The sequence below is a fragment of the Camellia sinensis genome, unplaced genomic scaffold (assembly GCF_055761805.1).
Source record: "Camellia sinensis isolate YWXY unplaced genomic scaffold, ASM5576180v1 Unanchor14, whole genome shotgun sequence".
NCBI lineage: Eukaryota > Viridiplantae > Streptophyta > Magnoliopsida > Ericales > Theaceae > Camellia > Camellia sinensis.
The window spans coordinates 291107-363195 of record NW_028129020.1 but is presented as its reverse complement, the minus strand read 5'-3'; positions in this window follow the sequence as shown (position 1 = coordinate 363195).

Genomic DNA, 72089 nt, shown 5'->3' with positions numbered 1-72089 from the left:
TTCTTGCGCATTACGGTTCGACCACTCGAACTCCTATACGGATTCTCCTGCACAGTGGCAGATATGTAAATACGGGTTTCCATACCATTTCTTGCGCAATACTGTTCGAACACTCGAACACCTATACGGATTCTCCGGCACAGTGGCAGATATGTAAATACGGGGTTTCCGTACCATTTCTTGCGCATTACGGTACGAACATTCGAACACCTATACGGATTCTCCTGCACAGTGGCAGATATGTAAATACGGGGTTGACATACCATTTCTTGCGCATTACGGTTCGAACACTCGAACACCTATACGGATTCTCCTGCACAGTGGCAGATATGTAAATACGGGGTTTCCATACCATTTCTTGCGCATTACGGTTCGAACACTCGAACACCTATACGGATTCTCCTGCACAGTGGCAGATATGTAAATACGGGGTTTCCGTACCATTTCTTGCGCATTACGGTTCGAAGATTCGAACAACTATACGGATTCTCCTGCACAGTGGCAGATATGTAAATACGGGGTTGACATACCATTTCTTGCGCATTACGGTTCGAACACTCGAACTCCTATACGGATTCTCCTGCACAGTGGCAGATATGTAAATACGGGGTTTCCATACCATTTCTTGCGCATTACGGTTCGAACACTCGAACACCTATACGGATTCTCCTGCACAGTGGCAGATATGTAAATACGGGATTTCAGTACCATTTCTTGCGCATTACGGTTCGAACACTCGAACACCTATACGGATTCTATCGCACAGTGGCAGATATGTAAATACGGGGTTTCCATACCATTTCTTGCGCATTACGGTTCGAACACTCGAACACCTATACGGATTCTCCTGCACAGTGGCAGATATGTAAATACGGGGTTTGCATACCATTTCTCACGCATTACGGTTCGAACACTCGAACACCTATACGGATTCTCCTGCACAGTGGCAGATATGTAAATACGAGGTTTGCATACGATTTCTTGCGCATTACGGTTCGAACACTCGAACACCTATACGGATTCTCCTGCACAGTGGCAGATATGTAAATACGGGGTTTCCATACCATTTCTTGCGCAATACTGTTCGAACACTCGAACACCTATACGGATTCTCCGGCACAGTGGCAGATATGTAAATACGGGGTTTCCGTACCATTTCTTGCGCATTACGGTACGAATATTCGAACACCTATACGGATTCTCCTGCACAGTGGCAGATATGTAAATATGGGGTTGACATACCATTTCTTGCGCATTACGGTTCGAACACTCGAACACCTATACGGATTCTCCTGCACAGTGGCAGATATGTAAATACGGGGTTTCCATACCATTTCTTGCGCAATACTGTTCGAACACTCGAACACCTATACGGATTCACCGGCACAGTGGCAGATATGTAAATACGGGGTTTCCGTACCATTTCTTGCGCATTACGGTACGAACATTCGAACACCTATACGGATTCTCCTGCACAGTGGCAGATATGTAAATATGGGGTTGACATACCATTTCTTGCGCATTACGGTTCGAACACTCGAACACCTATACGTATTCTCCTGCACAGTGGCAGATATGTAAATACGGGGTTTCCGTACCATTTCTTGCGCATTACGGTTCGAAGATTCGAACAACTATACGGATTCTCCTACACAGTGGCAGATATGTAAATACGGGGTTGACATACCATTTCTTGCGCATTACGGTTCGACCACTCGAACTCCTATACGGATTCTCCTGCACAGTGGCAGATATGTAAATACGGGTTTCCATACCATTTCTTGCGCAATACTGTTCGAACACTCGAACACCTATACGGATTCTCCGGCACAGTGGCAGATATGTAAATACGGGGTTTCCGTACCATTTCTTGCGCATTACGGTACGAACATTCGAACACCTATACGGATTCTCCTGCACAGTGGCAGATATGTAAATACGGGGTTGACATACCATTTCTTGCGCATTACGGTTCGAACACTCGAACACCTATACGGATTCTCCTGCACAGTGGCAGATATGTAAATACGGGGTTTCCATACCATTTCTTGCGCATTACGGTTCGAACACTCGAACACCTATACGGATTCTCCTGCACAGTGGCAGATATGTAAATACGGGGTTTCCGTACCATTTCTTGCGCATTACGGTTCGAAGATTCGAACAACTATACGGATTCTCCTGCACAGTGGCAGATATGTAAATACGGGGTTGACATACCATTTCTTGCGCATTACGGTTCGAACACTCGAACTCCTATACGGATTCTCCTGCACAGTGGCAGATATGTAAATACGGGGTTTCCATACCATTTCTTGCGCATTACGGTTCGAACACTCGAACACCTATACGGATTCTCCTGCACAGTGGCAGATATGTAAATACGGGATTTCCGTACCATTTCTTGCGCATTACGGTTCGAACACTCGAACACCTATACGGATTCTATCGCACAGTGGCAGATATGTAAATACGGGGTTTCCATACCATTTCTTGCGCATTACGGTTCGAACACTCGAACACCTATACGGATTCTCCTGCACAGTGGCAGATATGTAAATACGGGGTTTGCATACCATTTCTCACGCATTACGGTTCGAACACTCGAACACCTATACGGATTCTCCTGCACAGTGGCAGATATGTAAATACGAGGTTTGCATACGATTTCTTGCGCATTACGGTTCGAACACTCGAACACCTATACGGATTCTCCTGCACAGTGGCAGATATGTAAATACGGGGTTTCCATACCATTTCTTGCGCAATACTGTTCGAACACTCGAACACCTATACGGATTCTCCGGCACAGTGGCAGATATGTAAATACGGGGTTTCCGTACCATTTCTTGCGCATTACGGTACGAATATTCGAACACCTATACGGATTCTCCTGCACAGTGGCAGATATGTAAATATGGGGTTGACATACCATTTCTTGCGCATTACGGTTCGAACACTCGAACACCTATACGGATTCTCCTGCACAGTGGCAGATATGTAAATACGGGGTTTCCATACCATTTCTTGCGCAATACTGTTCGAACACTCGAACACCTATACGGATTCACCGGCACAGTGGCAGATATGTAAATACGGGGTTTCCGTACCATTTCTTGCGCATTACGGTACGAACATTCGAACACCTATACGGATTCTCCTGCACAGTGGCAGATATGTAAATATGGGGTTGACATACCATTTCTTGCGCATTACGGTTCGAACACTCGAACACCTATACGTATTCTCCTGCACAGTGGCAGATATGTAAATACGGGGTTTCCGTACCATTTCTTGCGCATTACGGTTCGAAGATTCGAACAACTATACGGATTCTCCTACACAGTGGCAGATATGTAAATACGGGGTTGACATACCATTTCTTGCGCATTACGGTTCGACCACTCGAACTCCTATACGGATTCTCCTGCACAGTGGCAGATATGTAAATACGGGGTTTCCATACCATTTCTTGCGCATTACGGTTCGAACACTCGAACACCTATACGGATTCTCCTGCACAGTGGCTGATATGTAAATACGGGATTTCCGTACCATTTCTTGCGCATTACGATTCGAACACTCGAACACCTATACGGATTCTATCGCACAGTGGCAGATATGTAAATACGGGGTTTCCATACCATTTCTTGCGCATTACGGTTCGAACACTCGAACACCTATACGGATTCTCCTGCACAGTGGCAGATATGTAAATACGGGGTTTGCATACCATTTCTCACGCATTACGGTTCGAACACTCGAACACCTATACGGATTCTCCTACACAGTGGCAGATATGTAAATACGAGGTTTGCATACGATTTCTTGCGCATTACGGTTCGAACACTCGAACACCTATACGGATTCTCCTGCACAGTGGCAGATATGTAAATACGGGGTTTCCATACCATTTCTTGCGCAATACTGTTCGAACACTCGAACACCTATACGGATTCTCCGGCACAGTGGCAGATATGTAAATACGGGGTTTCCGTACCATTTCTTGCGCATTACGGTACGAATATTCGAACACCTATACGGATTCTCCTGCACAGTGGCAGATATGTAAATATGGGGTTGACATACCATTTCTTGCGCATTACGGTTCGAACACTCGAACACCTATACGGATTCTCCTGCACAGTGGCAGATATGTAAATACGGGGTTTCCATACCATTTCTTGCGCAATACTGTTCGAACACTCGAACACCTATACGGATTCACCGGCACAGTGGCAGATATGTAAATACGGGGTTTCCGTACCATTTCTTGCGCATTACGGTACGAACATTCGAACACCTATACGGATTCTCCTGCACAGTGGCAGATATGTAAATATGGGGTTGACATACCATTTCTTGCGCATTACGGTTCGAACACTCGAACACCTATACGTATTCTCCTGCACAGTGGCAGATATGTAAATACGGGGTTTCCGTACCATTTCTTGCGCATTACGGTTCGAAGATTCGAACAACTATACGGATTCTCCTACACAGTGGCAGATATGTAAATACGGGGTTGACATACCATTTCTTGCGCATTACGGTTCGACCACTCGAACTCCTATACGGATTCTCCTGCACAGTGGCAGATATGTAAATACGGGTTTCCATACCATTTCTTGCGCAATACTGTTCGAACACTCGAACACCTATACGGATTCTCCGGCACAGTGGCAGATATGTAAATACGGGGTTTCCGTACCATTTCTTGCGCATTACGGTACGAACATTCGAACACCTATACGGATTCTCCTGCACAGTGGCAGATATGTAAATACGGGGTTGACATACCATTTCTTGCGCATTACGGTTCGAACACTCGAACACCTATACGGATTCTCCTGCACAGTGGCAGATATGTAAATACGGGGTTTCCATACCATTTCTTGCGCATTACGGTTCGAACACTCGAACACCTATACGGATTCTCCTGCACAGTGGCAGATATGTAAATACGGGGTTTCCGTACCATTTCTTGCGCATTACGGTTCGAAGATTCGAACAACTATACGGATTCTCCTGCACAGTGGCAGATATGTAAATACGGGGTTGACATACCATTTCTTGCGCATTACGGTTCGAACACTCGAACTCCTATACGGATTCTCCTGCACAGTGGCAGATATGTAAATACGGGGTTTCCATACCATTTCTTGCGCATTACGGTTCGAACACTCGAACACCTATACGGATTCTCCTGCACAGTGGCAGATATGTAAATACGGGATTTCCGTACCATTTCTTGCGCATTACGGTTCGAACACTCGAACACCTATACGGATTCTATCGCACAGTGGCAGATATGTAAATACGGGGTTTCCATACCATTTCTTGCGCATTACGGTTCGAACACTCGAACACCTATACGGATTCTCCTGCACAGTGGCAGATATGTAAATACGGGGTTTGCATACCATTTCTCACGCATTACGGTTCGAACACTCGAACACCTATACGGATTCTCCTGCACAGTGGCAGATATGTAAATACGAGGTTTGCATACGATTTCTTGCGCATTACGGTTCGAACACTCGAACACCTATACGGATTCTCCTGCACAGTGGCAGATATGTAAATACGGGGTTTCCATACCATTTCTTGCGCAATACTGTTCGAACACTCGAACACCTATACGGATTCTCCGGCACAGTGGCAGATATGTAAATACGGGGTTTCCGTACCATTTCTTGCGCATTACGGTACGAATATTCGAACACCTATACGGATTCTCCTGCACAGTGGCAGATATGTAAATATGGGGTTGACATACCATTTCTTGCGCATTACGGTTCGAACACTCGAACACCTATACGGATTCTCCTGCACAGTGGCAGATATGTAAATACGGGGTTTCCATACCATTTCTTGCGCAATACTGTTCGAACACTCGAACACCTATACGGATTCACCGGCACAGTGGCAGATATGTAAATACGGGGTTTCCGTACCATTTCTTGCGCATTACGGTACGAACATTCGAACACCTATACGGATTCTCCTGCACAGTGGCAGATATGTAAATATGGGGTTGACATACCATTTCTTGCGCATTACGGTTCGAACACTCGAACACCTATACGTATTCTCCTGCACAGTGGCAGATATGTAAATACGGGGTTTCCGTACCATTTCTTGCGCATTACGGTTCGAAGATTCGAACAACTATACGGATTCTCCTACACAGTGGCAGATATGTAAATACGGGGTTTCCATACCATTTCTTGCGCATTACGGTTCGAACACTCGAACACCTATACGGATTCTCCTGCACAGTGGCAGATATGTAAATACGGGGTTTGCATACCATTTCTCACGCATTACGGTTCGAACACTCGAACACCTATACGGATTCTCCTGCACAGTGGCAGATATGTAAATACGAGGTTTGCATACGATTTCTTGCGCATTACGGTTCGAACACTCGAACACCTATACGGATTCTCCTGCACAGTGGCAGATATGTAAATACGGGGTTTCCATACCATTTCTTGCGCAATACTGTTCGAACACTCGAACACCTATACGGATTCTCCGGCACAGTGGCAGATATGTAAATACGGGGTTTCCGTACCATTTCTTGCGCATTACGGTACGAATATTCGAACACCTATACGGATTCTCCTGCACAGTGGCAGATATGTAAATATGGGGTTGACATACCATTTCTTGCGCATTACGGTTCGAACACTCGAACACCTATACGGATTCTCCTGCACAGTGGCAGATATGTAAATACGGGGTTTCCATACCATTTCTTGCGCAATACTGTTCGAACACTCGAACACCTATACGGATTCACCGGCACAGTGGCAGATATGTAAATACGGGGTTTCCGTACCATTTCTTGCGCATTACGGTACGAACATTCGAACACCTATACGGATTCTCCTGCACAGTGGCAGATATGTAAATATGGGGTTGACATACCATTTCTTGCGCATTACGGTTCGAACACTCGAACACCTATACGTATTCTCCTGCACAGTGGCAGATATGTAAATACGGGGTTTCCGTACCATTTCTTGCGCATTACGGTTCGAAGATTCGAACAACTATACGGATTCTCCTACACAGTGGCAGATATGTAAATACGGGGTTGACATACCATTTCTTGCGCATTACGGTTCGACCACTCGAACTCCTATACGGATTCTCCTGCACAGTGGCAGATATGTAAATACGGGTTTCCATACCATTTCTTGCGCAATACTGTTCGAACACTCGAACACCTATACGGATTCTCCGGCACAGTGGCAGATATGTAAATACGGGGTTTCCGTACCATTTCTTGCGCATTACGGTACGAACATTCGAACACCTATACGGATTCTCCTGCACAGTGGCAGATATGTAAATACGGGGTTGACATACCATTTCTTGCGCATTACGGTTCGAACACTCGAACACCTATACGGATTCTCCTGCACAGTGGCAGATATGTAAATACGGGGTTTCCATACCATTTCTTGCGCATTACGGTTCGAACACTCGAACACCTATACGGATTCTCCTGCACAGTGGCAGATATGTAAATACGGGGTTTCCGTACCATTTCTTGCGCATTACGGTTCGAAGATTCGAACAACTATACGGATTCTCCTGCACAGTGGCAGATATGTAAATACGGGGTTGACATACCATTTCTTGCGCATTACGGTTCGAACACTCGAACTCCTATACGGATTCTCCTGCACAGTGGCAGATATGTAAATACGGGGTTTCCATACCATTTCTTGCGCATTACGGTTCGAACACTCGAACACCTATACGGATTCTCCTGCACAGTGGCAGATATGTAAATACGGGATTTCCGTACCATTTCTTGCGCATTACGGTTCGAACACTCGAACACCTATACGGATTCTATCGCACAGTGGCAGATATGTAAATACGGGGTTTCCATACCATTTCTTGCGCATTACGGTTCGAACACTCGAACACCTATACGGATTCTCCTGCACAGTGGCAGATATGTAAATACGGGGTTTGCATACCATTTCTCACGCATTACGGTTCGAACACTCGAACACCTATACGGATTCTCCTGCACAGTGGCAGATATGTAAATACGAGGTTTGCATACGATTTCTTGCGCATTACGGTTCGAACACTCGAACACCTATACGGATTCTCCTGCACAGTGGCAGATATGTAAATACGGGGTTTCCATACCATTTCTTGCGCAATACTGTTCGAACACTCGAACACCTATACGGATTCTCCGGCACAGTGGCAGATATGTAAATACGGGGTTTCCGTACCATTTCTTGCGCATTACGGTACGAATATTCGAACACCTATACGGATTCTCCTGCACAGTGGCAGATATGTAAATATGGGGTTGACATACCATTTCTTGCGCATTACGGTTCGAACACTCGAACACCTATACGGATTCTCCTGCACAGTGGCAGATATGTAAATACGGGGTTTCCATACCATTTCTTGCGCAATACTGTTCGAACACTCGAACACCTATACGGATTCACCGGCACAGTGGCAGATATGTAAATACGGGGTTTCCGTACCATTTCTTGCGCATTACGGTACGAACATTCGAACACCTATACGGATTCTCCTGCACAGTGGCAGATATGTAAATATGGGGTTGACATACCATTTCTTGCGCATTACGGTTCGAACACTCGAACACCTATACGTATTCTCCTGCACAGTGGCAGATATGTAAATACGGGGTTTCCGTACCATTTCTTGCGCATTACGGTTCGAAGATTCGAACAACTATACGGATTCTCCTACACAGTGGCAGATATGTAAATACGGGGTTGACATACCATTTCTTGCGCATTACGGTTCGACCACTCGAACTCCTATACGGATTCTCCTGCACAGTGGCAGATATGTAAATACGGGGTTTCCATACCATTTCTTGCGCATTACGGTTCGAACACTCGAACACCTATACGGATTCTCCTGCACAGTGGCAGATATGTAAATACGGGATTTCCGTACCATTTCTTGCGCATTACGATTCGAACACTCGAACACCTATACGGATTCTATCGCACAGTGGCAGATATGTAAATACGGGGTTTCCATACCATTTCTTGCGCATTACGGTTCGAACACTCGAACACCTATACGGATTCTCCTGCACAGTGGCAGATATGTAAATACGGGGTTTGCATACCATTTCTCACGCATTACGGTTCGAACACTCGAACACCTATACGGATTCTCCTACACAGTGGCAGATATGTAAATACGAGGTTTGCATACGATTTCTTGCGCATTACGGTTCGAACACTCGAACACCTATACGGATTCTCCTGCACAGTGGCAGATATGTAAATACGGGGTTTCCATACCATTTCTTGCGCAATACTGTTCGAACACTCGAACACCTATACGGATTCTCCGGCACAGTGGCAGATATGTAAATACGGGGTTTCCGTACCATTTCTTGCGCATTACGGTACGAATATTCGAACACCTATACGGATTCTCCTGCACAGTGGCAGATATGTAAATATGGGGTTGACATACCATTTCTTGCGCATTACGGTTCGAACACTCGAACACCTATACGGATTCTCCTGCACAGTGGCAGATATGTAAATACGGGGTTTCCATACCATTTCTTGCGCAATACTGTTCGAACACTCGAACACCTATACGGATTCACCGGCACAGTGGCAGATATGTAAATACGGGGTTTCCGTACCATTTCTTGCGCATTACGGTACGAACATTCGAACACCTATACGGATTCTCCTGCACAGTGGCAGATATGTAAATATGGGGTTGACATACCATTTCTTGCGCATTACGGTTCGAACACTCGAACACCTATACGTATTCTCCTGCACAGTGGCAGATATGTAAATACGGGGTTTCCGTACCATTTCTTGCGCATTACGGTTCGAAGATTCGAACAACTATACGGATTCTCCTACACAGTGGCAGATATGTAAATACGGGGTTGACATACCATTTCTTGCGCATTACGGTTCGACCACTCGAACTCCTATACGGATTCTCCTGCACAGTGGCAGATATGTAAATACGGGTTTCCATACCATTTCTTGCGCAATACTGTTCGAACACTCGAACACCTATACGGATTCTCCGGCACAGTGGCAGATATGTAAATACGGGGTTTCCGTACCATTTCTTGCGCATTACGGTACGAACATTCGAACACCTATACGGATTCTCCTGCACAGTGGCAGATATGTAAATACGGGGTTGACATACCATTTCTTGCGCATTACGGTTCGAACACTCGAACACCTATACGGATTCTCCTGCACAGTGGCAGATATGTAAATACGGGGTTTCCATACCATTTCTTGCGCATTACGGTTCGAACACTCGAACACCTATACGGATTCTCCTGCACAGTGGCAGATATGTAAATACGGGGTTTCCGTACCATTTCTTGCGCATTACGGTTCGAAGATTCGAACAACTATACGGATTCTCCTGCACAGTGGCAGATATGTAAATACGGGGTTGACATACCATTTCTTGCGCATTACGGTTCGAACACTCGAACTCCTATACGGATTCTCCTGCACAGTGGCAGATATGTAAATACGGGGTTTCCATACCATTTCTTGCGCATTACGGTTCGAACACTCGAACACCTATACGGATTCTCCTGCACAGTGGCAGATATGTAAATACGGGATTTCCGTACCATTTCTTGCGCATTACGGTTCGAACACTCGAACACCTATACGGATTCTATCGCACAGTGGCAGATATGTAAATACGGGGTTTCCATACCATTTCTTGCGCATTACGGTTCGAACACTCGAACACCTATACGGATTCTCCTGCACAGTGGCAGATATGTAAATACGGGGTTTGCATACCATTTCTCACGCATTACGGTTCGAACACTCGAACACCTATACGGATTCTCCTGCACAGTGGCAGATATGTAAATACGAGGTTTGCATACGATTTCTTGCGCATTACGGTTCGAACACTCGAACACCTATACGGATTCTCCTGCACAGTGGCAGATATGTAAATACGGGGTTTCCATACCATTTCTTGCGCAATACTGTTCGAACACTCGAACACCTATACGGATTCTCCGGCACAGTGGCAGATATGTAAATACGGGGTTTCCGTACCATTTCTTGCGCATTACGGTACGAATATTCGAACACCTATACGGATTCTCCTGCACAGTGGCAGATATGTAAATATGGGGTTGACATACCATTTCTTGCGCATTACGGTTCGAACACTCGAACACCTATACGGATTCTCCTGCACAGTGGCAGATATGTAAATACGGGGTTTCCATACCATTTCTTGCGCAATACTGTTCGAACACTCGAACACCTATACGGATTCACCGGCACAGTGGCAGATATGTAAATACGGGGTTTCCGTACCATTTCTTGCGCATTACGGTACGAACATTCGAACACCTATACGGATTCTCCTGCACAGTGGCAGATATGTAAATATGGGGTTGACATACCATTTCTTGCGCATTACGGTTCGAACACTCGAACACCTATACGTATTCTCCTGCACAGTGGCAGATATGTAAATACGGGGTTTCCGTACCATTTCTTGCGCATTACGGTTCGAAGATTCGAACAACTATACGGATTCTCCTACACAGTGGCAGATATGTAAATACGGGGTTGACATACCATTTCTTGCGCATTACGGTTCGACCACTCGAACTCCTATACGGATTCTCCTGCACAGTGGCAGATATGTAAATACGGGGTTTCCATACCATTTCTTGCGCATTACGGTTCGAACACTCGAACACCTATACGGATTCTCCTGCACAGTGGCAGATATGTAAATACGGGATTTCCGTACCATTTCTTGCGCATTACGATTCGAACACTCGAACACCTATACGGATTCTATCGCACAGTGGCAGATATGTAAATACGGGGTTTCCATACCATTTCTTGCGCATTACGGTTCGAACACTCGAACACCTATACGGATTCTCCTGCACAGTGGCAGATATGTAAATACGGGGTTTGCATACCATTTCTCACGCATTACGGTTCGAACACTCGAACACCTATACGGATTCTCCTACACAGTGGCAGATATGTAAATACGAGGTTTGCATACGATTTCTTGCGCATTACGGTTCGAACACTCGAACACCTATACGGATTCTCCTGCACAGTGGCAGATATGTAAATACGGGGTTTCCATACCATTTCTTGCGCAATACTGTTCGAACACTCGAACACCTATACGGATTCTCCGGCACAGTGGCAGATATGTAAATACGGGGTTTCCGTACCATTTCTTGCGCATTACGGTACGAACATTCGAACACCTATACGGATTCTCCTGCACAGTGGCAGATATGTAAATATCGGGTTGACATACCATTTCTTGCGCATTACGGTTCGAACACTCGAACACCTATACGGATTCTCCTGCACAGTGGCAGATATGTAAATACGGGGTTTCCATACCATTTCTTGCGCAATACTGTTCGAACACTCGAACACCTATACGGATTCACCGGCACAGTGGCAGATATGTAAATACGGGGTTTCCGTACCATTTCTTGCGCATTACGGTACGAACATTCGAACACCTATACGGATTCTCCTGCACAGTTGCAGATATGTAAATATGGGGTTGAAATACCATTTCTTGCGCATTACGGTTCGAACACCCGAATACCTATACGGATTCTCCTGCACAGTGGCAGATATGTAAATACGGGGTTTCCGTACCATTTCTTGCGCATTACGGTTCGAACACTCGAACACCTATACGGATTCTCCTGCACAGTGGCAGATATGTAAATACGGGGTTTCCGTACCATTTCTTGCGCGTTACGGTTCGAACATTCGAACACCTATACGGATTCTCCTGCACAGTGGCAGATATGTAAATACGGGGTTGACATACCATTTCTTGCGCATTACGGTTCGAACACTCGAACTCCTATACGGATTCTCCTGCACAGTGGCAGATATGTAAATACGGGGTTTCCATACCATTTCTTGCGCATTACGGTTCGAACACTCGAACACCTAAACGGATTCTCCTGCACAGTGGCAGATATGTAAATACGGGATTTCCGTACCATTTCTTGCGCATTACGGTTCGAACACTCGAACACCTATACGGATTCTATTGCACAGTGGCAGATATGTAAATACGGGGTTTCCATACCATTTCTTGCGCATTACGGTTCGAACACTCGAACACCTATACGGATTCTCCTGCACAGTGGCAGATATGTAAATACGGGGTTTGCATACCATTTCTCACGCATTACGGTTCGAACACTCGAACACCTATACGGATTCTCTTGCACAGTGGCAGATATGTAAATACGAGGTTTGCATACGATTTCTTGCGCATTACGGTTCGAACACTCGAACACCTATACGGATTCTCCTGCACAGTGGCAGATATGTAAATACGGGGTTTCCATACCATTTCTTGCGCATTACGGTTCGAACACTCGAACACCTATACGGATTCTCCGGCACAGTGGCAGATATGTAAATACGGGGTTTCCGTACCATTTTTTGTGCATTACGGTTCGAACATTCGAACACCTATACGGATTCTCCTGCAAAGTGGCAGATATGTAAATACGGGTTTCCATACCATTTCTTGCGCAATACTGTTCGAACACTCGAACACCTATACGGATTCTCCGGCACAGTGGCAGATATGTAAATACGGGGTTTCCGTACCATTTCTTGCGCATTACGGTACGAACATTCGAACACCTATACGGATTCTCCTGCACAGTGGCAGATATGTAAATACGGGGTTGACATACCATTTCTTGCGCATTACGGTTCGAACACTCGAACACCTATACGGATTCTCCTGCACAGTGGCAGATATGTAAATACGGGGTTTCCATACCATTTCTTGCGCATTACGGTTCGAACACTCGAACACCTATACGGATTCTCCTGCACAGTGGCAGATATGTAAATACGGGGTTTCCGTACCATTTCTTGCGCATTACGGTTCGAACATTCGAACAACTATACGGATTCTCCTGCACAGTGGCAGATATGTAAATACGGGGTTGACATACCATTTCTTGCGCATTACGGTTCGAACACTCGAACTCCTATACGGATTCTCCTGCACAGTGGCAGATATGTAAATACGGGGTTTCCCTGCCATTTCTTGCGCATTACGGTTCGAACACTCGAAGACCTATACGGATTCTCCTGCACAGTGGCAGATATGTAAATACGGGATTTCCGTACCATTTCTTGCGCATTACGGTTCGAACACTCGAACACCTATACGGATTCTATCGCACAGTGGCAGATATGTAAATACGGGGTTTCCCTACCATTTCTTGCGCATTACGGTTCGAACACTCGAACACCTATACGGATTCTCCTGCACAGTGGCAGATATGTAAATACGGGGTTTGCATACCATTTCTCACGCATTAAGGTTCGAACACTCGAACACCTATACGGATTCTCCTGCACAGTGGCAGATATGTAAATACGAGGTTTGCATACGATTTCTTGCGCATTACGGTTCGAACACTCGAACACCTATACGGATTCTCCTGCACAGTGGCAGATATGTAAATACGGGGTTTCCATACCATTTCTTGCGCAATACTGTTCGAACACTCGAACACCTATACGGATTCTCCGGCACAGTGGCAGATATATAAATACGGGGTTTCCGTACCATTTCTTGCGCATTACGGTACGAACATTCGAACACCTATACGGATTCTCCTGCACAGTGGCAGATATGTAAATACGGGGTTGACATACCATTTCTTGCACATTACGGTTCGAACACTCGAACACCTATACGGATTCTCCTGCACAGTGGCAGATATGTAAATACGGGGTTTCCATACCATTTCTTGCGCATTACGGTTCGAACACTCGAACACCTATACGGATTCTCCTGCACAGTGGCAGATATGTAAATACGGGGTTTGCGTACCATTTCTTGCGCATTACGGTTCGAACATTCGAACACCTATACGGATTCTCCTGCACAGTGGCAGATATGTAAATACGGGGTTGACATACCATTTCTTGCGCATTACGGTTCGAACACTCGAACTCCTATACGGATTCTCCTGCACAGTGGCAGATATGTAAATACGGGGTTTCCATACCATTTCTTGCGCATTACGGTTCGAACACTCGAACACCTATACGGATTCTCCTGCACAGTGGCAGATATGTAAATACGGGATTTCCGTACCATTTCTTGCGCATTACGGTTCGAACACTCGAACACCTATACGGATTCTATTGCACAGTGGCAGATATGTAAATACGGGGTTTCCATACCATTTCTTGCGCATTACGGTTCGAACACTCGAACACCTATACGGATTCTCCTGCACAGTGGCAGATATGTAAATACGGGGTTTCCATACCATTTCTTGCGCAATACTGTTCGAACACTCGAACACCTATACGGATTCACCGGCACAGTGGCAGATATGTAAATACGGGGTTTCCGTACCATTTCTTGCGCATTACGGTACGAACATTCGAACACTTATACGGATTCTCCTGCACAGTGGCAGATATGTAAATACGGGGTTGACATACCATTTCTTGCGCATTACGGTTCGAACACCCGAACACCTATACGGATTCTTCTGCACAGTGGCAGATATGTAAATACGGGGTTTCCGTACCATTTCTTGCGCATTACGGTTCGAACACTCGAACACCTATACGGATTCTCCTGTACAGTGGCAGATACGTAAATACGGGATTTGCATACCATTTCTCACGCATTACGGTTCGAACACTCGAACACCTATACGGATTCTCCTGCACAGTGGCAGATATGTAAATACGAGGTTTGCATACGATTTCTTGCGCATTACGGTTCGAACACTCGAACACCTATACGGATTCTCCTGCACAGTGGCAGATATGTAAATACGGGGTTTCCATACCATTTCTTGCGCAATACTGTTCGAACACTCGAACACCTATACGGATTCTCCGGCACAGTGGCAGATATGTAAATACGGGGTTTCCGTACCATTTCTTGCGCATTACGGTACGAACATTCGAACACCTATACGGATTCTCCTGCACAGTGGCAGATATGTAAATACGGGGTTGACATACCATTTCTTGCGCATTACGGTTCGAACACTCGAACACCTATACGGATTCTCCTGCACAGTGGCAGATATGTAAATACGGGGTTTCCATACCATTTCTTGCGCATTACGGTTCGAACACTCGAACACCTATACGGATTCTCCTACACAGTGGCAGATATGTAAATACGGGGTTTCCATGCCATTTCTTGCGCATTACGGTTCGAACACTCGAACACCTAAACGGATTCTCCAGCACAGTGGCAGATATGTAAATACGGGATTTCCGTACCATTTCTTGCGCATTACGGTTCGAGCACTCGAACACCTATACGGATTCTATCGCACAGTGGCAGATATGTAAATACGGGGTTTCCATACCATTTCTTGCGCATTACGGTTCGAACACTCGAACACCTATACGGATTCTCCTGCACAGTGGCAGATATGTAAATACGGGGTTTGCATACCATTTCTCACGCATTACGGTTCGAACACTCGAACACCTATACGGATTCTCCTGCACAGTGGCAGATATGTAAATACGAGGTTTGCATACGATTTCTTGCGCATTACGGTTCGAACACTCGAACACCTATACGGATTCTCCTGCACAGTGGCAGATATGTAAATACGGGGTTTCCATACCATTTCTTGCGCATTACGGTTCGAACACTCGAACACCTATACGGATTCTCCGGCACAGTGGCAGATATGTAAATACGGGGTTTCCGTACCATTTTTTGCGCATTACGGTTCGAACATTCGAACACCTATACGGATTCTCCTGCAAAGTGGCAGATATGTAAATACGGGTTTCCATACCATTTCTTGCGCAATACTGTTCGAACACTCGAACACCTATACGGATTCTCCGGCACAGTGGCAGATATGTAAATACGGGGTTTCCGTACCATTTCTTGCGCATTACGGTACGAACATTCGAACACCTATACGGATTCTCCTGCACAGTGGCAGATATGTAAATACGGGGTTGACATACCATTTCTTGCGCATTACGGTTCGAACACTCGAACACCTATACGGATTCTCCTGCACAGTGGCAGATATGTAAATACGGGGTTTCCATACCATTTCTTGCGCATTACGGTTCGAACACTCGAACACCTATACGGATTCTCCTGCACAGTGGCAGATATGTAAATACGGGGTTTCCGTACCATTTCTTGCGCATTACGGTTCGAACATTCGAACAACTATACGGATTCTCCTGCACAGTGGCAGATATGTAAATACGGGGTTGACATACCATTTCTTGCGCATTACGGTTCGAACACTCGAACTCCTATACGGATTCTCCTGCACAGTGGCAGATATGTAAATACGGGGTTTCCCTGCCATTTCTTGCGCATTACGGTTCGAACACTCGAACACCTATACGGATTCTCCTGCACAGTGGCAGATATGTAAATACGGGATTTCCGTACCATTTCTTGCGCATTACGGTTCGAACACTCGAACACCTATACGGATTCTATCGCATAGTGGCAGATATGTAAATACGGGGTTTCCCTACCATTTCTTGCGCATTACGGTTCGAACACTCGAACACCTATACGGATTCTCCTGCACAGTGGCAGATATGTAAATACGGGGTTTGCATACCATTTCTCACGCATTAAGGTTCGAACACTCGAACACCTATACGGATTCTCCTGCACAGTGGCAGATATGTAAATACGAGGTTTGCATACGATTTCTTGCGCATTACGGTTCGAACACTCGAACACCTATACGGATTCTCCTGCACAGTGGCAGATATGTAAATACGGGGTTTCCATACCATTTCTTGCGCAATACTGTTCGAACACTCGAACACCTATACGGATTCTCCGGCACAGTGGCAGATATATAAATACGGGGTTTCCGTACCATTTCTTGCGCATTACGGTACGAACATTCGAACACCTATACGGATTCTCCTGCACAGTGGCAGATATGTAAATACGGGGTTGACATACCATTTCTTGCCCATTACGGTTCGAACACTCGAACACCTATACGGATTCTCCTGCACAGTGGCAGATATGTAAATACGGGGTTTCCATACCATTTCTTGCGCATTACGGTTCGAACACTCGAACACCTATACGGATTCTCCTGCACAGTGACAGATATGTAAATACGGGGTTTCCGTACCATTTCTTGCGCATTACGGTTCGAACATTCGAACACCTATACGGATTCTCCTGCACAGTGGCAGATATGTAAATACGGGGTTGACATACCATTTCTTGCGCATTACGGTTCGAACACTCGAACTCCTATACGGATTCTCCTGCACAGTGGCAGATATGTAAATACGGGGTTTCCATACCATTTCTTGCGCATTACGGTTCGAACACTCGAACACCTATACGGATTCTCCTGCACAGTGGCAGATATGTAAATACGGGATTTCCGTACCATTTCTTGCGCATTACGGTTCGAACACTCGAACACCTATACGGATTCTATTGCACAGTGGCAGATATGTAAATACGGGGTTTCCATACCATTTCTTGCGCATTACGGTTCGAACACTCGAACACCTATACGGATTCTCCTGCACAGTGGCAGATATGTAAATACGGGGTTTCCATACCATTTCTTGCGCAATACTGTTCGAACAATCGAACACCTATACGGATTCACCGGCACGGTGGCAGATATGTAAATACGGGGTTTCCGTACCATTTCTTGCGCATTACGGTACGAACATTCGAACACTTATACGGATTCTCCTGCACAGTGGCAGATATGTAAATACGGGGTTGACATACCATTTCTTGCGCATTACGGTTCGAACACCCGAACACCTATACGGATTCTTCTGCACAGTGGCAGATATGTAAATACGGGGTTTCCGTACCATTTCTTGCGCATTACGGTTCGAACACTCGAACACCTATACGGATTCTCCTGTACAGTGGCAGATACGTAAATACGGGGTTTGCATACCATTTCTCACGCATTACGGTTCGAACACTCGAACACCTATACGGATTCTCCTGCACAGTGGCAGATATGTAAATACGAGGTTTGCATACGATTTCTTGCGCATTACGGTTCGAACACTCGAACACCTATACGGATTCTCCTGCACAGTGGCAGATATGTAAATACGGGGTTTCCATACCATTTCTTGCGCAATACTGTTCGAACACTCGAACACCTATACGGATTCTCCGGCACAGTGGCAGATATGTAAATACGGGGTTTCCGTACCATTTCTTGCGCATTACGGTACGAACATTCGAACACCTATACGGATTCTCCTGCACAGTGGCAGATATGTAAATACGGGGTTGACATACCATTTCTTGCGCATTACGGTTCGAACACTCGAACACCTATACGGATTCTCCTGCATAGTGGCAAATATGTAAATACGGGGTTTCCATACCATTTCTTGCGCATTACGGTTCGAACACTCGAACACCTATACGGATTCTCCTGCACAGTGGCAGATATGTAAATACGGGGTTTCCATACCATTTCTTGCGCATTACGGTTCGAACACTCGAACACCTAAACGGATTCTCCAGCACAGTGGCAGATATGTAAATACGGGATTTCCGTACCATTTCTTGCGCATTACGGTTCGAACACTCGAACACCTATACGGATTCTATCGCACAGTGGCAGATATGTAAATACGGGGTTTCCATACCATTTCTTGCGCATTACGGTTCGAACACTCGAACACCTATACGGATTCTCCTGCACAGTGGCAGATATGTAAATACGGGGTTTGCATACCATTTCTCACGCATTACGGTTCGAACACTCGAACACCTATACGGATTCTCCTGCACAGTGGCAGATATGTAAATACGAGGTTTGCATACGATTTCTTGCGCATTACGGTTCGAACACTCGAACACCTATACGGATTCTCCTGCACAGTGGCAGATATGTAAATACGGGGTTTCCATACCATTTCTTGCGCAATACGGTTCGAACACTCGAACACCTATACGGATTCTCCGGCACAGTGGCAGATATGTAAATACGGGGTTTCCGTACCATTTCTTGCGCATTACGGTTCGAACATTCGAACACCTATACGGATTCTCCTGCAAAGTGGCAGATATGTAAATACGGGTTTCCATACCATTTCTTGCGCAATACTGTTCGAACACTCGAACACCTATACGGATTCTCCGGCACAGTGGCAGATATGTAAATACGGGGTTTCCGTACCATTTCTTGCGCATTACGGTACGAACATTCGAACACCTATACGGATTCTCCTGCACAGTGGCAGATATGTAAATACGGGGTTGACATACCATTTCTTGCGCATTACGGTTCGAACACTCGAACACCTATACGAATTCTCCTGCACAGTGGCAGATATGTAAATACGGGGTTTCCATACCATTTCTTGCGCATTACGGTTCGAACACTCGAACACCTATACGGATTCTCCTGCACAGTGGCAGATATGTAAATACGGGGTTTCCGTACCATTTCTTGCGCATTACGGTTCGAACATTCGAGCAACTATACGGATTCTCCTGCACAGTGGCAGATATGTAAATACGGGGTTGACATACCATTTCTTGCGCATTACGGTTCGAACACTCGAACTCCTATACGGATTCTCCTGCACAGTGGCAGATATGTAAATACGGGGTTTCCATACCATTTCTTGCGCATTACGGTTCGAACACTCGAACACCTATACGGATTCTCCTGCACAGTGGCAGATATGTAAATACGGGATTTCCGTACCATTTCTTGCGCATTACGGTTCGAACACTCGAACACCTATACGGATTCTATCGCACAGTGGCAGATATGTAAATACGGGGTTTCCATACCATTTCTTGCGCATTACGGTTCGAACACTCGAACACCTATACGGATTCTCCTGCACAGTGGCAGATATGTAAATACGGGGTTTGCATACCATTTCTCACGCATTACGGTTCGAACACTCGAACACCTATACGGATTCTCCTGCACAGTGGCAGATATGTAAATACGAGGTTTGCATACGATTTCTTGCGCATTACGGTTCGAACACTCGAACACCTATACGGATTCTCCTGCACAGTGGCAGATATGTAAATACGGGGTTTGCATACCATTTCTCACGCATTACGGTTCGAACACTTGAACACCTATACGGATTCTCCTGCACAGTGGCAGATATGTAAATACGAGGTTTGCATACGATTTCTTGCGCATTACGGTTCGAACACTCGAACACCTATACGGATTCTCCTGCACAGTGGCAGATATGTAAATACGGGGTTTCCATACCATTTCTTGCGCAATACGGTTCGAACACTCGAACACCTATACGGATTCTCCGGCACAGTGGCAGATATGTAAATACGGGGTTTCCGTACCATTTTTTGCGCATTACGGTTCGAACATTCGAACACCTATACGGATTCTCCTGCAAAGTGGCAGATATGTAAATACGGGTTTCCATACCATTTCTTGCGCAATACTGTTCGAACACTCGAACACCTATACGGATTCTCCGGCACAGTGGCAGATATGTAAATACGGGGTTTCCGTACCATTTCTTGCGCATTACGGTACGAACATTCGAACACCTATACGGATTCTCCTGCACAGTGGCAGATATGTAAATACGGGGTTGACATACCATTTCTTGCGCATTACGGTTCGAACACCCGAACACCTATACGGATTCTTCTGCACAGTGGCAGATATGTAAATACGGGGTTTCCGTACCATTTCTTGCGCATTACGGTTCGAACACTCGAACACCTATACGGATTCTCCTGTACAGTGGCAGATACGTAAATACGGGGTTTGCATACCATTTCTCACGCATTACGGTTCGAACACTCGAACACCTATACGGATTCTCCTGCACAGTGGCAGATATGTAAATACGAGGTTTGCATACGATTTCTTGCGCATTACGGTTCGAACACTCGAACACCTATACGGATTCTCCTGCACAGTGGCAGATATGTAAATACGGGGTTTCCATACCATTTCTTGCGCAATACTGTTCGAACACTCGAACACCTATACGGATTCTCCGGCACAGTGGCAGATATGTAAATACGGGGTTTCCGTACCATTTCTTGCGCATTACGGTACGAACATTCGAACACCTATACGGATTCTCCTGCACAGTGGCAGATATGTAAATACGGGGTTGACATACCATTTCTTGCGCATTACGGTTCGAACACTCGAACACCTATACGGATTCTCCTGCACAGTGGCAGATATGTAAATACGGGGTTTCCATACCATTTCTTGCGCATTACGGTTCGAACACTCGAACACCTATACGGATTCTCCTGCACAGTGGCAGATATGTAAATACGGGGTTTCCATACCATTTCTTGCGCATTACGGTTCGAACACTCGAACACCTAAACGGATTCTCCAGCACAGTGGCAGATATGTAAATACGGGGTTTCCGTACCATTTCTTGCGCATTACGGTTCGAACACTCGAACACCTATACGGATTCTCCTGCACAGTGGCAGATATGTAAATACGGGGTTTCCGTACCATTTCTTGCGCATTACGGTTCGAACATTCGAACAACTATACGGATTCTCCTGCACAGTGGCAGATATGTAAATACGGGGTTGACATACCATTTCTTGCGCATTACGGTTCGAACACTCGAACTCCTATACGGATTCTCCTGCACAGTGGCAGATATGTAAATACGGGGTTTCCATACCATTTCTTGCGCATTACGGTTCGAACACTCGAACACCTATACGGATTCTCCTGCACAGTGGCAGATATGTAAATACGGGATTTCCGTACCATTTCTTGCGCATTACGGTTCGAACACTCGAACACCTATACGGATTCTCCTGCACAGTGGCAGATATGTAAATACGGGGTTTCCGTACCATTTCTTGCGCATTACGGTACGAACATTCGAACACTTATACGGATTCTCCTGCACAGTGGCAGATATGTAAATACGGGGTTTGCATACCATTTCTTGCGTATTACGGTTCGAACACCCGAACACCTATACGGATTCTTCTGCACAGTGGCAGATATGTAAATACGGGGTTTCCGTACCATTTCTTGCGCATTACGGTTCCAACACTCGAACACCTATACGGATTCTCCTGCACAGTGGCAGATACGTAAATACGGGGTTTGCATACCATTTCTCACGCATTACGGTTCGAACACTCGAACACCTATATGGATTCTCCTGCACAGTGGCAGATATGTAAATACGAGGTTTGCATACGATTTCTTGCGCATTTCGGTTCGAACACTCGAACACCTATACGGATTCTCCTGCACAGTGGCAGATATGTAAATACGGGGTTTCCATACCATTTCTTGCGCAATACTGTTCGAACACTCGAACACCTATACGGATTCTCCGGCACAGTGGCAGATATGTAAATACGGGGTTTCCGTACCATTTCTTGCGCATTACGGTACGAACATTCGAACACCTATACGGATTCTCTTGCACAGTGGCAGATATGTAAATACGGGGTTGACATACCATTTCTAGCGCATTACGGTTCGAACACTCGAACACCTATACGGATTCTCCTGCACAGTGGCAGATATGTAAATACGGGGTTTCCATACCATTTCTTGCGCATTACGGTTCGAACACTCGAACACCTATACGGATTCTCCTGCACAGTGGCAGATATGTAAATACGGGGTTTCCATACCATTTCTTGCGCATTACGGTTCGAACACTCGAACACCTATACGGATTCTCCTGCACAGTGGCAGATATGTAAATACGGGGTTTCCATACCATTTCTTGCGCATTACGGTTCGAACACTCGAACACCTATACGGATTCTCCTGCACAGTGGCAGATATGTAAATACGGGGTTTCCGTACCATTTCTTGCGCATTACGGTTCGAACATTCGAACAACTATACGGATTCTCCTGCACAGTGGCAGATATGTAAATACGGGGTTGACATACCATTTCTTGCGCATTACGGTTCGAACACTCGAACTCCTATACGGATTCTCCTGCACAGTGGCAGATATGTAAATACGGGGTTTCCATACCATTTCTTGCGCATTACGGTTCGAACACTCGAACACCTATACGGATTCTCCTGCACAGTGGCAGATATGTAAATACGGGATTTCCGTACCATTTCTTGCGCATTACGGTTCGAACACTCGAACACCTATACGGATTCTCCTGCACAGTGGCAGATATGTAAATACGGGGTTTCCGTACCATTTCTTGCGCATTACGGTACGAACATTCGAACACTTATACGGATTCTCCTGCACAGTGGCAGATATGTAAATACGGGGTTTGCATACCATTTCTTGCGCATTACGGTTCGAACACCCGAACACCTATACGGATTCTTCTGCACAGTGGCAGATATGTAAATACGGGGTTTCCGTACCATTTCTTGCGCATTACGGTTCCAACACTCGAACACCTATACGGATTCTCCTGCACAGTGGCAGATACGTAAATACGGGGTTTGCATACCATTTCTCACGCATTACGGTTCGAACACTCGAACACCTATACGGATTCTCCTGCACAGTGGCAGATATGTAAATACGAGGTTTGCATACGATTTCTTGCGCATTACGGTTCGAACACTCGAACACCTATACGGATTCTCCTGCACAGTGGCAGATATGTAAATACGGGTTTTCCATACCATTTCTTGCGCAATACTGTTCGAACACTCGAACACCTATACGGATTCTCCGGCACAGTGGCAGATATGTAAATACGGGGTTTCCGTACCATTTCTTGCGCATTACGGTACGAACATTCGAACACCTATACGGATTCTCCTGCACAGTGGCAGATATGTAAATACGGGGTTGACATACCATTTCTAGCGCATTACGGTTCGAACACTCGAACACCTATACGGATTCTCCTGCACAGTGGCAGATATGTAAATACGGGGTTTCCATACCATTTCTTGCGCATTACGGTTTGAACACTCGAACACCTATACGGATTCTCCTGCACAGTGGCAGATATGTAAATACGGGGTTTCCATACCATTTCTTGCGCATTACGGTTCGAACACTCGAACACCTATACGGATTCTCCTGCACAGTGGCAGATATGTAAATACGGGGTTTCCATACCATTTCTTGCGCATTACGGTTCGAACACTCGAACACCTATACGGATTCTCCTGCACAGTGGCAGATATGTAAATACGGGGTTTCCGTACCATTTCTTGCGCATTACGGTTCGAACATTCGAACAACTATACGGATTCTCCTGCACAGTGGCAGATATGTAAATACGGGGTTGACATACCATTTCTTGCGCATTACGGTTCGAACACTCGAACTCCTATACGGATTCTCCTGCACAGTGGCAGATATGTAAATACGGGGTTTCCATACCATTTCTTGCGCATTACGGTTCGAACACTCGAACACCTATACGGATTCTCCTGCACAGTGGCAGATATGTAAATACGGGATTTCCGTACCATTTCTTGCGCATTACGGTTCGAACACTCGAACACCTATACGGATTCTCCTGCACAGTGGCAGATATGTAAATACGGGGTTTCCGTACCATTTCTTGCGCATTACGGTACGAACATTCGAACACTTATACGGATTCTCCTGCACAGTGGCAGATATGTAAATACGGGGTTTGCATACCATTTCTTGCGCATTACGATTCGAACACCCGAACACCTATACGGATTCTTCTGCACAGTGGCAGATATGTAAATACGGGGTTTCCGTACCATTTCTTGCGCATTACGGTTCCAACACTCGAACACCTATACGGATTCTCCTGCACAGTGGCAGATACGTAAATACGGGGTTTGCATACCATTTCTCACGCATTACGGTTCGAACACTCGAACACCTATACGGATTCTCCTGCACAGTGGCAGATATGTAAATACGAGGTTTGCATACCATTTCTTGCGCATTACGGTTCGAACACTCGAACACCTATACGGATTCTCCTGCACAGTGGCAGATATGTAAATACGGGGTTTCCATACCATTTCTTGCGCATTACGGTTCGAACACTCGAACACCTATACGGATTCTCCTGCACAGTGGCAGATATGTAAATACGGGGTTTCCATACCATTTCTTGCGCATTACGGTTCGAACACTCGAACACCTAAACGGATTCTCCTGCACAGTGGCGGATATGTAAATACGGGATTTCCGTACCATTTCTTGCGCATTACGGTTCGAACACTCGAACACCTATACGGATTCTATCGCACAGTGGCAGATATGTAAATACGGGGTTTCCATACCATTTCTTGCGCATTACGGTTCGAACACTCGAACACCTATACGGATTCTCCTGCACAGTGGCAGATATGTAAATACGGGGTTTGCATACCATTTCTCACGCATTACGGTTCGAACACTCGAACACCTATACGGATTCTCCTGCACAGTGGCAGATATGTAAATACGAGGTTTGCATACGATTTCTTGCGCATTACGGTTCGAACACTCGAACACCTATACGGATTCTCCTGCACAGTGGCAGATATGTAAATACGGGGTTTCCATACCATTTCTTGCGCAATACGGTTCGAACACTCGAACACCTATACGGATTCTCCGGCACAGTGGCAGATATGTAAATACGGGGTTTCCGTACCATTTCTTGCGCATTACGGTTCGAACATTCGAACACCTATACGGATTCTCCTACAAAGTGGCAGATATGTAAATACGGGTTTCCATACCATTTCTTGCGCAATACTGTTCGAACACTCGAACACCTATACGGATTCTCTGGCACAGTGGCAGATATGTAAATACGGGGTTTCCGTACCATTTCTTGCGCATTACGGTACGAACATTCGAACACCTATACGGATTCTGCTGCACAGTGGCAGATATGTAAATACGGGGTTGACATACCATTTCTTGCGCATTACGGTTCGAACACTCGAACACCTATACGGATTCTCCTGCACAGTGGCAGATATGTAAATACGGGGTTTCCATACCATTTCTTGCGCATTACGGTTCGAACACTCGAACTCCTATACGGATTCTCCTGCACAGTGGCAGATATGTAAATACGGGGTTTCCATACCATTTCTTGCGCATTACGATTCGAACACTCGAACACCTATACGGATTCTCCTGCACAGTGGCAGATATGTAAATACGGGATTTCCGTACCATTTCTTGCGCATTACGGTTCGAACACTCGAACACCTATACGGATTCTCCTGCACAGTGGCAGATATGTAAATACGGGGTTTCCGTACCATTTCTTGCGCATTACGGTACGAACATTCGAACACTTATACGGATTCTCCTGCACAGTGGCAGATATGTAAATACGGGATTTCCGTACCATTTCTTGCGCATTACGGTTCGAACACTCGAACACCTGTACGGATTCTATCGCACAGTGGCAGATATGTAAATACGGGGTTTCCATACCATTTCTTGCGCATTACGGTTCGAACACTCGAACACCTATACGGATTCTCCTGCACAGTGGCAGATATGTAAATACGGGGTTTGCATACCATTTCTCACGCATTACGGTTCGAACACTCGAACACCTATACGGATTCTCCTGCACAGGGGCAGATATGTAAATACGAGGTTTGCATACGATTTCTTGCGCATTACGGTTCGAACACTCGAACACCTATACGGATTCTCCTGCACAGTGGCAGATATGTAAATACGGGGTTTCCATACCATTCCTTGCGCAATACTGTTCGAACACTCGAACACCTATACGGATTCTCCGGCACAGTGGCAGATATGTAAATACGGGGTTTCCGTACCATTTCTTGCGCATTACGGTACGAACATTCGAACACCTATACGGATTCTCCTGCACAGTGGCAGATATGTAAATACGGGGTTGACATACCATTTCTTGCGCATTACGGTTCGAACACTCGAACACCTATACGGATTCTCCTGCACAGTGGCAGATATGTAAATACGGGGTTTCCATACCATTTCTTGCGCATTACGGTTCGAACACTCGAACACCTATACGGATTCTCCTGCACAGTGGCAGATATGTAAATACGGGGTTTCCGTACCATTTCTTGCGCATTACGGTTCGAACATTCGAACACCTATACGGATTCTCCTGCACAGTGGCAGATATGTAAATACGGGGTTGACATACCATTTCTTGCGCATTACGGTTCGAACACTCGAACTCCTATACGGATTCTCCTGCACAGTGGCAGATATGTAAATACGGGGTTTCCATACCATTTCTTGCGCATTACGGTTCGAACACTCGAACACCTATACGGATTCTCCTGCACAGTGGCAGATATGTAAATACGGGATTTCCGTACCATTTCTTGCGCATTACGGTTCGAACACTCGAACACCTATACGGATTCTATTGCACAGTGGCAGATATGTAAATACGGGGTTTCCATACCATTTCTTGCGCATTACGGTTCGAACACTCGAACACCTATACGGATTCTCCTGCACAGTGGCAGATATGTAAATACGGGGTTTCCATACCATTTCTTGCGCAATACTGTTCGAACACTCGAACACCTATACGGATTCACCGGCACAGTGGCAGATATGTAAATACGGGGTTTCCGTACCATTTCTTGCGCATTACGGTACGAACATTCGAACACTTATACGGATTCTCCTGCACAGTGGCAGATATGTAAATACGGGGTTGACATACCATTTCTTGCGCATTACGGTTCGAACACCCGAACACCTATACGGATTCTTCTGCACAGTGGCAGATATGTAAATACGGGGTTTCCGTACCATTTCTTGCGCATTACGGTTCCAACACTCGAACACCTATACGGATTCTCCTGCACAGTGGCAGATACGTAAATACGGGGTTTGCATACCATTTCTCACGCATTACGGTTCGAACACTCGAACACCTATACGGATTCTCCTGCACAGTGGCAGATATGTAAATACGAGGTTTGCATACGATTTCTTGCGCATTACGGTTCGAACACTCGAACACCTATACGGATTCTCCTGCACAGTGGCAGATATGTAAATACGGGGTTTCCATACCATTTCTTGCGCAATACTGTTCGAACACTCGAACACCTATACGGATTCTCCGGCACAGTGGCAGATATGTAAATACGGGATTTCCGTACCATTTCTTGCGCATTACGGTACGAACATTCGAACACCTATACGGATTCTCCTGCACAGTGGCAGATATGTAAATACGGGGTTGACATACCATTTCTAGCGCATTACGGTTCGAACACTCGAACACCTATACGGATTCTCCGGCACAGTGGCAGATATGTAAATACGGGGTTTCCGTACCATTTCTTGCGCATTACGGTACGAACATTCGAACACCTATACGGATTCTCCTGCACAGTGGCAGATATGTAAATACGGGGTTGACATACCATTTCTTGCGCATTACGGTTCGAACACTCGAACACCTATACGGATTCTCCTGCACAGTGGCAGATATGTAAATACGGGGTTTCCATACCATTTCTTGCGCATTACGGCTCGAACACTCGAACACCTATACGGATTCTCCTGCACAGTGGCAGATATGTAAATACGGGGTTTCCGTACCATTTCTTGCGCATTACGGTTCGAACATTCGAACAACTATACGGATTCTCCTGCACAGTGGCAGATATGTAAATACGGGGTTGACATACCATTTCTTGCGCATTACGGTTCGAACACTCGAACTCCTATACGGATTCTCCTGCACAGTGGCAGATATGTAAATACGGGGTTTCCATACCATTTCTTGCGCATTACGGTTCGAACACTCGAACACCTATACGGATTCTCCTGCACAGTGGCAGATATGTAAATACGGGATTTCCGTACCATTTCTTGCGCATTACGGTTCGAACACTCGAACACCTATACGGATTCTATTGCACAGTGGCAGATATGTAAATACGGGGTTTCCATACCATTTCTTGCGCATTACGGTTCGAACACTCGAACACCTATACGGATTCTCCTGCACAGTGGCAGATATGTAAATACGGGGTTTGCATACCATTTCTCACGCATTACGGTTCGAACACTCGAACACCTATACGGATTCTCCTGCACAGTGGCAGATATGTAAATACGAGGTTTGCATACGATTTCTTGCGCATTACGGTTCGAACACTCGAACACCTATACGGATTCTCCTGCACAGTAGCAGATATATAAATACGGGATTTCCATACCATTTCTTGCGCAATACGGTTCGAACACTCGAACACCTATACGGATTCTCCGGCACAGTGGCAGATATGTAAATACGGGGTTTCCGTACCATTTCTTGCGCATTACGGTTCGAACATTCGAACACCTATACGGATTCTCTTGTACAGTGGTAGATATGTAAATACGGGTTTCCATACCATTTCTTGCGCAATACTGTTCGAACACTCGAGCACCTATACGGATTCTCCGGCACAGTGGCAGATATGTAAATACGGGGTTTCCGTACCATTTCTTGCGCATTACGGTACGAACATTCGAACACCTATACGGATTCTCCTGCACAGTGGCAGATATGTAAATACGGGGTTGACATACCATTTCTTGCGCATTACGGTTCGAACACTCGAACACCTATACGGATTCTCCTACACAGTGGCAGATATGTAAATACGGGGTTTCCATACCATTTCTTGCGCAACACTGTTCGAACACTCGAACACCTATACGGATTCACCGGCACAGTGGCAGATATGTAAATACGGGGTTTCCGTACCATTTCTTGCGCATTACGGTACGAACATTCGAACACTTATACGGATTCTCCTGCACAGTGGCAGATATGTAAATACGGGGTTGACATACCATTTCTTGCGCATTACGGTTCGAACACCCGAACACCTATACGGATTCTCCTGCACAGTGGCAGATATGTAAATACGGGGTTTCCGTACCATTTCTTGCGCATTACGGTTCGAACACTCGAACACCTATACGGATTCTATTGCACAGTGGCAGATATGTAAATACGGGGTTTCCATACCATTTCTTGCGCATTACGGTTCGAACACTCGAACACCTATACGGATTCTCCTGCACAGTGGCAGATATGTAAATACGGGGTTTGCATACCATTTCTCACGCATTACGGTTCGAACACTCGAACACCTATACGGATTCTCCTGCACAGTGGCAGATATGTAAATACGAGGTTTGCATACGATTTCTTGCGCATTACAGTTCGAACACTCGAACACCTATACGGATTCTCCTGCACAGTGGCAGATATATAAATACGGGATTTCCATACCATTTCTTGCGCAATACGGTTCGAACACTCGAACACCTATACGGATTCTCCGGCACAGTGGCAGATATGTAAATACGGGGTTTCCGTACCATTTCTTGCGCATTACGGTTCGAACATTCGAACACCTATACGGATTCTCTTGTACAGTGGCAGATATGTAAATACGGGATTTCCGTACCATTTCTTGCGCAATACTGTTCGAACACTCGAGCACCTATACGGATTCTCCGGCACAGTGGCAGATATGTAAATACGGGGTTTCCGTACCATTTCTTGCGCATTACGGTACGAACATTCGAACACCTATACGGATTCTCCTGCACAGTGGCAGATATGTAAATACGGGGTTGACATACCATTTCTTGCGCATTACGGTTCGAACACTCGAACACCTATACGGATTCTCCTACACAGTGGCAGATATGTAAATACGGGGTTTCCATACCATTTCTAGCGCAACACTGTTCGAACACTCGAACACCTATACGGATTCACCGGCACAGTGGCAGATATGTAAATACGGGGTTTCCGTACCATTTCTTGCGCATTACGGTACGAACATTCGAACACTTATACGGATTCTCCTGCACAGTGGCAGATATGTAAATACGGGGTTGACATACCATTTCTTGCGCATTACGGTTCGAACACCCGAACACCTATACGGATTCTCCTGCACAGTGGCAGATATGTAAATACGGGGTTTCCGTACCATTTCTTGCGCATTACGGTTCGAACACTCGAACACCTATACGGATTCTCCTGCACAGTGGCAGATATGTAAATACGGGGTTTCCGTACCATTTCTTGCGCATTACGGTTCGAACATTCGAACACCTATACGGATTCTCCTGCACAGTGGCAGATATGTAAATACGGGGTTGACATACCATTTCTTGCGCATTACGGTTCGAACACTCGAACTCCTATACGGATTCTCCTGCACAGTGGCAGATATGTAAATACGGGGTTTCCATACCATTTCTTGCGCATTACGGTTCGAACACTCGAACACCTAAACGGATTCTCCTGCACAGTGGCAGATATGTAAATACGGGATTTCCGTACCATTTCTTGCGCATTACGGTTCGAACACTCGAACACCTGTACGGATTCTATTGCACAGTGGCAGATATGTAAATACGGGGTTTCCATACCATTTCTTGCGCATTACGGTTCGAACACTCGAACACCTATACGGATTCTCCTGCACAGTGGCAGATATGTAAATACGGGGTTTGCATACCATTTCTCACGCATTACGGTTCGAACACTCGAACACCTATACGGATTCTCCTGCACAGTGGCAGATATGTAAATACGAGGTTTGCATACGATTTCTTGCGCATTACGGTTCGAACACTCGAACACCTATACGGATTCTCCTGCACAGTGGCAGATATGTAAATACGGGGTTTCCATACCATTTCTTGCGCAATACGGTTCGAACACTCGAACACCTATACGGATTCTCCGGCACAGTGGCAGATATGTAAATACGGGGTTTCCGTACCATTTCTTGCGCATTACGGTTCGAACACTCGAACACCTATACGGATTCTCCTGCACAGTGGCAGATATGTAAATACGGGGTTTCCATACCATTTCTTGCGCATTACGGTTCGAACACTCGAACACCTATACGGATTCTCCTGCACAGTGGCAGATATGTAAATACGGGGTTTCCGTACCATTTCTTGCGCATTACGGTTCGAACATTCGAACACCTATACGGATTCTCCTGCACAGTGGCAGATATGTAAATACGGGGTTGACATACCATTTCTTGCGCATTACGGTTCGAACACTCGAACTCCTATACGGATTCTCCTGCACAGTGGCAGATATGTAAATACGGGGTTGACATACCATTTCTTGCGCATTACGGTTCGAACACTCGAACACCTATACGGATTCTCCTGCACAGTGGCAGATATGTAAATACGGGGTTTCCATACCATTTCTTGCGCATTACGGCTCGAACACTCGAACACCTATACGGATTCTCCTGCACAGTGGCAGATATGTAAATACGGGGTTTCCGTACCATTTCTTGCGCATTACGGTTCGAACATTCGAACAACTATACGGATTCTCCTGCACAGTGGCAGATATGTAAATACGGGGTTGACATACCATTTCTTGCGCATTACGGTTCGAACACTCGAACTCCTATACGGATTCTCCTGCACAGTGGCAGATATGTAAATACGGGGTTTCCATACCATTTCTTGCGCATTACGGTTCGAACACTCGAACACCTATACGGATTCTCCTGCACAGTGGCAGATATGTAAATACGGGATTTCCGTACCATTTCTTGCGCATTACGGTTCGAACACTCGAACACCTATACGGATTCTATTGCACAGTGGCAGATATGTAAATACGGGGTTTCCATACCATTTCTTGCGCATTACGGTTCGAACACTCGAACACCTATACGGATTCTCCTGCACAGTGGCAGATATGTAAATACGGGGTTTGCATACCATTTCTCACGCATTACGGTTCGAACACTCGAACACCTATACGGATTCTCCTGCACAGTGGCAGATATGCAAATACGAGGTTTGCATACGATTTCTTGCGCATTACGGTTCGAACACTCGAACACCTATACGGATTCTCCTGCACAGTAGCAGATATATAAATACGGGATTTCCATACCATTTCTTGCGCAATACGGTTCGAACACTCGAACACCTATACGGATTCTCCGGCACAGTGGCAGATATGTAAATACGGGGTTTCCGTACCATTTCTTGCGCATTACGGTTCGAACATTCGAACACCTATACGGATTCTCTTGTACAGTGGTAGATATGTAAATACGGGTTTCCATACCATTTCTTGCGCAATACTGTTCGAACACTCGAGCACCTATACGGATTCTCCGGCACAGTGGCAGATATGTAAATACGGGGTTTCCGTACCATTTCTTGCGCATTACGGTACGAACATTCGAACACCTATACGGATTCTCCTGCACAGTGGCAGATATGTAAATACGGGGTTGACATACCATTTCTTGCGCATTACGGTTCGAACACTCGAACACCTATACGGATTCTCCTACACAGTGGCAGATATGTAAATACGGGGTTTCCATACCATTTCTTGCGCAACACTGTTCGAACACTCGAACACCTATACGGATTCACCGGCACAGTGGCAGATATGTAAATACGGGGTTTCCGTACCATTTCTTGCGCATTACGGTACGAACATTCGAACACTTATACGGATTCTCCTGCACAGTGGCAGATATGTAAATACGGGGTTGACATACCATTTCTTGCGCATTACGGTTCGAACACCCGAACACCTATACGGATTCTCCTGCACAGTGGCAGATATGTAAATACGGGGTTTCCGTACCATTTCTTGCGCATTACGGTTCGAACACTCGAACACCTATAGGGATTCTATTGCACAGTGGCAGATATGTAAATACGGGGTTTCCATACCATTTCTTGCGCATTACGGTTCGAACACTCGAACACCTATACGGATTCTCCTGCACAGTGGCAGATATGTAAATACGGGGTTTGCATACCATTTCTCACGCATTACGGTTCGAACACTCGAACACCTATACGGATTCTCCTGCACAGTGGCAGATATGTAAATACGAGGTTTGCATACGATTTCTTGCGCATTACGGTTCGAACACTCGAACACCTATACGGATTCTCCTGCACAGTGGCAGATATATAAATACGGGATTTCCATACCATTTCTTGCGCAATACGGTTCGAACACTCGAACACCTATACGGATTCTCCGGCACAGTGGCAGATATGTAAATACGGGGTTTCCGTACCATTTCTTGCGCATTACGGTTCGAACATTCGAACACCTATACGGATTCTCTTGTACAGTGGCAGATATGTAAATACGGGATTTCCGTACCATTTCTTGCGCAATACTGTTCGAACACTCGAGCACCTATACGGATTCTCCGGCACAGTGGCAGATATGTAAATACGGGGTTTCCGTACCATTTCTTGCGCATTACGGTACGAACATTCGAACACCTATACGGATTCTCCTGCACAGTGGCAGATATGTAAATACGGGGTTGACATACCATTTCTTGCGCATTACGGTTCGAACACTCGAACACCTATACGGATTCTCCTACACAGTGGCAGATATGTAAATACGGGGTTTCCATACCATTTCTAGCGCAACACTGTTCGAACACTCGAACACCTATACGGATTCACCGGCACAGTGGCAGATATGTAAATACGGGGTTTCCGTACCATTTCTTGCGCATTACGGTACGAACATTCGAACACTTATACGGATTCTCCTGCACAGTGGCAGATATGTAAATACGGGGTTGACATACCATTTCTTGCGCATTACGGTTCGAACACCCGAACACCTATACGGATTCTCCTGCACAGTGGCAGATATGTAAATACGGGGTTTCCGTACCATTTCTTGCGCATTACGGTTCGAACACTCGAACACCTATACGGATTCTCCTGCACAGTGGCAGATATGTAAATACGGGGTTTCCGTACCATTTCTTGCGCATTACGGTTCGAACATTCGAACACCTATACGGATTCTCCTGCACAGTGGCAGATATGTAAATACGGGGTTGACATACCATTTCTTGCGCATTACGGTTCGAACACTCGAACTCCTATACGGATTCTCCTGCACAGTGGCAGATATGTAAATACGGGGTTTCCATACCATTTCTTGCGCATTACGGTTCGAACACTCGAACACCTAAACGGATTCTCCTGCACAGTGGCAGATATGTAAATACGGGATTTCCGTACCATTTCTTGCGCATTACGGTTCGAACACTCGAACACCTGTACGGATTCTGTTGCACAGTGGCAGATATGTAAATACGGGGTTTCCATACCATTTCTTGCGCATTACGGTTCGAACACTCGAACACCTATACGGATTCTCCTGCACAGTGGCAGATATGTAAATACGGGGTTTGCATACCATTTCTCACGCATTACGGTTCGAACACTCGAACACCTATACGGATTCTCCTGCACAGTGGCAGATATATAAATACGAGGTTTGCATACGATTTCTTGCGCATTACGGTTCGAACACTCGAACACCTATACGGATTCTCCTGCACAGTGGCAGATATGTAAATACGGGGTTTCCATACCATTTCTTGCGCAATACGGTTCGAACACTCGAACACCTATACGGATTCTCCGGCACAGTGGCAGATATGTAAATACGGGGTTTCCGTACCATTTCTTGCGCATTACGGTTCGAACACTCGAACACCTATACGGATTCTCCTGCACAGTGGCAGATATGTAAATACGGGGTTTCCATACCATTTCTTGCGCATTACGGTTCGAACACTCGAACACCTATACGGATTCTCCTGCACAGTGGCAGATATGTAAATACGGGGTTTCCGTACCATTTCTTGCGCATTACGGTTCGAACATTCGAACACCTATACGGATTCTCCTGCACAGTGGCAGATATGTAAATACGGGGTTGACATACCATTTCTTGCGCATTACGGTTCGAACACTCGAACTCCTATACGGATTCTCCTGCACAGTGGCAGATATGTAAATACGGGGTTTCCATACCATTTCTTGCGCATTACGGTTCGAACACTCGAACACCTATACGGATTCTCCTGCACAGTGGCAGATATGTAAATACGGGATTTCCGTACCATTTCTTGCGCATTACGGTTCGAACACTCGAACACCTGTACGGATTCTATTGCACAGTGGCAGATATGTAAATACGGGGTTTCCATACCATTTCTTGCGCATTACGGTTCGAACACTCGAACACCTATACGGATTCTCCTGCACAGTGGCAGATATGTAAATACGGGGTTTGCATACCATTTCTCACGCATTACGGTTCGAACACTCGAACACCTATACGGATTCTCCTGCACAGTGGCAGATATGTAAATACGAGGTTTGCATACGATTTCTTGCGCATTACGGTTCGAACACTCGAACACCTATACGGATTCTCCTGCACAGTGGCAGATATACAAATACGGGATTTCCATACCATTTCTTGCGCAATACGGTTCGAACACTCGAACACCTATACGGATTCTCCGGCACAGTGGCAGATATGTAAATACGGGGTTTCCGTACCATTTCTTGCGCATTACGGTTCGAACATTCGAACACCTATACGGATTCTCTTGTACAGTGGCAGATATGTAAATACGGGTTTCCATACCATTTCTTGCGCAATACTGTTCGAACACTCGAGCACCTATACGGATTCTCCGGCACAGTGGCAGATATGTAAATACGGGGTTTCCGTACCATTTCTTGCGCATTACGGTACGAACATTCGAACACCTATACGGATTCTCCTGCACAGTGGCAGATATGTAAATACGGGGTTGACATACCATTTCTTGCGCATTACGGTTCGAACACTCGAACACCTATACGGATTCTCCTACACAGTTGCAGATATGTAAATACGGGGTTTCCATACCATTTCTTGCGCAACACTGTTCGAACACTCGAACACCTATACGGATTCACCGGCACAGTGGCAGATATGTAAATACGGGGTTTCCGTACCATTTCTTGCGCATTACGGTACGAACATTCGAACACTTATACGGATTCTCCTGCACAGTGGCAGATATGTAAATACGGGGTTGACATACCATTTCTTGCGCATTACGGTTCGAACACCCGAACACCTATACGGATTCTCCTGCACAGTGGCAGATATGTAAATACGGGGTTTCCGTACCATTTCTTGCGCATTACGGTTCGAACACTCGAACACCTATACGGATTCTCCTGCACAGTGGCAGATATGTAAATACGAGGTTTGCATACGATTTCTTGCGCATTACGGTTCGAACACTCGAACACCTATACGGATTCTCCTGCACAGTGGCAGATATACAAATACGGGATTTCCATACCATTTCTTGCGCAATACGGTTCGAACACTCGAACACCTATACGGATTCTCCGGCACAGTGGCAGATATGTAAATACGGGGTTTCCGTACCATTTCTTGCGCATTACGGTTCGAACATTCGAACACCTATACGGATTCTCTTGTACAGTGGCAGATATGTAAATACGGGTTTCCATACCATTTCTTGCGCAATACTGTTCGAACACTCGAGCACCTATACGGATTCTCCGGCACAGTGGCAGATATGTAAATACGGGGTTTCCGTACCATTTCTTGCGCATTACGGTACGAACATTCGAACACCTATACGGATTCTCCTGCACAGTGGCAGATATGTAAATACGGGGTTGACATACCATTTCTTGCGCATTACGGTTCGAACACTCGAACACCTATACGGATTCTCCTACACAGTTGCAGATATGTAAATACGGGGTTTCCATACCATTTCTTGCGCAACACTGTTCGAACACTCGAACACCTATACGGATTCACCGGCACAGTGGCAGATATGTAAATACGGGGTTTCCGTACCATTTCTTGCGCATTACGGTACGAACATTCGAACACTTATACGGATTCTCCTGCACAGTGGCAGATATGTAAATACGGGGTTGACATACCATTTCTTGCGCATTACGGTTCGAACACCCGAACACCTATACGGATTCTCCTGCACAGTGGCAGATATGTAAATACGGGGTTTCCGTACCATTTCTTGCGCATTACGGTTCGAACACTCGAACACCTATACGGATTCTCCTGCACAGTGGCAGATATGTAAATACGGGGTTTCCGTACCATTTCTTGCGCATTACGGTTCGAACATTCGAACACCTATACGGATTCTCCTGCACAGTGGCAGATATGTAAATACGGGGTTGACATACCATTTCTTGCGCATTACGGTTCGAACACTCGAACTCCTATACGGATTCTCCTGCACAGTGGCAGATATGTAAATACGGGGTTTCCATACCATTTCTTGCGCATTACGGTTCGAACACTCGAACACCTATACGGATTCTCCTGCACAGTGGCAGATATGTAAATACGGGATTTCCGTACCATTTCTTGCGCATTACGGTTCGAACACTCGAACACCTGTACGGATTCTATTGCACAGTGGCAGATATGTAAATACGGGGTTTCCATACCATTTCTTGCGCATTACGGTTCGAACACTCGAACACCTATACGGATTCTCCTGCACAGTGGCAGATATGTAAATACGAGGTTTGCATACGATTTCTTGCGCATTACGGTTCGAACACTCGAACACCTATACGGATTCTCCTGCACAGTGGCAGATATATAAATACGGGATTTCCATACCATTTCTTGCGCAATACGGTTCGAACACTCGAACACCTATACGGATTCTCCGGCACAGTGGCAGATATGTAAATACGGGGTTTCCGTACCATTTCTTGCGCATTACGGTTCGAACATTCGAACACCTATACGGATTCTCTTGTACAGTGGCAGATATGTAAATACGGGATTTCCGTACCATTTCTTGCGCAATACTGTTCGAACACTCGAGCACCTATACGGATTCTCCGGCACAGTGGCAGATATGTAAATACGGGGTTTCCGTACCATTTCTTGCGCATTACGGTACGAACATTCGAACACCTATACGGATTCTCCTGCACAGTGGCAGATATGTAAATACGGGGTTGACATACCATTTCTTGCGCATTACGGTTCGAACACTCGAACACCTATACGGATTCTCCTACACAGTGGCAGATATGTAAATACGGGGTTTCCATACCATTTCTAGCGCAACACTGTTCGAACACTCGAACACCTATACGGATTCACCGGCACAGTGGCAGATATGTAAATACGGGGTTTCCGTACCATTTCTTGCGCATTACGGTACGAACATTCGAACACTTATACGGATTCTCCTGCACAGTGGCAGATATGTAAATACGGGGTTGACATACCATTTCTTGCGCATTACGGTTCGAACACCCGAACACCTATACGGATTCTCCTGCACAGTGGCAGATATGTAAATACGGGGTTTCCGTACCATTTCTTGCGCATTACGGTTCGAACACTCGAACACCTATACGGATTCTCCTGCACAGTGGCAGATATGTAAATACGGGGTTTCCGTACCATTTCTTGCGCATTACGGTTCGAACATTCGAACACCTATACGGATTCTCCTGCACAGTGGCAGATATGTAAATACGGGGTTGACATACCATTTCTTGCGCATTACGGTTCGAACACTCGAACTCCTATACGGATTCTCCTGCACAGTGGCAGATATGTAAATACGGGGTTTCCATACCATTTCTTGCGCATTACGGTTCGAACACTCGAACACCTAAACGGATTCTCCTGCACAGTGGCAGATATGTAAATACGGGATTTCCGTACCATTTCTTGCGCATTACGGTTCGAACACTCGAACACCTGTACGGATTCTGTTGCACAGTGGCAGATATGTAAATACGGGGTTTCCATACCATTTCTTGCGCATTACGGTTCGAACACTCGAACACCTATACGGATTCTCCTGCACAGTGGCAGATATGTAAATACGGGGTTTGCATACCATTTCTCACGCATTACGGTTCGAACACTCGAACACCTATACGGATTCTCCTGCACAGTGGCAGATATATAAATACGAGGTTTGCATACGATTTCTTGCGCATTACGGTTCGAACACTCGAACACCTATACGGATTCTCCTGCACAGTGGCAGATATGTAAATACGGGGTTTCCATACCATTTCTTGCGCAATACGGTTCGAACACTCGAACACCTATACGGATTCTCCGGCACAGTGGCAGATATGTAAATACGGGGTTTCCGTACCATTTCTTGCGCATTACGGTTCGAACACTCGAACACCTATACGGATTCTCCTGCACAGTGGCAGATATGTAAATACGGGGTTTCCATACCATTTCTTGCGCATTACGGTTCGAACACTCGAACACCTATACGGATTCTCCTGCACAGTGGCAGATATGTAAATACGGGGTTTCCGTACCATTTCTTGCGCATTACGGTTCGAACATTCGAACACCTATACGGATTCTCCTGCACAGTGGCAGATATGTAAATACGGGGTTGACATACCATTTCTTGCGCATTACGGTTCGAACACTCGAACTCCTATACGGATTCTCCTGCACAGTGGCAGATATGTAAATACGGGGTTTCCATACCATTTCTTGCGCATTACGGTTCGAACACTCGAACACCTATACGGATTCTCCTGCACAGTGGCAGATATGTAAATACGGGATTTCCGTACCATTTCTTGCGCATTACGGTTCGAACACTCGAACACCTGTACGGATTCTATTGCACAGTGGCAGATATGTAAATACGGGGTTTCCATACCATTTCTTGCGCATTACGGTTCGAACACTCGAACACCTATACGGATTCTCCTGCACAGTGGCAGATATGTAAATACGGGGTTTGCATACCATTTCTCACGCATTACGGTTCGAACACTCGAACACCTATACGGATTCTCCTGCACAGTGGCAGATATGTAAATACGAGGTTTGCATACGATTTCTTGCGCATTACGGTTCGAACACTCGAACACCTATACGGATTCTCCTGCACAGTGGCAGATATACAAATACGGGATTTCCATACCATTTCTTGCGCAATACGGTTCGAACACTCGAACACCTATACGGATTCTCCGGCACAGTGGCAGATATGTAAATACGGGGTTTCCGTACCATTTCTTGCGCATTACGGTTCGAACATTCGAACACCTATACGGATTCTCTTGTACAGTGGCAGATATGTAAATACGGGTTTCCATACCATTTCTTGCGCAATACTGTTCGAACACTCGAGCACCTATACGGATTCTCCGGCACAGTGGCAGATATGTAAATACGGGGTTTCCGTACCATTTCTTGCGCATTACGGTACGAACATTCGAACACCTATACGGATTCTCCTGCACAGTGGCAGATATGTAAATACGGGGTTGACATACCATTTCTTGCGCATTACGGTTCGAACACTCGAACACCTATACGGATTCTCCTACACAGTTGCAGATATGTAAATACGGGGTTTCCATACCATTTCTTGCGCAACACTGTTCGAACACTCGAACACCTATACGGATTCACCGGCACAGTGGCAGATATGTAAATACGGGGTTTCCGTACCATTTCTTGCGCATTACGGTACGAACATTCGAACACTTATACGGATTCTCCTGCACAGTGGCAGATATGTAAATACGGGGTTGACATACCATTTCTTGCGCATTACGGTTCGAACACCCGAACACCTATACGGATTCTCCTGCACAGTGGCAGATATGTAAATACGGGGTTTCCGTACCATTTCTTGCGCATTACGGTTCGAACACTCGAACACCTATACGGATTCTCCTGCACAGTGGCAGATATGTAAATACGAGGTTTGCATACGATTTCTTGCGCATTACGGTTCGAACACTCGAACACCTATACGGATTCTCCTGCACAGTGGCAGATATACAAATACGGGATTTCCATACCATTTCTTGCGCAATACGGTTCGAACACTCGAACACCTATACGGATTCTCCGGCACAGTGGCAGATATGTAAATACGGGGTTTCCGTACCATTTCTTGCGCATTACGGTTCGAACATTCGAACACCTATACGGATTCTCTTGTACAGTGGCAGATATGTAAATACGGGTTTCCATACCATTTCTTGCGCAATACTGTTCGAACACTCGAGCACCTATACGGATTCTCCGGCACAGTGGCAGATATGTAAATACGGGGTTTCCGTACCATTTCTTGCGCATTACGGTACGAACATTCGAACACCTATACGGATTCTCCTGCACAGTGGCAGATATGTAAATACGGGGTTGACATACCATTTCTTGCGCATTACGGTTCGAACACTCGAACACCTATACGGATTCTCCTACACAGTTGCAGATATGTAAATACGGGGTTTCCATACCATTTCTTGCGCAACACTGTTCGAACACTCGAACACCTATACGGATTCACCGGCACAGTGGCAGATATGTAAATACGGGGTTTCCGTACCATTTCTTGCGCATTACGGTACGAACATTCGAACACTTATACGGATTCTCCTGCACAGTGGCAGATATGTAAATACGGGGTTGACATACCATTTCTTGCGCATTACGGTTCGAACACCCGAACACCTATACGGATTCTCCTGCACAGTGGCAGATATGTAAATACGGGGTTTCCGTACCATTTCTTGCGCATTACGGTTCGAACACTCGAACACCTATACGGATTCTCCTGCACAGTGGCAGATATGTAAATACGGGGTTTCCGTACCATTTCTTGCGCATTACGGTTCGAACATTCGAACACCTATACGGATTCTCCTGCACAGTGGCAGATATGTAAATACGGGGTTGACATACCATTTCTTGCGCATTACGGTTCGAACACTCGAACTCCTATACGGATTCTCCTGCACAGTGGCAGATATGTAAATACGGGGTTTCCATACCATTTCTTGCGCATTACGGTTCGAACACTCGAACACCTATACGGATTCTCCTGCACAGTGGCAGATATGTAAATACGGGATTTCCGTACCATTTCTTGCGCATTACGGTTCGAACACTCGAACACCTGTACGGATTCTATTGCACAGTGGCAGATATGTAAATACGGGGTTTCCATACCATTTCTTGCGCATTACGGTTCGAACACTCGAACACCTATACGGATTCTCCTGCACAGTGGCAGATATGTAAATACGGGGTTTGCATACCATTTCTCACGCATTACGGTTCGAACACTCGAACACCTATACGGATTCTCCTGCACAGTGGCAGATATGTAAATACGAGGTTTTCATACGATTTCTTGCGCATTACGGTTCGAACACTCGAACACCTATACGGATTCTCCTGCACAGTGGCAGATATACAAATACGGGATTTCCATACCATTTCTTGCGCAATACGGTTCGAACACTCGAACACCTATACGGATTCTCCGGCACAGTGGCAGATATGTAAATACGGGGTTTCCGTACCATTTCTTGCGCATTACGGTTCGAACATTCGAACACCTATACGGATTCTCTTGTACAGTGGCAGATATGTAAATACGGGTTTCCATACCATTTCTTGCGCAATACTGTTCGAACACTCGAGCACCTATACGGATTCTCCGGCACAGTGGCAGATATGTAAATACGGGGTTTCCGTACCATTTCTTGCGCATTACGGTACGAACATTCGAACACCTATACGGATTCTCCTGCACAGTGGCAGATATGTAAATACGGGGTTGACATACCATTTCTTGCGCATTACGGTTCGAACACTCGAACACCTATACGGATTCTCCTACACAGTTGCAGATATGTAAATACGGGGTTTCCATACCATTTCTTGCGCAACACTGTTCGAACACTCGAACACCTATACGGATTCACCGGCACAGTGGCAGATATGTAAATACGGGGTTTCCGTACCATTTCTTGCGCATTACGGTACGAACATTCGAACACTTATACGGATTCTCCTGCACAGTGGCAGATATGTAAATACGGGGTTGACATACCATTTCTTGCGCATTACGGTTCGAACACCCGAACACCTATACGGATTCTCCTGCACAGTGGCAGATATGTAAATACGGGGTTTCCGTACCATTTCTTGCGCATTACGGTTCGAACACTCGAACACCTATACGGATTCTCCTGCACAGTGGCAGATATGTAAATACGGGGTTTCCGTACCATTTCTTGCGCATTACGGTTCGAACATTCGAACACCTATACGGATTCTCCTGCACAGTGGCAGATATGTAAATACGGGGTTGACATACCATTTCTTGCGCATTACGGTTCGAACACTCGAACTCCTATACGGATTCTCCTGCACAGTGGCAGATATGTAAATACGGGGTTTCCATACCATTTCTTGCGCATTACGGTTCGAACACTCGAACACCTAAACGGATTCTCCTGCACAGTGGCAGATATGTAAATACGGGATTTCCGTACCATTTCTTGCGCATTACGGTTCGAACACTCGAACACCTGTACGGATTCTATCGCACAGTGGCAGATATGTAAATACGGGGTTTCCATACCATTTCTTGCGCATTACGGTTCGAACACTCGAACACCTATACGGATTCTCCTGCACAGTGGCAGATATGTAAATACGGGGTTTGCATACCATTTCTCACGCATTACGGTTCGAACACTCGAACACCTATACGGATTCTCCTGCACAGTGGCAGATATGTAAATACGAGGTTTGCATACGATTTCTTGCGCATTACGGTTCGAACACTCGAACACCTATACGGATTCTCCTGCACAGTGGCAGATATGTAAATACGGGGTTTCCATACCATTTCTTGCGCAATACGGTTCGAACACTCGAACACCTATACGGATTCTCCGGCACAGTGGCAGATATGTAAATACGGGGTTTCCGTACCATTTCTTGCGCATTACGGTTCGAACACTCGAACACCTATACGGATTCTCCTGCACAGTGGCAGATATGTAAATACGGGGTTTCCATACCATTTCTTGCGCATTACGGTTCGAACACTCGAACACCTATACGGATTCTCCTGCACAGTGGCAGATATGTAAATACGGGGTTTCCGTACCATTTCTTGCGCATTACGGTTCGAACATTCGAACACCTATACGGATTCTCCTGCACAGTGGCAGATATGTAAATACGGGGTTGACATACCATTTCTTGCGCATTACGGTTCGAACACTCGAACTCCTATACGGATTCTCCTGCACAGTGGCAGATATGTAAATACGGGGTTTCCATACCATTTCTTGCGCATTACGGTTCGAACACTCGAACACCTATACGGATTCTCCTGCACAGTGGCAGATATGTAAATACGGGATTTCCGTACCATTTCTTGCGCATTACGGTTCGAACACTCGAACACCTATACGGATTCTATTGCACAGTGGCAGATATGTAAATACGGGGTTTCCATACCATTTCTTGCGCATTACGGTTCGAACACTCGAACACCTATACGGATTCTCCTGCACAGTGGCAGATATGTAAATACGAGGTTTGCATACCATTTCTCACGCATTACGGTTCGAACATTCGAACACCTATACGGATTCTCCTGCACAGTGGCCGATATGTAAATACGGGTTTCCATACCATTTCTTGCGCAATACTGTTCGAACACTCGAACACCTATACGGATTCTCCGGCACAGTGGCAGATATGTAAATACGGGGTTTCCGTACCATTTCTTGCGCATTACGGTTCGAACATTCGAACACCTATACGGATTCTCCTGCACAGTGGCAGATATGTAAATACGGGGTTGACATACCATTTCTTGCGCATTACGGTTCGAACACTCGAACTCCTATACGGATTCTCCTGCACAGTGGCAGATATGTAAATACGGGGTTTCCATACCATTTCTTGCGCATTACGGTTCGAACACTCGAACACCTATACGGATTCTCCTGCACAGTGGCAGATATGTAAATACGGGATTTCCGTACCATTTCTTGCGCATTACGGTTCGAACACTCGAACACCTGTACGGATTCTATTGCACAGTGGCAGATATGTAAATACGGGGTTTCCATACCATTTCTTGCGCATTACGGTTCGAACACTCGAACACCTATACGGATTCTCCTGCACGGTGGCAGATATGTAAATACGGGGTTTGCATACCATTTCTCACGCATTACGGTTCGAACACTCGAACACCTATACGGATTCTCCTGCACAGTGGCAGATATGTAAATACGAGGTTTTCATACGATTTCTTGCGCATTACGGTTCGAACACTCGAACACCTATACGGATTCTCCTGCACAGTGGCAGATATACAAATACGGGATTTCCATACCATTTCTTGCGCAATACGGTTCGAACACTCGAACACCTATACGGATTCTCCGGCACAGTGGCAGATATGTAAATACGGGGTTTCCGTACCATTTCTTGCGCATTACGGTTCGAACATTCGAACACCTATACGGATTCTCTTGTACAGTGGCAGATATGTAAATACGGGTTTCCATACCATTTCTTGCGCAATACTGTTCGAACACTCGAGCACCTATACGGATTCTCCGGCACAGTGGCAGATATGTAAATACGGGGTTTCCGTACCATTTCTTGCGCATTACGGTACGAACATTCGAACACCTATACGGATTCTCCTGCACAGTGGCAGATATGTAAATACGGGGTTGACATACCATTTCTTGCGCATTACGGTTCGAACACTCGAACACCTATACGGATTCTCCTACACAGTTGCAGATATGTAAATACGGGGTTTCCATACCATTTCTTGCGCAACACTGTTCGAACACTCGAACACCTATACGGATTCACCGGCACAGTGGCAGATATGTAAATACGGGGTTTCCGTACCATTTCTTGCGCATTACGGTACGAACATTCGAACACTTATACGGATTCTCCTGCACAGTGGCAGATATGTAAATACGGGGTTGACATACCATTTCTTGCGCATTACGGTTCGAACACCCGAACACCTATACGGATTCTCCTGCACAGTGGCAGATATGTAAATACGGGGTTTCCGTACCATTTCTTGCGCATTACGGTTCGGACACTCGAACACCTATACGGATTCTCCTGCACAGTGGCAGATATGTAAATACGGGGTTTCCGTACCATTTCTTGCGCATTACGGTTCGAACATTCGAACACCTATACGGATTCTCCTGCACAGTGGCAGATATGTAAATACGGGGTTGACATACCATTTCTTGCGCATTACGGTTCGAACACTCGAACTCCTATACGGATTCTCCTGCACAGTGGCAGATATGTAAATACGGGGTTTCCATACCATTTCTTGCGCATTACGGTTCGAACACTCGAACACCTAAACGGATTCTCCTGCACAGTGGCAGATATGTAAATACGGGATTTCCGTACCATTTCTTGCGCATTACGGTTCGAACACTCGAACACCTGTACGGATTCTATCGCACAGTGGCAGATATGTAAATACGGGGTTTCCATACCATTTCTTGCGCATTACGGTTCGAACACTCGAACACCTATACGGATTCTCCTGCACAGTGGCAGATATGTAAATACGGGGTTTGCATACCATTTCTCACGCATTACGGTTCGAACACTCGAACACCTATACGGATTCTCCTGCACAGTGGCAGATATGTAAATACGAGGTTTGCATACGATTTCTTGCGCATTACGGTTCGAACACTCGAACACCTATACGGATTCTCCTGCACAGTGGCAGATATGTAAATACGGGGTTTCCATACCATTTCTTGCGCAATACGGTTCGAACACTCGAACACCTATACGGATTCTCCGGCACAGTGGCAGATATGTAAATACGGGGTTTCCGTACCATTTCTTGCGCATTACGGTTCGAACACTCGAACACCTATACGGATTCTCCTGCACAGTGGCAGATATGTAAATACGGGGTTTCCATACCATTTCTTGCGCATTACGGTTCGAACACTCGAACACCTATACGGATTCTCCTGCACAGTGGCAGATATGTAAATACGGGGTTTCCGTACCATTTCTTGCGCATTACGGTTCGAACATTCGAACACCTATACGGATTCTCCTGCACAGTGGCAGATATGTAAATACGGGGTTGACATACCATTTCTTGCGCATTACGGTTCGAACACTCGAACTCCTATACGGATTCTCCTGCACAGTGGCAGATATGTAAATACGGGGTTTCCATACCATTTCTTGCGCATTACGGTTCGAACACTCGAACACCTATACGGATTCTCCTGCACAGTGGCAGATATGTAAATACGGGATTTCCGTACCATTTCTTGCGCATTACGGTTCGAACACTCGAACACCTATACGGATTCTATTGCACAGTGGCAGATATGTAAATACGGGGTTTCCATACCATTTCTTGCGCATTACGGTTCGAACACTCGAACACCTATACGGATTCTCCTGCACAGTGGCAGATATGTAAATACGGGGTTTGCATACCATTTCTCACGCATTACGGTTCGAACATTCGAACACCTATACGGATTCTCCTGCACAGTGGCCGATATGTAAATACGGGTTTCCATACCATTTCTTGCGCAATACTGTTCGAACACTCGAACACCTATACGGATTCTCCGGCACAGTGGCAGATATGTAAATACGGGGTTTCCGTACCATTTCTTGCGCATTACGGAACGAACATTCGAACCTCTATACGGATTCTCCTGCACAGTGGCAGATATGTAAATACGGGGTTGACATACCATTTCTTGCGCATTACGGTTCGAACACTCGAACACCTATACGGATTCTCCTGCACAGTGGCAGATATGTAAATACGGGGTTTCCATACCATTTCTTGCGCAACACTGTTCGAACACTCGAACACCTATACGGATTCACCGGCACAGTGGCAGATATGTAAATACGGGGTTTCCGTACCATTTCTTGCGCATTACGGTACGAACATTCGAACACTTATACGGATTCTCCTGCACAGTGGCAGATATGTAAATACGGGGTTGACATACCACTTCTTGCGCATTACGGTTCGAACACCCGAACACCTATACGGATTCTCCTGCACAGTGGCAGATATGTAAATACGGGGTTTCCGTACCATTTCTTGCGCAATACGGTTCGAACACTCGAACACCTATACGGATTCTCCTGCACAGTGGCAGATATGTAAATACGGGGTTTCCGTACCATTTCTTGTGCATTACGGTTCGAACATTCGAACACCTATACGGATTCTCCTGCACAGTGGCAGATATGTAAATACGGGGTTGACATACCATCTCTTGCGCATTACGGTTCGAACACTCAAACTCCTATACGGATTCTCCTGCACAGTGGCAGATAGGTAAATACGGGGTTTCCATACCATTTCTTGCGCATTACGGTTCGAACACTCGAACACCTAAACGGATTCTCCTGCACAGTGGCAGATATGTAAATACGGGATTTCCGTACCATTTCTTGCGCATTACGGTTCGAACACTCGAACACCTATACGGATTCTATCGCACAGTGGCAGATATGTAAATACGGGGTTTCCATACCATTTCTTGCGCATTACGGTTCGAACACTCGAACACCTATACGGATTCTCCTGCACAGTGGCAGATATGTAAATACGGGGTTTGCATACCATTTCTCACGCATTACGGTTCGAACACTCGAACACCTATACGGATTCTCCTGCACAGTGGCAGATATGTAAATACGAGGTTTGCATACGATTTCTTGCGCATTACGGTTCGAACACTCGAACACCTATACGGATTCTCCTGCACAGTGGCAGATATGTAAATACGGGGTTTGCATACCATTTCTCACGCATTACGGTTCGAACATTCGAACACCTATACAGATTCTCCTGCACAGTGGCCGATATGTAAATACGGGTTTCCATACCATTTCTTGCGCAATACTGTTCGAACACTCGAACACCTATACGGATTCTCCGGCACAGTGGCAGATATGTAAATACGGGGTTTCCGTACCATTTCTTGCGCATTACGGTACGAACATTCGAACCTCTATACGGATTCTCCTGCACAGTGGCAGATATGTAAATACGGGGTTGACATACCATTTCTTGCGCATTACGGTTCGAACACTCGAACACCTATACGGATTCTCCTGCACAGTGGCAGATATGTAAATACGGGGTTTCCATACCATTTCTTGCGCAACACTGTTCGAACACTCGAACACCTATACGGATTCACCGGCACAGTGGCAGATATGTAAATACGGGGTTTCCGTACCATTTCTTGCGCATTACGGTACGAACATTCGAACACTTATACGGATTCTCCTGCACAGTGGCAGATATGTAAATACGGGGTTGACATACCACTTCTTGCGCATTACGGTTCGAACACCCGAACACCTATACGGATTCTCCTGCACAGTGGCAGATATGTAAATACGGGGTTTCCGTACCATTTCTTGCGCAATACGGTTCGAACACTCGAACACCTATACGGATTCTCCTGCACAGTGGCAGATATGTAAATACGGGGTTTCCGTACCATTTCTTGTGCATTACGGTTCGAACATTCGAACACCTATACGGATTCTCCTGCACAGTGGCAGATATGTAAATACGGGGTTGACATACCATCTCTTGCGCATTACGGTTCGAACACTCGAACTCCTATACGGATTCTCCTGCACAGTGGCAGATATGTAAATACGGGGTTTCCATACCATTTCTTGCGCATTACGGTTCGAACACTCGAACACCTAAACGGATTCTCCTGCACAGTGGCAGATTTGTAAATACGGGATTTCCGTACCATTTCTTGCGCATTACGGTTCGAACACTCGAACACCTATACGGATTCTATCGCACAGTGGCAGATATGTAAATACGGGGTTTCCATACCATTTCTTGCGCATTACGGTTCGAACACTCGAACACCTATACGGATTCTCCTGCACAGTGGCAGATATGTAAATACGGGGTTTGCATACCATTTCTCACGCATTACGGTTCGAACACTCGAACACCTATACGGATTCTCCTGCACAGTGGCAGATATGTAAATACGAGGTTTGCATACGATTTCTTGCGCATTACGGTTCGAACACTCGAACACCTATACGGATTCTCCTGCACAGTGGCAGATATGTAAATACGGGGTTGACATACCATTTCTTGCGCATTACGGTTCGAACACTCGAACACCTATACGGATTCTCCTGCACAGTGGCAGATATGTAAATACGGGGTTTCCATACCATTTCTTGCGCATTACGGTTCGAACACTCGAACACCTATACGGATTCTCCTGCACAGTGGCAGATATGTAAATACGTGGTTTACATACCATTTCTTGCGCATTACGGTTCGAACACCCGAACACCTATACGGATTCTCCTGCACAGTGGCAGATATGTAAATACGGGGTTTACATACCATTTCTTGCGCATTACGGTTCGAACACCCGAACACTTATACGGATTCTCCTGCACAGTGGCAGATATGTAAATACGGGGTTTCCATACCATTTCTTGCGCATTACGGTTCGAACACTCGAACACCTGTACGGATTCTCCTGCACAGTGGCAGATATGTAAATACGGGGTTTACATACCATTTCTTGCGCATTACGCTTCGAACACTCGAACACCTATACGGATTCTCCTGCACAGTGGCAGATATGTAAATACGGGGTTTCCATACCATTTCTTGCGCAATACGGTTCGAACACTCGAACACCTATACGGATTCTCCGGCACAGTGGCAGATATGTAAATACGGGGTTTCCGTACCATTTCTTGCGCATTACGGTTCGAACATTCGAACACCTATACGGATTCTCCTGCACAGTGGCAGATATGTAAATACGGGGTTGACATACCATTTCTTGCGCATTACGGTTCGAACACTCGAACACCTATACGGATTCTCCTGCACAGTGGCAGATATGTAAATACGGGGTTTCCATACCATTTCTTGCGCATTACGGTTCGAACACTCGAACATCTATACGGATTCTCCTGCACAGTGGCAGATATGTAAATACGTGGTTTACATACCATTTCTTGCGCATTACGGTTCGAACACCCGAACACCTATACGGATTCTCCTGCACAGTGGCAGATATGTAAATACGGGGTTTACATACCATTTCTTGCGCATTACGGTTCGAACACCCGAACACTTATACGGATTCTCCTGCACAGTGGCAGATATGTAAATACGGGGTTTCCATACCATTTCTTGCGCATTACGGTTCGAACACTCGAACACCTGTACGGATTCTCCTGCACAGTGGCAGATATGTAAATACGGGGTTTCCATACCATTTCTTGCGCAATACGGTTCGAACACTCGAACACCTATACGGATTCTCCTGCACAGTGGCAGATATGTAAATACGGGGTTTCCGTACCATTTCTTGCGCATTACGGTTCGAACAGTCGAACACCTATACGGATTCTCCTGCACAGTGGCAGATATGTAAATACGGGGTTTGCATACCATTTCTTGCGCATTACGCTTCGAACACTCGAACACCTATACGGATTCTCCTGCACAGTGGCAGATATGTAAATACGGGGTTTGCATACCATTTCTCACGCATTACGGTTCGAACACTCGAACACCTATACGGATTCTCCTGCACAGTGGCAGATATGTAAATACGAGGTTTGCATACGATTTCTTGCGCATTACGGTTCGAACACTCGAACACCTATACGGATTCTCCTGCACAGTGGCAGATATGTAAATACGGGATTTCCATACCATTTCTTGCGCAATACGGTTCGAACACTCGAACACCTATACGGATTCTCCGGCACAGTGGCAGATATGTAAATACGGGGTTTCCGTACCATTTCTTGCGCATTACGGTTCGAACATTCGAACACCTATACGGATTCTCCTGCACAGTGGCAGATATGTAAATACGGGTTTCCATACCATTTCTTGCGCAATACTGTTCGAACACTCGAACACCTATACGGATTCTCCGGCACAGTGGCAGATATGTAAATACGGGGTTTCCGTACCATTTCTTGCGCATTACGGTACGAACATTCGAACACCTATACGGATTCTCCTGCACAGTGGCAGATATGTAAATACGGGGTTGACATACCATTTCTTGCGCATTACGGTTCGAACACTCGAACACCTATACGGATTCTCCTGCACAGTGGCAGATATGTAAATACGGGGTTTCCATACCATTTCTTGCGCAACACTGTTCGAACACTCGAACACCTATACGGATTCACCGGCACAGTGGCAGATATGTAAATACGGGGTTTCCGTACCATTTCTTGCGCATTACGGTACGAACATTCGAACACTTATACGGATTCTCCTGCACAGTGGCAGATATGTAAATACGGGGTTGACATACCATTTCTTGCGCATTACGGTTCGAACACCCGAACACCTATACGGATTCTCCTGCACAGTGGCAGATATGTAAATACGGGGTTTCCGTACCATTTCTTGCGCATTACGGTTCGAACACTCGAACACCTATACGGATTCTCCTGCACAGTGGCAGATATGTAAATACGGGGTTTCCGTACCATTTCTTGCGCATTACGGTTCGAACATTCGAACACCTATACGGATTCTCCTGCACAGTGGCAGATATGTAAATACGGGGTTGACATACCATTTCTTGCGCATTACGGTTCGAACACTCGAACTCCTATACGGATTCTCCTGCACAGTGGCAGATATGTAAATACGGGGTTTCCATACCATTTCTTGCGCATTACGGTTCGAACACTCGAACACCTAAACGGATTCTCCTGCACAGTGGCAGATATGTAAATACGGGATTTCCGTACCATTTCGTGCGCATTACGGTTCGAACACTCGAACACCTATACGGATTCTATCGCACAGTGGCAGATATGTAAATACGGGGTTTCCATACCATTTCTTGCGCATTACGGTTCGAACACTCGAACACCTATACGGATTCTCCTGCACAGTGGCAGATATGTAAATACGGGGTTTGCATACCATTTCTCACGCATTACGGTTCGAACACTCGAACACCTATACGGATTCTCCTGCACAGTGGCAGATATGTAAATACGAGGTTTGCATACGATTTCTTGCGCATTACGGTTCGAACACTCGAACACCTATACGGATTCTCCTGCACAGTGGCAGATATGTAAATACGGGGTTTCCATACCATTTCTTGCGCAATACGGTTCGAACACTCGAACACCTATACGGATTCTCCGGCACAGTGGCAGATATGTAAATACGGGGTTTCCGTACCATTTCTTGCGCATTACGGTTCGAACATTCGAACACCTATACGGATTCTCCTGCACAGTGGCAGATATGTAAATACGGGGTTGACATACCATTTCTTGCGCATTACGGTTCGAACACTCGAACACCTATACGGATTCTCCTGCACAGTGGCAGATATGTAAATCCGGGGTTTCCATACCATTTCTTGCGCATTACGGTTCGAACACTCGAACACCAATACGGATTCTCCTGCACAGTGGCAGATATGTAAATACGTGGTTTACATACCATTTCTTGCGCATTACGGTTCGAACACCCGAACACCTATACGGATTCTCCTGCACAGTGGCAGATATGTAAATACGGGGTTTACATACCATTTCTTGCGCATTACGGTTCGAACACCCGAACACTTATACGGATTCTCCTGCACAGCGGCAGATATGTAAATAGGGGGTTTCCATACCATTTCTTGCGCATTACGGTTCGAACACTCGAACACCTGTACGGATTCTCCTGCACAGTGGCAGATATGTAAATACGGGGTTTACATACCATTTCTTGCGCATTACGGTTCGAACACCCGAACACTTATACGGATTCTCCTGCACAGTGGCAGATATGTAAATACGGGGTTTCCATACCATTTCTTGCGCATTACGGTTCGAACACTCGAACACCTGTACGGATTCTCCTGCACAGTGGCAGATATGTAAATACGGGGTTTACATACCATTTCTTGCGCATTACGCTTCGAACACTCGAACACCTATACGGATTCTCCTGCACAGTGGCAGATATGTAAATACGGGGTTTCCATACCCTTTCTTGCGCAATACGGTTTGAACACTCGAACACCTATACGGATTCTCCGGCACAGTGGCAGATATGTAAATACGGGGTTTCCGTACCATTTCTTGCGCATTACGGTTCGAACATTCGAACACCTATACGGATTCTCCTGCACAGTGGCAGATATGTAAATACGGGGTTGACATACCATTTCTTGCGCATTACGGTTCGAACACTCGAACACCTATACGGATTCTCCTGCACAGTGGCAGATATGTAAATACGGGGTTTCCATACCATTTCTTACGCATTACGGTTCGAACACTCGAACACCTATACGGATTCTCCTGCACAGTGGCAGATATGTAAATACGTGGTTTACATACCATTTCTTGCGCATTACGGTTCGAACACCCGAACACCTATACGGATTCTCCTGCACAGTGGCAGATATGTAAATACGGGGTTTACATACCATTTCTTGCGCATTACGGTTCGAACACCCGAACACTTATACGGATTCTCCTGCACAGTGGCAGATATGTAAATACGGGGTTTCCATACCATTTCTTGCGCATTACGGTTCGAACACTCGAACACCTGTACGGATTCTCCTGCACAGTGGCAGATATGTAAATACGGGGTTTCCATACCATTTCTTGCGCAATACGGTTCGAACACTCGAACACCTATACGGATTCTCCTGCACAGTGGCAGATATGTAAATACGGGGTTTCCGTACCATTTCTTGCGCATTACGGTTCGAACATTCGAACACCTGTACGGATTCTCCTGCACAGTGGCAGATATGTAAATACGGGGTTTACATACCATTTCTTGCGCATTACGCTTCGAACACTCGAACACCTATACGGATTCTCCTGCACAGTGGCAGATATGTAAATACGGGGTTTCCATACCATTTCTTGCGCAATACGGTTCGAACACTCGAACACCTATACGGATTCTCCTGCACAGTGGCAGATATGTAAATACGGGGTTTGCATACCATTTCTTGCGCATTACGCTTCGAACACTCGAACACCTATACGGATTCTCCTGCACAGTGGCAGATATGTAAATACGGGGTTTGCATACCATTTCTCACGCATTACGGTTCGAACACTCGAACACCTATACGGATTCTCCTGCACAGTGGCAGATATGTAAATACGAGGTTTGCATACGATTTCTTGCGCATTACGGTTCGAACACTCGAACACCTATACGGATTCTCCTGCACAGTGGCAGATATGTAAATATGGGATTTCCATACCATTTCTTGCGCAATACGGTTCGAACACTCGAACACCTATACGGATTCTCCGGCACAGTGGCAGATATGTAAATACGGGGTTTCCGTACCATTTCTTGCGCATTACGGTTCGAGCATTCGAACACCTATACGGATTCTCTTGCACAGTGGCAGATATGTAAATACGGGTTTCCATACCATTTCTTGCGCAATACTGTTCGAACACTCGAACACCTATACGGATTCTCCGGCACAGTGGCAGATATGTAAATACGGGGTTTCCGTACCATTTCTTGCGCATTACGGTACGAACATTCGAACACCTATACGGATTCTCCTGCACAGTGGCAGATATGTAAATACGGGGTTGACATACCATTTCTTGCGCATTACGGTTCGAACACCTATACGGATTCTCCTGCACAGTGGCAGATATGTAAATACGGGGTTTCCATACCATTTCTTGCGCAACACTGTTCGAACACTTGAACACCTATACGGATTCACCGGCACAGTAGCAGATATGTAAATACGGGGTTTCCGTACCATTTCTTGCGCATTACGGTACGAACATTCGAACACTTATACGGATTCTCCTGCACAGTGGCAGATATGTAAATACGGGGTTGACATACCATTTCTTGCGCATTACGGTTCGAACACCCGAACACCTATACGGATTCTCCTGCACAGTGGCAGATATGTAAATACGGGGTTTCCGTACCATTTCTTGCGCATTACGGTTCGAACACTCGAACACCTATACGGATTCTCCTGCACAGTGGCAGATATGTAAATACGGGGTTTCTGTACCATTTCTTGCGCATTACGGTTCGAACATTCGAACACCTATACGGATTCTCCTGCACAGTGGCAGATATGTAAATACGGGGTTGACATACCATTTCTTGCGCATTACGGTTCGAACACTCGAACTCCTATACGGATTCTCCTGCACAGTGGCAGATATGTAAATACGGGGTTTCCATACCATTTCTTGCGCATTACGGTTCGAACACTCGAACACCTAAACGGATTCTCCTGCACAGTGGCAGATATGTAAATACGGGATTTTCGTACCATTTCTTGCGCATTACGGTTCGAACACTCGAACACCTATACGGATTCTATCGCACAGTGGCAGATATGTAAATACGGGGTTTCCATACCATTTCTTGCGCATTACGGTTCGAACACTCGAACACCTATACGGATTCTCCTGCACAGTGGCAGATATGTAAATACGGGGTTTTCATACCATTTCTCACGCATTACGGTTCGAACACTCGAACACCTATACGGATTCTCCTGCACAGTGGCAGATATGTAAATACGAGGTTTGCATACGATTTCTTGCGCATTACGGTTCGAACACTCGAACACCTATACGGATTCTCCTGCACAGTGGCAGATATGTAAATACGGGGTTTCCATACCATTTCTTGCGCAATACGGTTCGAACACTCGAACACCTATACGGATTCTCCGGCACAGTGGCAGATATGTAAATACGGGGTTTCCGTACCATTTCTTGCGCATTACGGTTCGAACATTCGAACACCTATACGGATTCTCCTGCACAGTGGCAGATATGTAAATACGGGGTTGACATACCATTTCTTGCGCATTACGGTTCGAACACTCGAACACCTATACGGATTCTCCTGCACAGTGGCAGATATGTAAATACGGGGTTTCCATACCATTTCTTGCGCATTACGGTTCGAACACTCGAACACCTATACGGATTCTCCTGCACAGTGGCAGATATGTAAATACGTGGTTTACATACCATTTCTTGCGCATTACGGTTCGAACACCCGAACACCTATACGGATTCTCCTGCACAGTGGCAGATATGTAAATACGGGGTTTACATACCATTTCTTGCGCATTACGGTTCGAACACCCGAACACTTATACGGATTCTCCTGCACAGCGGCAGATATGTAAATACGGGGTTTCCATACCATTTCTTGCGCATTACGGTTCGAACACTCGAACACCTGTACGGATTCTCCTGCACAGTGGCAGATATGTAAATACGGGGTTTACATACCATTTCTTGCGCATTACGGTTCGAACACCCGAACACTTATACGGATTCTCCTGCACAGTGGCAGATATGTAAATACGGGGTTTCCATACCATTTCTTGCGCATTACGGTTCGAACACTCGAACACCTGTACGGATTCTCCTGCACAGTGGCAGATATGTAAATACGGGGTTTACATACCATTTCTTGCGCATTACGCTTCGAACACTCGAACACCTATACGGATTCTCCTGCACAGTGGCAGATATGTAAATACGGGGTTTCCATACCATTTCTTGCGCAATACAGTTCGAACACTCGAACACCTATACGGATTCTCCTGCACAGTGGCAGATATGTAAATACGAGGTTTGCATACGATTTCTTGCGCATTACGGTTCGAACACTCGAACACCTATACGGATTCTCCTGCACAGTGGCAGATATGTAAATACGGGGTTGACATACCATTTCTTGCGCATTACGGTTCGAACACTCGAACACCTATACGGATTCTCCTGCACAGTGGCAGATATGTAAATACGGGGTTTCCATACCATTTCTTGCGCATTACGGTTCGAACACTCGAACACCTATACGGATTCTCCTGCAAAGTGGCAGATATGTAAATACGTGGTTTACATACCATTTCTTGCGCATTACGGTTCGAACACCCGAACACCTATACGGATTCTCCTGCACAGTGGCAGATATGTAAATACGGGGTTTACATACCATTTCTTGCGCATTACGGTTCGAACACCCGAACACTTATACGGATTCTCCTGCACAGTGGCAGATATGTAAATACGGGGTTTCCATACCATTTCTTGCGCATTACGGTTCGAACACTCGAACACCTGTACGGATTCTCCTGCACAGTGGCAGATATGTAAATACGGGGTTTCCATACCATTTCTTGCGCAATACGGTTCGAACACTCGAACACCTATACGGATTCTCCTGCACAGTGGCAGATATGTAAATACGGGGTTTCCGTACCATTTCTTGCGCATTACGGTTCGAACATTCGAACACCTATACGGATTCTCCTGCACAGTGGCAGATATGTAAATACGGGGTTTGCATACCATTTCTCACGCATTACGGTTCGAACACTCGAACACCTATACGGATTCTCCTGCACAGTGGCAGATATGTAAATACGAGGTTTGCATACGATTTCTTGCGCATTACGGTTCGAACACTCGAACACCTATACGGATTCTCCTGCACAGTGGCAGATATGTAAATACGGGATTTCCATACAATTTCTTGCGCAATACGGTTCGAACACTCGAACACCTATACGGATTCTCCGGCACAGTGGCAGATATGTAAATACGGGGTTTCCGTACCATTTCTTGCGCATTACGGTTCGAACATTCGAACACCTATACGGATTCTCCTGCACAGTGGCAGATATGTAAATACGGGTTTCCATACCATTTCTTGCGCAATACTGTTCGAACACTCGAACACCTATACGGATTCTCCGGCACAGTGGCAGATATGTAAATACGGGGTTTCCGTACCATTTCTTGCGCATTACGGTACGAACATTCGAACACCTATACGGATTCTCCTGCACAGTGGCAGATATGTAAATACGGGGTTGACATACCATTTCTTGCGCATTACGGTTCGAACACTCGAACACCTATACGGATTCTCCTGCACAGTGGCAGATATGTAAATACGGGGTTTCCATACCATTTCTTGCGCAACACTGTTCGAACACTCGAACACCTATACGGATTCACCGGCACAGTGGCAGATATGTAAATACGGGGTTTCCGTACCATTTCTTGCGCATTACGGTACGAACATTCGAACACTTATACGGATTCTCCTGCACAGTGGCAGATATGTAAATACGGGGTTGACATACCATTTCTTGCGCATTACGGTTCGAACACCCGAACACCTATACGGATTCTCCTGCACAGTGGCAGATATGTAAATACGGGGTTTCCGTACCATTTCTTGCGCATTACGGTTCGAACACTCGAACACCTATACGGATTCTCCTGCACAGTGGCAGATATGTAAATACGGGGTTTCCGTACCATTTCTTGCGCATTACGGTTCGAACATTCGAACACCTATACGGATTCTCCTGCACAGTGGCAGATATGTAAATACGGGGTTGACATACCATTTCTTGCGCATTACGGTTCGAACACTCGAACTCCTATACGGATTCTCCTGCACAGTGGCATATATGTAAATACGGGGTTTCCATACCATTTCTTGCGCATTACGGTTCGAACACTCGAACACCTAAACGGATTCTCCTGCACAGTGGCAGATATGTAAATACGGGATTTCCGTACCATTTCTTGCGCATTACGGTTCGAACACTCGAACACCTATACGGATTCTATCGCACAGTGGCAGATATGTAAATACGGGGTTTCCATACCATTTCTTGCGCATTACGGTTCGAACACTCGAACACCTATACGGATTCTCCTGCACAGTGGCAGATATGTAAATACGGGGTTTGCATACCATTTCTCACGCATTACGGTTCGAACACTCGAACACCTATACGGATTCTCCTGCAGAGTGGCAGATATGTAAATACGAGGTTTGCATACGATTTCTTGCGCATTACGGTTCGAACACTCGAACACCTATACGGATTCTCCTGCACAGTGGCAGATATGTAAATACGGGGTTTCCATACCATTTCTTGCGCAATACGGTTCGAACACTCGAACACCTATACGGATTCTCCGGCACAGTGGCAGATATGTAAATACGGGGTTTCCGTACCATTTCTTGCGCATTACGGTTCGAACATTCGAACACCTATACGGATTCTCCTGCACAGTGGCAGATATGTAAATACGGGGTTGACATACCATTTCTTGCGCATTACGGTTCGAACACTCGAACACCTGTACGGATTCTCCTGCACAGTGGCAGATATGTAAATACGGGGTTTCCATACCATTTCTTGCGCATTACGGTTCGAACACTCGAACACCTATACGGATTCTCCTGCACAGTGGCAGATATGTAAATACGTGGTTTACATACCATTTCTTGCGCATTACGGTTCGAACACCCGAACACCTATACGGATTCTCCTGCACAGTGGCAGATATGTAAATACGGGGTTTACATACCATTTCTTGCGCATTACGGTTCGAACACCCGAACACTTATACGGATTCTCCTGCACAGCGGCAGATATGTAAATACGGGGTTTCCATACCATTTCTTGCGCATTACGGTTCGAACACTCGAACACCTGTACGGATTCTCCTGCACAGTGGCAGATATGTAAATACGGGGTTTACATACCATTTCTTGCGCATTACGGTTCGAACACCCGAACACTTATACGGATTCTCCTGCACAGTGGCAGATATGTAAATACGGGGTTTCCATACCATTTCTTGCGCATTACGGTTCGAACACTCGAACACCTGTACGGATTCTCCTGCACAGTGGCAGATATGTAAATACGGGGTTTACATACCATTTCTTGCGCATTACGCTTCGAACACTCGAACACCTATACGGATTCTCCTGCACAGTGGCAGATATGTAAATACGGGGTTTCCATACCATTTCTTGCGCAATACGGTTCGAACACTCGAACACCTATACGGATTCTCCTGCACAGTGGCAGATATGTAAATACGAGGTTTGCATACGATTTCTTGCGCATTACGGTTCGAACACTCGAACACCTATACGGATTCTCCTGCACAGTGGCAGATATGTAAATACGGGGTTGACATACCATTTCTTGCGCATTACGGTTCGAACACTCGAACACCTATACGGATTCTCCTGCACAGTGGCAGATATGTAAATACGGGGTTTCCATACCATTTCTTGCGCATTACGGTTCGAACACTCGAACACCTATACGGATTCTCCTGCACAGTGGCAGATATGTAAATACGTGGTTTACATACCATTTCTTGCGCATTACGGTTCGAACACCCGAACACCTATACGGATTCTCCTGCACAGTGGCAGATATGTAAATACGGGGTTTACATACCATTTCTTGCGCATTACGGTTCGAACACCCGAACACTTATACGGATTCTCCTGCACAGTGGCAGATATGTAAATACGGGGTTTCCATACCATTTCTTGCGCATTACGGTTCGAACACTCGAACACCTGTACGGATTCTCCTGCACAGTGGCAGATATGTAAATACGGGGTTTCCATACCATTTCTTGCGCAATACGGTTCGAACACTCGAACACCTATACGGATTCTCCTGCACAGTGGCAGATATGTAAATACGGGGTTTCCGTACCATTTCTTGCGCATTACGGTTCGAACATTCGAACACCTATACGGATTCTCCTGCACAGTGGCAGATATGTAAATACGGGGTTTGCATACCATTTCTTGCGCATTACGCTTCGAACACTCGAACACCTATACGGATTCTCCTGCACAGTGGCAGATATGTAAATACGGGGTTTGCATACCATTTCTCACGCATTACGGTTCGAACACTCGAACACCTATACGGATTCTCCTGCACAGTGGCAGATATGTAAATACGAGGTTTGCATACGATTTCTTGCGCATTACGGTTCGAACACTCGAACACCTATACGGATTCTCCTGCACAGTGGCAGATATGTAAATACGGGATTTCCATACAATTTCTTGCGCAATACGGTTCGAACACTCGAACACCTATACGGATTCTCCGGCACAGTGGCAGATATGTAAATACGGGGTTTCCGTACCATTTCTTGCGCATTACGGTTCGAACATTCGAACACCTATACGGATTCTCCTGCACAGTGGCAGATATGTAAATACGGGTTTCCATACCATTTCTTGCGCAATACTGTTCGAACACTCGAACACCTATACGGATTCTCCGGCACAGTGGCAGATATGTAAATACGGGGTTTCCGTACCATTTCTTGCGCATTACGGTACGAACATTCGAACACCTATACGGATTCTCCTGCACAGTGGCAGATATGTAAATACGGGGTTGACATACCATTTCTTGCGCATTACGGTTCGAACACTCGAACACCTATACGGATTCTCCTGCACAGTGGCAGATATGTAAATACGGGGTTTCCATACCATTTCTTGCGCAACACTGTTCGAACACTCGAACACCTATACGGATTCACCGGCACAGTGGCAGATATGTAAATACGGGGTTTCCGTACCATTTCTTGCGCATTACGGTACGAACATTCGAACACTTATACGGATTCTCCTGCACAGTGGCAGATATGTAAATACGGGGTTGACATACCATTTCTTGCGCATTACGGTTCGAACACCCGAACACCTATACGGATTCTCCTGCACAGTGGCAGATATGTAAATACGGGGTTTCCGTACCATTTCTTGCGCATTACGGTTCGAACACTCGAACACCTATACGGATTCTCCTGCACAGTGGCAGATATGTAAATACGGGGTTTCCGTACCATTTCTTGCGCATTACGGTTCGAACATTCGAACACCTATACGGATTCTCCTGCACAGTGGCAGATATGTAAATACGGGGTTGACATACCATTTCTTGCGCATTACGGTTCGAACACTCGAACTCCTATACGGATTCTCCTGCACAGTGGCATATATGTAAATACGGGGTTTCCATACCATTTCTTGCGCATTACGGTTCGAACACTCGAACACCTAAACGGATTCTCCTGCACAGTGGCAGATATGTAAATACGGGATTTCCGTACCATTTCTTGCGCATTACGGTTCGAACACTCGAACACCTATACGGATTCTATCGCACAGTGGCAGATATGTAAATACGGGGTTTCCATACCATTTCTTGCGCATTACGGTTCGAACACTCGAACACCTATACGGATTCTCCTGCACAGTGGCAGATATGTAAATACGGGGTTTGCATACCATTTCTCACGCATTACGGTTCGAACACTCGAACACCTATACGGATTCTCCTGCAGAGTGGCAGATATGTAAATACGAGGTTTGCATACGATTTCTTGCGCATTACGGTTCGAACACTCGAACACCTATACGGATTCTCCTGCACAGTGGCAGATATGTAAATACGGGGTTTCCATACCATTTCTTGCGCAATACGGTTCGAACACTCGAACACCTATACGGATTCTCCGGCACAGTGGCAGATATGTAAATACGGGGTTTCCGTACCATTTCTTGCGCATTACGGTTCGAACATTCGAACACCTATACGGATTCTCCTGCACAGTGCAGATATGTAAATACGGGGTTGACATACCATTTCTTGCGCATTACGGTTCGAACACTCGAACACCTGTACGGATTCTCCTGCACAGTGGCAGATATGTAAATACGGGGTTTCCATACCATTTCTTGCGCATTACGGTTCGAACACTCGAACACCTATACGGATTCTCCTGCACAGTGGCAGATATGTAAATACGTGGTTTACATACCATTTCTTGCGCATTACGGTTCGAACACCCGAACACCTATACGGATTCTCCTGCACAGTGGCAGATATGTAAATACGGGGTTTACATACCATTTCTTGCGCATTACGGTTCGAACACCCGAACACTTATACGGATTCTCCTGCACAGCGGCAGATATGTAAATACGGGGTTTCCATACCATTTCTTGCGCATTACGGTTCGAACACTCGAACACCTGTACGGATTCTCCTGCACAGTGGCAGATATGTAAATACGGGGTTTACATACCATTTCTTGCGCATTACGGTTCGAACACCCGAACACTTATACGGATTCTCCTGCACAGTGGCAGATATGTAAATACGGGGTTTCCATACCATTTCTTGCGCATTACGGTTCGAACACTCGAACACCTGTACGGATTCTCCTGCACAGTGGCAGATATGTAAATACGGGGTTTACATACCATTTCTTGCGCATTACGCTTCGAACACTCGAACACCTATACGGATTCTCCTGCACAGTGGCAGATATGTAAATACGGGGTTTCCATACCATTTCTTGCGCAATACGGTTCGAACACTCGAACACCTATACGGATTCTCCTGCACAGTGGCAGATATGTAAATACGAGGTTTGCATACGATTTCTTGCGCATTACGGTTCGAACACTCGAACACCTATACGGATTCTCCTGCACAGTGGCAGATATGTAAATACGGGGTTGACATACCATTTCTTGCGCATTACGGTTCGAACACTCGAACACCTATACGGATTCTCCTGCACAGTGGCAGATATGTAAATACGGGGTTTCCATACCATTTCTTGCGCATTACGGTTCGAACACTCGAACACCTATACGGATTCTCCTGCACAGTGGCAGATATGTAAATACGTGGTTTACATACCATTTCTTGCGCATTACGGTTCGAACACCCGAACACCTATACGGATTCTCCTGCACAGTGGCAGATATGTAAATACGGGGTTTACATACCATTTCTTGCGCATTACGGTTCGAACACCCGAACACTTATACGGATTCTCCTGCACAGTGGCAGATATGTAAATACGGGGTTTCCATACCATTTCTTGCGCATTACGGTTCGAACACTCGAACACCTGTACGGATTCTCCTGCACAGTGGCAGATATGTAAATACGGGGTTTCCATACCATTTCTTGCGCAATACGGTTCGAACACTCGAACACCTATACGGATTCTCCTGCACAGTGGCAGATATGTAAATACGGGGTTTCCGTACCATTTCTTGCGCATTACGGTTCGAACATTCGAACACCTATACGGATTCTCCTGCACAGTGGCAGATATGTAAATACGGGGTTTGCATACCATTTCTTGCGCATTACGCTTCGAACACTCGAACACCTATACGGATTCTCCTGCACAGTGGCAGATATGTAAATACGGGGTTTGCATACCATTTCTCACGCATTACGGTTCGAACACTCGAACACCTATACGGATTCTCCTGCACAGTGGCAGATATGTAAATACGAGGTTTGCATACGATTTCTTGCGCATTACGGTTCGAACACTCGAACACCTATACGGATTCTCCTGCACAGTGGCAGATATGTAAATACGGGATTTCCATACAATTTCTTGCGCAATACGGTTCGAACACTCGAACACCTATACGGATTCTCCGGCACAGTGGCAGATATGTAAATACGGGGTTTCCGTACCATTTCTTGCGCATTACGGTTCGAACATTCGAACACCTATACGGATTCTCCTGCACAGTGGCAGATATGTAAATACGGGTTTCCATACCATTTCTTGCGCAATACTGTTCGAACACTCGAACACCTATACGGATTCTCCGGCACAGTGGCAGATATGTAAATACGGGGTTTCCGTACCATTTCTTGCGCATTACGGTACGAACATTCGAACACCTATACGGATTCTCCTGCACAGTGGCAGATATGTAAATACGGGGTTGACATACCATTTCTTGCGCATTACGGTTCGAACACTCGAACACCTATACGGATTCTCCTGCACAGTGGCAGATATGTAAATACGGGGTTTCCATACCATTTCTTGCGCAACACTGTTCGAACACTCGAACACCTATACGGATTCACCGGCACAGTGGCAGATATGTAAATACGGGGTTTCCGTACCATTTCTTGCGCATTACGGTACGAACATTCGAACACTTATACGGATTCTCCTGCACAGTGGCAGATATGTAAATACGGGGTTGACATACCATTTCTTGCGCATTACGGTTCGAACACCCGAACACCTATACGGATTCTCCTGCACAGTGGCAGATATGTAAATACGGGGTTTCCGTACCATTTCTTGCGCATTACGGTTCGAACACTCGAACACCTATACGGATTCTCCTGCACAGTGGCAGATATGTAAATACGGGGTTTCCGTACCATTTCTTGCGCATTACGGTTCGAACATTCGAACACCTATACGGATTCTCCTGCACAGTGGCAGATATGTAAATACGGGGTTGACATACCATTTCTTGCGCATTACGGTTCGAACACTCGAACTCCTATACGGATTCTCCTGCACAGTGGCATATATGTAAATACGGGGTTTCCATACCATTTCTTGCGCATTACGGTTCGAACACTCGAACACCTAAACGGATTCTCCTGCACAGTGGCAGATATGTAAATACGGGATTTCCGTACCATTTCTTGCGCATTACGGTTCGAACACTCGAACACCTATACAGATTCTATCGCACAGTGGCAGATATGTAAATACGGGGTTTCCATACCATTTCTTGCGCATTACGGTTCGAACACTCGAACACCTATACGGATTCTCCTGCACAGTGGCAGATATGTAAATACGGGGTTTGCATACCATTTCTCACGCATTACGGTTCGAACACTCGAACACCTATACGGATTCTCCAGCAGAGTGGCAGATATGTAAATACGAGGTTTGCATACGATTTCTTGCGCATTACGGTTCGAACACTCGAACACCTATACGGATTCTCCTGCACAGTGGCAGATATGTAAATACGGGGTTTCCATACCATTTCTTGCGCAATACGGTTCGAACACTCGAACACCTATACGGATTCTCCGGCACAGTGGCAGATATGTAAATACGGGGTTTCCGTACCATTTCTTGCGCATTACGGTTCGAACATTCGAACACCTATACGGATTCTCCTGCACAGTGGCAGATATGTAAATACGGGGTTGACATACCATTTCTTGCGCATTACGGTTCGAACACTCGAACACCTGTACGGATTCTCCTGCACAGTGGCAGATATGTAAATACGGGGTTTCCATACCATTTCTTGCGCATTACGGTTCGAACACTCGAACACCTATACGGATTCTCCTGCACAGTGGCAGATATGTAAATACGTGGTTTACATACCATTTCTTGCGCATTACGGTTCGAACACCCGAACACCTATACGGATTCTCCTGCACAGTGGCAGATATGTAAATACGGGGTTTACATACCATTTCTTGCGCATTACGGTTCGAACACCCGAACACTTCTACGGATTCTCCTGCACAGTGGCAGATATGTAAATACGGGATTTCCATACCATTTCTTGCGCATTACGGTTCGAACACTCGAACACCTGTACGGATTCTCCTGCACAGTGGCAGATATGTAAATACGGGGTTTCCATACCATTTCTTGCGCAATACGGTTCGAACACTCGAACACCTATACGGATTCTCCTGCACAGTGGCAGATATGTAAATACGGGGTTTCCGTACCATTTCTTGCGCATTACGGTTCGAACATTCGAACACCTATACGGATTCTCCTGCACAGTGGCAGATATGTAAATACGGGGTTTGCATACCATTTCTTGCGCATTACGCTTCGAACACTCGAACACCTATACGGATTCTCCTGCACAGTGGCAGATATGTAAATACGGGGTTTACATACCATTTCTTGCGCATTACGGTTCGAACACCCGAACACCTATACGGATTCTCCTGCACAGTGGCAGATATGTAAATACGGGGTTTGCATACCATTTCTGGCGCATTACGCTTCGAACACTCGAACACCTATACGGATTCTCCTGCACAGTGGCAGATATGTAAATACGGGGTTTCCATACCATTTCTTGCGCATTACGGTTCGAACACTCGAACACCTATACGGATTCTCCTGCACAGTGGCAGATATGTAAATACGGGGTTTCCGTACCATTTCTTGCGCATTACGGTTCGAACATTCGAACACCTATACGGATTCTCCTGCACAGTAGCAGATATGTAAATACGGGGTTGACATACCATTTCTTGCGCATTACGGTTCGAACACTCGAACTCCTATACGGATTCTCCTGCACAGTGGCAGATATGTAAATACGGGGTTTCCATACCATTTCTTGCGCATTACGGTTCGAACACTCGAACACCTAAACGGATTCTCCTGCACAGTGGCAGATATGTAAATACGGGATTTCCGTACCATTTCTTGCGCATTACGGTTCGAACACTCGAACACCTATACGGATTCTATCGCACAGTGGCAGATATGTAAATACGGGGTTTCCATACCATTTCTTGCGCATTACGGTTCGAACACTCGAACACCTATACGGATTCTCCTGCACAGTGGCAGATATGTAAATACGGGGTTTGCATACCATTTCTCACGCATTACGGTTCGAACACTCGAACACCTATACGGATTCTCCTGCACAGTGGCAGATATGTAAATACGAGGTTTGCATACGATTTCTTGCGCATTACGGTTCGAACACTCGAACACCTATACGGATTCTCCTGCACAGTGGCAGATATGTAAATACGGGGTTTCCATACCATTTCTTGCGCAATACGGTTCGAACACTCGAACACCTATACGGATTCTCCGGCACAGTGACAGATATGTAAATACGGGGTTTCCGTACCATTTCTTGCGCATTACGGTTCGAACATTCGAACACCTATACGGATTCTCCTGCACAGTGGCAGATATGTAAATACGGGGTTGACATACCATTTCTTGCGCATTACGGTTCGAACACTCGAACACCTGTACGGATTCTCCTGCACAGTGGCAGATATGTAAATACGGGGTTTCCATACCATTTCTTGCGCATTACGGTTCGAACACTCGAACACCTATACGGATTCTCCTGCACAGTGGCAGATATGTAAATACGTGGTTTACATACCATTTCTTGCGCATTACGGTTCGAACACCCGAACACCTATACGGATTCTCCTGCACAGTGGCAGATATGTAAATACGGGGTTTACATACCATTTCTTGCGCATTACGGTTCGAACACCCGAACACTTATACGGATTCTCCTGCACAGTGGCAGATATGTAAATACGGGGTTTCCATACCATTTCTTGCGCATTACGGTTCGAACACTCGAACACCTGTACGGATTCTCCTGCACAGTGGCAGATATGTAAATACGGGGTTTCCATACCATTTCTTGCGCAATACGGTTCGAACACTCGAACACCTATACGGATTCTCCTGCACAGTGGCAGATATGTAAATACGGGGTTTCCGTACCATTTCTTGCGCATTACGGTTCGAACATTCGAACACCTATACGGATTCTCCTGCACAGTGGCAGATATGTAAATACGGGGTTTGCATACCATTTCTTGCGCATTACGCTTCGAACACTCGAACACCTATACGGATTCTCCTGCACAGTGGCAGATATGTAAATACGGGGTTTACATACCATTTCTTGCGCATTACGGTTCGAACACCCGAACACCTATACGGATTCTCCTGCACAGTGGCAGATATGTAAATACGGGGTTTGCATACCATTTCTTGCGCATTACGCTTCGACCACTCGAACACCTATACGGATTCTCCTGCACAGTGGCAGATATGTAAATACGGGGTTTCCATACCATTTCTTGCGCATTACGGTTCGAACACTCGAACACCTATACGGATTCTCCTGCACAGTGGCAGATATGTAAATACGGGGTTTCCGTACCATTTCTTGCGCATTACGGTTCGAACATTCGAACACCTATACGGATTCTCCTGCACAGTGGCAGATATGTAAATACGGGGTTGACATACCATTTCTTGCGCATTACGGTTCGAACACTCGAAGTCCTATACGGATTCTCCTGCACAGTGGCAGATATGTAAATACGGGGTTTCCATACCATTTCTTGCACATTACGGTTCGAACACTCGAACACCTATACGGATTCTCCTGCACAGTGGCAGATATGTAAATACGGGATTTCCGTACCATTTCTTGCGCATTACGGTCCGAAGACTCGAACACCTATACGGATTCTATTGCACAGTGGCAGATATGTAAATACGGGGTTTCCATACCATTTCTTGCGCATTACGGTTCGAACACTCGAACACCTATACGGATTCTCCTGCACAGTGGCAGATATGTAAATACGAGGTTTGCATACGATTTCTTGCGCATTACGGTTCGAACACTCGAACACCTATACGGATTCTCCTGCACAGTGGCAGATATGTAAATACGGGGTTTCCATACCATTTCTTGCGCAATACGGTTCGAACACTCGAACACC